This window comes from Chrysemys picta, chromosome 12 (genome assembly GCF_011386835.1).
Source record: "Chrysemys picta bellii isolate R12L10 chromosome 12, ASM1138683v2, whole genome shotgun sequence".
Taxonomy (NCBI): Eukaryota; Metazoa; Chordata; order Testudines; family Emydidae; genus Chrysemys; species Chrysemys picta.
In genome coordinates, this window is record NC_088802.1 from 20,265,628 (window position 1) to 20,337,716 (window position 72,089).

Here is a 72,089-nt window from a genome sequence, read left to right on the forward strand (position 1 = left end):
TGAACTCAATTGTCTCAGTTCTGCCTTGAGAAAGAGAGAGAGAGAGAGAGAGAGAGAGAGAGAGAGAGATGAGTGATTCAAGTAGTATCTCTGTTCTCATCCATCGCCCCTGTGCTGCAACTCACTCTGTGTGAGCATACAGTGGAGTTGTAGCTGTTTCTGTCCCCGGATATTCGAGAGACGAGAGGGGTGAGATAATACCTTTTATTGGACCAACTTTGGTTGGTGATGGAGAAGAACTCCATGTGGCTCAAAAAATTCTCTCTCACCAACAGAGGCTGGTCCAATAAAAGATATTACCTCACCCACCTTGCCTCTGTGTGAGCAGATTGCTGCATCCAGGCAGAAGTCAATGGGACTCTGTAGAGAGACCTACCCCTAGGTAAGGCGGGGGAGAGGGAAGAGAATCTGGTCCTTTGGAATGGAAAGGATAAAGTAAGATTAAAAGGAATAAAAAAATATGAATCAACTCAGCTGACTTTTAAATGTGGATCATAAATACGGTGAGATCATTCTGACCTGTGGTTTTCTCTTTCTGTTTTCTTAGTCTGTTTAGACAGACAAATCAATAAGTAGGTAGATAGTCTCTCTATCTGCCTCTGCAATACACCATGTCAGGAGATCAACTCTTCTTTACTCCAAACACTTAAATCTGACAAGGTAGGTAGGGTTATCCCTGGGAGTGGAGCAAAGAGCCTTTACTCTTCTGACTCCAAGACTAAGAACTGATTTTTGAGAGCTGTTTAAATGCTATTTTATTCCACCGGGACAAAATCCCTGCTGTTCACTCTCTGTAACAAGCTACCTGTAACACACAGCTGGGTCAGTCCTTAAGCAACAATTTTCCATGCATAAGAATGAGAGCATTGAGACTTGGCTTAACAAAGGAGCCTAATGGATTTAGATATCCAATCTCAGTTACAGGCTGTCAGGGTTCCCTCCTCACTCTGAACTTTAGGGTACAGATGTGGGGACCCGCATGAAGACCCCCTAAACTTATTTCTACCAGCTTAGGTTAAAAACTTCCCAAGGCACACATTCTTTCTTATACCTTGGATTAAGTAATGCTGCCACCACCAAGTGATTGAAACAAACATTTAGGGAGGGCCACTTGGAGCCCTACCTTCCCCAAATATCCCCCCAAGCCCCTACACCCCTTTTTCTGTGCAGGCTTGAGAATAATTCCCCAAGCCCTACACCCCCTTTCCTGGGGAGGCTTGAGAATATATTCTCACCAATTGGTACAGGTGAACACAGACCCAAACCCTTGGATCTTAAAACAATGAAAAATCAATCAGATTCTTAAAAGAAGAATTTTAATTAAAGAAAAGGTAAAGGAATTACCCGTATAAAATTGGGATGGTAAGTACTTTACAGAATAACAAAAGACTCAAGAACATAGAGGATCTTCCCTCTAGGCAAAACCTTAAAGTTCAAAATCAGGGATAAACCTCCCTCCTTCTACAAAGGAAATCACAAGCCAAAATAAAAGTAAGCTAACGCATTCCTTCACTAGTACTTACTAATACTAATGGAGTTGGATTGCTTGCTTTCTTGATCTGTCTTTGGCAAGCACACAGAGCAGACAGACAAAGCCTCCCCCCTCTCAGCCCCCCACCACAGATTTGAAAGTATCTTGTCCCCTTATTGGTCCTTTTGGTCAGATGTCAGCTAGGTTACCTGAGCTTCTTAACCCTTTACAGGTAAAAGAGGAATTAACCCCTTACAGGGTAAAGAATGATTTTATGCTACCCTTAGCTGTATGTTTATGACACAGATTCAGATTTTCAAAGTGTCCTAGGAGCTAGACACCCAAACAGCAAACCATTTAATCTCCTATATGCTCCTTTGAAGATGCTAGCCATAAAGAGAATGGAGCAACCAGATTGCATCAGGTGGCAAGAAAAAAATGGGTGGTGAGAGAAAGGAGGAATTATATTGTGTAGGACAACATTTGCTGGACAACATTTTTCAGAACATTTTTTGTGTGAAAAAACTAAGTTTTGGTTGACCTCATATTATTTGCAAATTTGACACCTATTCACCAAATATTTTCATGCAAAGGGAAAAACAATGTCTAAATTGACAGCCCAGCATATGGAACCCTAGCACTCACATTAATACCTTGTGTCTATTGGTTGGGGTATTCGGATGTGGGAGAAACTCATTCAGTTTCCACTTCTGCTTGCTGTGGAGCAGAGATTTGAAGCTAGGTCTCCCATCTCTCAGGAAAGTGCTTTATCTTTGGGCTATAAGGCAATTTAGGCCAGGGCTTTCTCAGGTTCTCCAGATGAAGCTGTTCACATTGTATAAATCAGCAGCAGGCTAATATACATCACGATAATGAAGCCATGGTGACATGCAGAACGGATTTCCATCTTGAGTCGTCCCTTGTGAGACTTCTTGCTTCCACAAGAGTCAGTATGGGAGGATTTAGATTTCCTAAATTTCTCAGAATTGCATCTTCCAATGTTATTCATGGTCACCCTTATGTTCTGCTTCCTTTGATCTCAGCTTTCTAAACCTTCAGTAAAAGTGTACCTTCTTCTGCACATTGGACATACCCCCACCATTACAGTCATCTTCTTTTCAACTGATGCAAGATGCAACTAGCTGGAATGATCTAAGCATGTTCTCATTTGTGACAAAGTCAAACCAGCAGATGTTAAGAATCCTCTGTACTTTTGACACTGAAAATTGTCTAGTGTCATCTCTCAGCTATCTAATGGTATCTATCAGCTATGTTTCTGCTCCATATAACAGAGTTGCCATCACTACCATGTTGAACACTTGTCTCTTAGTTGTCACACAGACATTCTGCTGCCCAAACAGAGGTATTTGAAGATGCTGAAATGCCACGGACGTAAGACTGATCATACGTGTGACCTCTTCGGACATAGACCCTCCTGCTATCAACAAGCTACCCAGAGAGATAAAACTATTCACCCATTCAATGTCATTGCCATCTACATGTACATAACCAGGTCATTAATTTCCATTTTATAGGAGGCATGGATGGTTTTCGTTTTATCATAATAAATAAAGCAGTTTTTCTCAGCTCATGGTCAGTAGTCTCTCCAAGTAAGGCAATATCATCCTCATATTTTAGATCCACTCAAGATGAATCTTTAAATAGTACACCTCCTACCTGGGCCACAATCAATCTTGTCATCTGATAGTCTATTATAACATTAAATACCAAGGTTTGGAGAAAGCATACCTGACACACCTCTGATTTTACAGAAAACCAGTCTGTAATACAACTGTTGACCCTCGCACAAGTCAATGTACCATGGTACTCTTCCTTTATGGGGCACACTAAGCCCTCATACGCTGATTGATGCAGTGAGTCAAAACTGGTGATAAAGTCTATAAACATAATGGTAACATCCTTTGCTCACTCTAGGAGTTTTTCAGAACATTCTATCTATCAGGTGAGACACGTGGGTTTTCTCTTTAGTAATTGTTAAGATTTTTTCAGGATCTGTCACTACTATGGTGTTTTTTTGTACCATATAATGGAATGTGTATTTCACCCAACAGGTCTCTCTGGGAACTAGAACTATCTCCCTAGGGGAAGAGGGAGGAAGCCTCCTTACACTTAGTGTGTCTACACAGTCAGCTAGGGTTAAGTATCAGAGGGGTAGCCGTGTTAGTCTGAATCTGTAAAAAGCAACAGAGGATCCTGTGGCACCTTTGAGACTAACAGAAGTATTGGGAGCATAAGCTTTCGTGGGTAAGAACCTCACTTCTTCAGATGCAAGTCAGCTAGGGTTGTGATTCCCAGCTCATGTAGACTCACTCACGATAGCTCTCATTGAGGAAACTCACTCAAAATAGTAATGTAGCTGTTGTAGTACAAGCAGTGGCACGTGTTGGCATGGACTAGGCATGTCAAATACATACCCATGAGGTTCAGGCAGGTTTCTACTCAGTGAAACTAGTCTGTGCCTCCACTCACTGCAGTCCATGATACTACTGCTACACTGTTAATTTTGGAATGCTAGCTCGATAAACTGGGAATCACACATCTAGCTCATAGTGTAGACGCAGCCTTAATGATCATTGAAAGTCAATGTGTTAAAGTCTGTAGCATGCTGCCTGGGGGACACTGGAAACAGTTTGAACAGACTGGGTCACACTTGGGGAATCACACTGAGAGTTATACGGAAACACAGGAGAATCTGGGCAGGCCAAAGAATGCAAATCAGACAGGTTGTGTTCCTGTAATTTAAGAGTGAAGCCAAATTAATTTAACTTTTAGTATGAGATTAGATGAGATTAAGTAGGTGTGCAGGGTTCTGGCAGGAGCTATCCTTCAACCCCCAACCCATGGGTTTTCTTGTGGTTTCAAGTTCATCATATCTCACCTCAGACCAAAATCAAGTCCTGACTCTATGTCATTGACTTCTCCAGTTTGGCTCTTTGAAGAGACCTTGACTTGGTAATCAGCCAGACAATGGGTATCCCCTGAAAGTGTAGCTGCAGAAGAACAGATTTTAGGTGGGTCATTTGCATAATCTTCACCCAAAACAATTTCCTTGAAAATCCACTTCACACGGATTATCCCAAAAAGTCCTTTGAAGTCCCCAATATATCCCAGCAATTGCATTATTCATGTCTTCCTCCTAAAGAAGCACTATGCAATCCTACAGAAGTCCATAAACATTTGCATTTTTAATGCAATGAAGCCCAAAGTTGTGAAACTTAATTTGATAACATTTGTTCAGGATGTTACAGGATCTTGTCATATCTGCAATACAGTGTTTTGCACTCTTGCACTCTATATTGCACTATTGTAATATAGTGTCTTCTTGCTGCACTTACTTAACTCAAATCTTCTTCTAACCTTACTCCCATCTATATGGGGTTGGTGTTCACATCCTTTTTCTCCATTGCAGTCTGTCTTGAATGCTATTCTTTGGAAACTCTGCAGCTAATCATGTACTTTAGTATGACATCCATCCATCTAGTTCTGGGTCTGCCAACGCTTCATTTTCCCTCCACTTCTAAGTTTAACTCCCTGTTTCCTATATATTCTTCCAATTTTCTTTTCACATAGACAAACCATCTATGCCACGATTCCCTCAGCTTTTCTATAACTGATATCAACTTCACATTTCCTCTACTTCATTCGTTCCAAACATGTCTATCCACGGAACTCCAAGTATCCAGCTTTACATTTTCATTTCCATTGTATTCAGGATCTGCTCCTGTGTTTTCCTCAGTGCCCAGAATTCAGAGCCCTATGAAAGTGCAGGCCTAATTAATATCTTGCAGATCTCACTTTTCAATTTGATAGGTTTAGTGAAAATACAAATGTTCATACAAATAGGCATATGATGCCCAATCCAGCAAGAACTTTACTCCTGTGAATATGTTGTACACATGAATAATTTTATTGAAATTAAGTGTGAGTACAGACTCCCAGCACGAGTGTGATTCTATCTGCAGGATGGGGTTCGTGTAAAATGTTGATTAGATTCAGTCCTGCAGGTGGTCTATAAGTGGAAGTCTTGTAAGCCTCAGTTGGAGTTCTGAATGCACACAGGCCGTAGGGGCATGTCCATTTAGTCTAAACATTCAAGTGCATGCAGTATCATGTCTATAGATTCACAAAAAAACATAATAGGGAAATGAAGAAGCCCACTGAGTGGAGACCTCCTCTCTTTCTTCCTGTAGGACTTTCATAAGGTGAGGTTGATGGTTTGGTGAACCACTGTTGGGTAGGTGTTCCATGCATGTGTTGATGGCATGAAGAAGACACATAATTAGACAGTGGAACTTCTTGCCACAGAGCAACTTTGAAGAGCAAAAATGTAGCAATATTCAGATAAGGTTTGGATAAGACAAATATTCACGGTTATTATAATTAATTATGACAACATACTTTGAAGGGATATTAAACATCATGTTTCAGGGATTAAGCCACATAACCGAGTCACTGTCCCACATTAAACAGTTTTAAACAAGGTTCAGAGTTCAGTTTGCAGAGAGCTCAGTCTGTTTAGAACCTTGGCAAACACACCATTAAAAATCTTTTTTTATAACCTTTTATTAAAGACAAGAAGTAAAAATGCATTTGAAATGTAAAATATTAAATCAGGCTTTCATTTTAAAAACATCCTTTGTTCCCTTTTTCTTGAGCTGGAGACAGTTAAAAAAACACAATTAGATAAGTTCATGGAGGATAGGTTATCAATGGCTATTAGTCCAGAAGGCCAGAGAGGCAACCCCATGTTCTGGGTGTCCCTAAACCTCTGATTGCCAGAAGCTGGGACTGGACAACAGGGGATTTATCACTCGACAATTGTCTGTTCTGTTCATCCCTTTGAAGAATCTGGCACTGGCCATTGGCAGAAACATGATACTGGGCCAGATGGACCATTGGTCTGACCTGGAATGGTCTTTCATTTGTTCTTATGTTCTAACATGATAATAGGTGGTTCCCTAGTCAATGGGAGATGCTGAGGAGTGGGGTATGTTCTAAGCCCTACCGCTGTCATAGAGTTCAGTCCCTATATCCCCATGAGCGAGACACATCCTTCTGCTTGTCATTCTCAGCTAGGAACCCTCTAATCCCACCTAAGGGTTTTTTTTACATGAAGCTGGGGCTGAAGGAGGAAAAAGAAGGAATTAGAAGGAGGAGATCGCTCATAACTTTTATCCCAATGGTAAGGGTAGTCACCTGGAATGTGAGAGAGCCCCACATCAAGTGCCTGATAAAGAGACAGGATGTAAGCAGGAGATCTCTCCCCATCCATGTGGATGCCCTAACCACCGGGCTACGCTCATATGGGTGTCTCTCTAACTCTCCTGTTCAAGCCTAAATTCCTTTGGGGATCTAGCCCTCTCTGGGAAGTAAACCCATTGACTCCAATTATTATTATTATATTATCCTTATTAATTATTATTGAAAATCCTTGAGATTTTAGTAGGATAGAATAAGATACCTGATATTAAATAGAGTTTCAACAAATTAGTCAAAAAACAAAAGAACAGAGATTAATAGATGAAGAGATTCTTTTTATAGAATTGGCCAGAATCTCAGCTGGCATAAATTGGCCATAGATCCCCTGAAGTCAGTGGGCCAGACTAAAGAGATATGGAGATAGAGGAAAGGAAGAAATGTGTGAATGGCTCTACAGCCTGGTGCTCAGAGCACTCACTTGGGATTTAGGAGACCCAAGATCCAGTCCCCCGTGCTCCAGTGACTCTTGTACAACTGGGAATCAGGCCTGCTGACTTCAGTGGAGACACACTCATTTAGACCAACTGAGGTTTTGTCCCAACATGTCCGTCAGTTACCTGAGCTGAGAATTTCCCAAACACAAATTATCCACAGTTCTATGCTCTCTAATGTAAAAATATGTAATTAAATTTATTTAAGATCATCAACATTACTTGAGAAACTTTAATTTTCCCAACATTTTCCTTAGATCTGTTTTCACCTCCTTGTTTTTCAGGCTGTAGATGATGGGGTTTAACATGGGGGTCAAGACACTGTACTGGATGGAGAATATTTCATCCAGCACTACAGAAGAGACTGAGCTGGGTTTTGTGTATTGAAGAAAACCAGTCAGGTACAACAAGCCAACCACAATAAAGTGGGAGCTGCAGGTGGAGAAGGCTTTACGCCTGCCCTCCGCAGAGCGTATCCTCAGGACGGTGGAGATGATGTGAATGTATGAGATCAGGGTGAGGAGGAAGGCACTTGATCCAAATATCACAACAGAAGTAAGAAGCACCACTTGGTTGGTGAGGGTCTCAGTGCAGGACAGTTGTAACAGAGGAGGAATCTCACAGCTGAAATGAAGGATTTGGTTGGAGCCACAGAAATGCAACTTCAGAGTAAAAACAGTGTTATGAAGGGCATAAAGTAAGCCTGTGGTCCATGCCCCACTCACCAGCTGAACACAGATCCCTTTGCTCATTCTCTCCATGTAACGCAATGGGTCACAGATGGCCATGTAGCGGTCATAAGCCATGGCTGAGAGAATGAAAACTTCAGCACAAGCTGAGAGGAGGATGAAGAACATCTGAGCAATGCAGCCATTGACAGAAATAGTTTTGTGTGTTGCTAGGAAGTTCCTCAGTGCGTTAGGCACCATGACTGAGGAATAGCAGATATCAACAAAGGATAAATGGAAGAGAAAGAAGTACATAGGGGTGTGAAGGTGAGAAGCAGCTCTTATCACCACCATGATAACTATGTTACCACCCAGAGTTATTAGATAAATAACTACAAACACCAAGAAGAGGAAAATCTGCATCTGTGGGTCACTGGAAAATCCCAGGAGAATAAATTCGGTCACTGTGGTTTGATTTTTCATTGGCATTTATTCAGGAAAACTGTGACCTGGAAGACCAATCAATCAATCAATCAATAGAGTTAACTAATACCATAAAAGTGAATTGAAATGGCATGTAGCGATCATCTCTTTTTAAAATAGACAAGATTTAGAGAAAACAACAGCGATAAGCAGGCTGGAATTTGTGTGTTGTACAGAGACAAAATGGGCTATATACACAACAGGGCTTCGGCCCCTAACTGCCACTTTAAGCACCTAAATTGCAGCATTAGGCCCCACAGGTATTCACAAAATCTGCACCCAGCTGGGACTATGGGACAGTCTGATGCGGGCCTCGCTTATCCTCTCCTGATGAATCTGTTCCACTGTGGTTAAAAGAGGCATTGGAGAAAGGAGACTGGATACTGGATCTCCTGCATCTAAGGTGAGGGCCCTAACTACCAGTACATAAAGTAATTCCCTCACTTGCTGTTTCTCTCTGGCCTAATAACTCTTTAATCTGTCCCTCTAACATCAGCAGAGATACAGCTGTTTTTACTCCAGCTGGGGATCTGACCCCTTTACTCCAATGGAGCTATGGCTGACTCACACCCCCTGGGGATCTGGCCAATTGTACCTCTTTATCTATTACATTTTCTATTTTTTGTAGGCCAGTTGTTTTCACCCTTTTCTTTCATTTGTGGACCCCTAAAAAAGTTTGAATGGAGGTGCGGACCCCTCATTTGTGGACACCCAGGGGTCTGTGGACCACAGGTTGAAAACCACCACTGTATAGTATTTAATATCTATAGTATCTTATTGGATTCATCCTTAATAAAATATCTAGGATTTCTATACTAATAAAATAAAAATAAATAATAAATAATAAAAAAAAATAAACCCTCAAGACCTAGAAATACTGGTTTGGGCATAGGCTGACAACCCAGTCAAATGTAGAGAACCCAAACAAATTGATAAATATTACAAATGCCATAAAGAGGTCCTCAGAAGAGCTTAGCTGTATGACAGGCTCCTTCACTGACATTGTGTGTGTATGGAAGTGGGTAACCCCAGGTTGATATCATGCAACTGTCCAAACAATTCAAGGAAACCAGAGATAATGTTCAACCAAAGCGTGAAAGGACTCGTAGTGCAAACCAAGAAGTGATCTAAGACTCAATATGACAAAACCGGAAGAGAGAGCATGGAGGACATGAATGCTCCAAGACTTGAAGAAGAGAAATGACAACACCGAGAAAGAAATGACAGACTCACTGTGCAACTGAGACCTCAATAACAAAGTGGAATTATTTACGCAAATGGAGACTGAAAGCCTGAAAGGGAGATTAGTCATGTTTACCCACATGCAAACATTTTGGTAGAAGCAATGACATGGGATCAACAGAAGTGTGGCACACTGCCGGGGTGATCAAGAGGAATCAAGGGGATAAGTAAAAATTTGACATCCAAACAAGACAGCTGTTAGTGATGCAACAAGTATTGAATAGCAATCAAGAAACGGACAGGATGTCCAAAAGTGTAATAGAGGGAAAAGTCTTCTATCTGTGGAGGAAGACGTTGATAATTAAGAATGCAGTATCAAAACATATTAAAAGTTAGACAAAGAAAGAGGTCATCTGGTAGTGATAAACAGGAATGATCGAGAGTGCATCCCAGCCCAAGACATCATGACAGATAGTAGATAGGAAATCCCCACATAAAGATTCCAAAGTTTTACACAGAAATGAGTGCATGGACAGTGGTGGAGAGAAATGAAACTTATTAGGGATAGAAGATGAATAAACTCATGGCTTTGAGAAGGATATTGGAAAAGAGAGACAGAGAGCCTCAATGTTCTTAAGGGTTATCTACACCGAAGAAAGATCAACCAACAAAACTGCTCCCTGAACTGCGTAATGTGTTCTGAAAAGGAAGAGGCTGTGGAATGCCTGCTGAGCCTGGCTAGGAGAGAACAGACACATGAGGCCGCCAAGTCCCCACACTGGAGTCCCTGTGGAAGTACGGATTATATGAATTGTGTGTTAAAACAACCACCAAATCAAAAGCGCTCTAGAGAATGAAGAGGCACAGACTGAGCAGTGCAGAAAAATAGGCCAAATGTTAATAGATAGTGCCATACCATCAGACAGTGTCATAAAAAAGAAACAAGAAGACAAGATAGCAAAGTATGAAGAACACTTCCACAAAGTGATCGCTTATGGAAAAATAGAACACAGATGATCCCAGCGATTACTGGAATACTTAAAGTGATCCCTAAGACTATGATTGAGCAGCTGAAGAACACATGAGGAGTGCAAGACATCATGGTCAGTGACTTCCAGCAGACAGCGCTCTTAGGCACTGTGAGAATGTGAAGGAAAGTAAAAGGAAAACAAGAGCATTTGAGCGTCTAAAATGCAGGAATTCTGTAAAGGGTTTAATAAAACTCCTGACTACCCAAACCTACAGAGTCGGTGCAGGACAGGATTCATAGGTGACTCATGGGGATACATTTTAGACAGTAACTTTACCCTTTTCATGCTTAAAGATCTTGCATTTTGTGAAAGCTATTTATTTTAAAAATTCCCCCTTATGTAATTCTAAGGAACAGTAATAACAATCATAATAAATGAATGTGCCCAGCAAACACACTCTAGGCACGCTGACATGATTTTAAAAAGAGGGGTCTGATTGTAAGTTAATGGGGGTTTTGTTCCTAAATCACTTAAACTCCTCTGAAATGTCAACCCAATGGGATTTTTGATTCAGGATCCTGCACATCTGAATATCAGGCTGTTCCTACATAAGAGAATCTCTCCTGCCCTAATGGAATTGACATTGATGTGTAGTGGAAATGGGAATGAAGCCAATGTTCTGTCCAATGTCAAATATAAGTTTATCCCATATGTATCCCAGAGAGAAAATACATCTTTTCCCAACTATCAGCTAATCAGACAAATGCCTGAGCAAAGAGATGGACCTTGCCTTTGTGGTAACAAAGGCACTGTGCACAGTGAAACCAAAAGCTAAGTGTCTTCTCTAGAGAATGCCCTGCCCCTAATATACTAACCCTCCAACACACAGACTCCACAAGTAGAAACTACTGTTATCCTGCACCAGCTGATCTCAGTTTTCTCAGTGCTGCCTGGAGAAAGAGAGAGAGATGGCTGGGTTGCCAGCCATGACCCCTATGCTGATACTGACTCTGTGTGAGCCGACTGCTGAATCCAGGCAGAAATAAAAGGGACGCTGCAGAGAAATCCACCTCTAGATAAGGGGGGGGGGGGCAGAACTTGGTCCTTTGAAATTAAAAGGAAAATAAAAAAGATAACAATGAATAGAAACATGAATCAACTCACCTGCCTTTTTAATGTGGATCATAAATATGGTGAGATCATTCAGACCTGTGATTTTCTCTTTTTGTTTTCTTAGTCTATCTACTAACTTATTGATTTGTCTGTCTAATCTCTCCTTGCCTCTGGGAAACAGCATTTAGGACGTCAATTTTTTTTTTGTTTTTTTATGAGGAGCAGTGAGACCTTTCAAGGTATGTAGGGTTATCAGTGGGAGTGGAACAAAGACCCTTCCCTTTCCTTAGCAAACTCCAAGACTAAGTGTTGATTTCTTGAGAGCTGCTTAAATGCTGTCTTGTTCCCCCCGGAACAAGGTCCCTGAAGTTCACGCTCTGTGACAAGCTACCAATAACACTGTGTTGGGTCAGCCCTTATGCAACGGTGTATGGTTCATAACAATGAGGGTACTGAGGCTTAGATTATGAAAAGATCCCAAATGATTTAGGTTTCCAATCTCAGGGACAGTCAATTAAAAAGGCATGTATTTAGGCTCAGATTCTCTAAAGTAGGCTAAGGAGTTAGACTTCCAAATAGCAAATCATTTAATCTCCCTAGACTCCTTTGAAGATGTTGGTGTCACTAGGCATAGCTACCAGGTAACTCGGGAGAGTGGAAGGCCAAAAGTGCCAATGAAGGTCTTCTGCTCTGGGCTTACCTGAACCACAGTGACTCCATCTTGAAAACTTTCACCTACTTCTACGCTAACTGCTTACATGTTGAAGCAGAAATGTAAGGGTCAGCTTTTCTCTAGCATACAGCTGCTGTTTTGCTCAGACTGCTGTAAACAGGCCTTGCAAGGCCAAAAGATAAGCAGACGAATGGGAACTTTTCTAATTGTAACTGCTACAGAAGGGAGGGGTGGGAGGGGTAAGAGGGAGTAACAGAACAAAGGCTTACACAGAAACAGCTTGGAATATAAAAGGGAACATTTTATTTGTATGTGCTGCACTTGATTTGAGACATGCTGGTCTCCTAGTGCCATTTCAGAGCTCTGAAATAAATTTGGCTTGCTTTCTCCCCTCGGTGTCTTTATTGGTGCCAAGCACACCGGGCAACGAACCCCTGTTTGCCATCTCGGGGCCCAGTTCTGGGCAGGCAACAAAGATGATTGCCATAATGTATAATTACAACAAGAGGGCAGAGAGGATTAAAGCATGGGAATAGGCCAGACATCCTTAAACATCACCAATAGATGGATACACAGGTTAACGAATGAGAAAGGAGCAAATAAACTGTAAAATGCCAGGAAAGAATAGGAAATGAGACAAAGGAGAAGCTATGTTGTATAGAGCTGGGCAAAATTTTTCAGACAAACAGCTGATTGACCTGATACATTTGTACTGAAAACTGTTTAGTTTCCTCTCCTCAGCTGTGTTTAATGGATACGTTTCTTCTGCATATAAGAGCGATGTCATCACAACATTATGTAACACTTGTTTCTTAGTTGTCACAGAGACATCCTGCTACCCAAACAGGGGCCTTTGAATTATGCTGAAATGCCATTGACACAAGACCCATCAGAGCTGTGACTTCTTCAGACATAGAACGTCCTGCTGTCAACTGAGTACCCAGATACATACAACTATTCACCCATTCAATGTTGTTGCCATTTACATGCTCTATCGGCAGGTCATGAATAACCCGGGGCAAAAGAAATTGCCCATCCAAATTATTTGTCAAAGCATTCAGTGAAATCAGAATGAGTCTACAAATAACTCAACGGCACAAAACAAGGTCAACATTCACAGCTAACGCTAGACTGACTAATAAAACCACTGACATGGGTCTATGCCTTTTTCAAGAGATCAGAACTGCCCCCTACATCTCAGTACATTTCCTCATGTGAATAGTATACATTTTTATTAATTGTTTAATGTGTTACATCATGATAGACTATCAGCATTATTTCTCTTTATACATCTCTGTGTGTTGTTTATTCTTCTATCAGGATATATCTCTCTCTGACAAGTTGGACCACTTTTATTAGTGAAAAAAGAAAAGCTTTCAAGTGAAAAGGAAGTTCTTTTTGAGATCACTGTTCAATGGGTATAACATCTTCTGTGGGGCAGAGACTCCATATCTTGGGGATATGAAGTGAGCCAGCACGATATGGAAAATAAACCTGCATCAGAAGGACATTGTTTTCCCTCTGAAAGGGAGTATGGGGATTGGAGCCATGAACCAGATGGAGATTCTCAGGGTCTGATGAGTGGGGTTTGCTCCTTACACAGGGCTGACTGTGCAATGATTGCACAGACCTGCATTGCTCTTCCTTCTGATAGGGGTATTTTCAGGCTGACCAGTTACCTGTCTTCACTGCGTTATTCCAAGCAAAAGATAATCTGCCTAACAGACCAGCTTCACATTTCTTCTCAGAGAGATTACACAGGGATTTCCCTGTGGATTCATGTTCTTCACACCCTCATGTCAGAACAAAAACAATGTCTGACTCTGTGAGTGACTCATTAATCGAGTTTGTCTCTTTCAAGTGACTTTGCCTATGTAATCAGCCAGACAATCTCTTCCCAAAATGCTGCTTCAAAAGAAGGGTTTCCAGGTGAATCATTTGCATAGGGCCGGCCCTAGACCAAGTGGCGCCCCAGGTGAGAAGCGTCTTCGGCACCTTCTCTCCATTTGTTAAACTTTTGAATACCTTATTTTTTATTGCATTTGTAACACATTTCATGACTTTGGTGCATGATTTCAATGCATGATTTATCCCTGTCATATAAGAAGATAAATTTGCACACTAGGATTTGTAAATCTGTATTTTGTCACTAACAACACAGCTGGAGAAACATAGACACGGCCCACAATCTTATTAGCCACTTAGAGACGTGCCAAGCTTGTACCAGCATCCAGCTGTTTAGGATGTTACTTTCAATGGCCTCTTTCTGGTCACAGGCTCACAGCAGTGCTCCTAAGTACACAGTCTTTTCCTGCTAAGCCAGACTCACATTGGAGAGAAGGCAAAAGGGGAGGGATAGGAAAGAGAAGAAATAAAGCGGTGAAGGAAAAGGAGATGGGGCGAAGGGGAGGAAGACAGAGTGAGAGAAAGTCTCACAACTCAGGCGGTATTTGGGATTTAGCGGGGGGCAGTGGTTGTGTCATCTTCCTCCCTCTCTCTGGACCAATCTGGTCAGGAAGTCTCTCAGGATTAGGAGGAAGAAGTTCTGGGGTCCCAGGAAATGGTGGACGTGTCAGCCATGATGGTGATGCTCACTCCAGTAGCCAACTTATCTACCCAAAGGCTCTTTCTTTAAGAACTCCAAAAGGGACTGCTGGGTGCAATAGCCCATCCCCTCATCACTTTGCTCACCAATTAGGCCTAGATACACTGATTTTTTGAGCTCACACTGTCTTATTTATGAGGCATGACCTTAGCACAGTTTGTGAGTTCTATCAGGAGACCTTTTCCTTTGGACTAATTCAGTCTCTCTTTCTCCCTTCCTTGAGTGTCTTTTTCCATCACCATTTGCTATTATAGGCTACTGTGACATCTGATGAACTGTCACATACTTTTTACAGTTGAGCTCACAATGAGGCTAAATTTGTAGGCTGAATAATTACAACATTCTGCAGTCCATCTGTGAGGGTATTTCCCCCAAATGACAGAAGGTTATTACCATCAATCATCTGTTAAGCACCAACAAAATACTGGTCTCTGTGCTTAAAATGAAATTAAAGAGAGTATATGACCCAGAGATATATGTAATCTGTCCTGTGTGATACAGGAGGACAGACTAGGGATCACAGGGGTCCCTTCTGGCCTTTGAAGCTATGAAATCAGTTCCTTGTTATACTTGGCAGTGTACAAATATTAGAGATGATACAGAAATTTCCATCACACAGGAAGCTCCATATTTTGACATTTTCTTTAATCTCAACAGGGGCTAAAATATGGAGAATGTCTAAACAGATGCAGAAATGCCTAAACATTTCATTTTTAAATTTGATTGTAACAAAACATTTCCTCTTGAAGTGTCCATTTAAAATGAAAACTTACATACTGAATGAATATTTTTGTGTACAATGAGCTTGAGATGAGTCATTTTATTGTCAATTTAAGTAAAAATGAAAGTTTTCATTTCAATTGGACATTTTGAAATGAAAGCATTCATTTCATTTTGGGATGTCAAATTGAAATGGAATCTTCCCCGCGCCCCAACAAAAAAAATGAAATATTTTTCTTCCAAATTCAGATTTTCACACTGAAAATTTCTAACTTGATGTAAGAACACTTTCAGATTTTGTTATTCAAACATAAGAAAAACTTTTGACCAGAAATAACAAACATAAACGTGGACATCATTCCTGTTCTAAAGAAATTACAGCCCAACAGAGTGACGCTTAGTGGGAAGGACACTTTGCAAAAGCAGGAGGTGAGAGTAGCTAAATCATGCTATTTTCTATTCAGTGTGCTGGTTGCAAAAGTGAATTTTGATAAGAAAGAAGGACATGATTTTTTTTCATGAAAATATTCCCATTCTCAACCAGCTCTATTCATTTGTTGTAAAAAATGTAAAAGCAGAAATTCTCCCTGTGAAACCAGGAGGAGAGGGTGGTGTCTTTCATAATGGAGACAGGGAGTGCATTCTGTCAGTCCTAGGCTGTGATGGGAAGAGATATGGGACTACTAGTGGGCACATGATGATTGTGTGATTCAAGGCAGAGACAGGGATGGAAGATATCAGGCTTCAATATCTCTCCACTGACTTGCTGACTGACCTTGGGCATGTCACTGGGACTACATTTTCCCCATCCAATAGAAGTAGGGCACCTAACTTGCCTAAACTCTTTTGAAAATCCCAGCCTGCGAGTTGACTCTTGATTTACCCGAGACCACATCTCTGTAAGACCAACTTTGACAAAAGGTGGATTTTGAATCATAACTTTATTTGCTGAGGCAAGATCCTCAGCTGACATATATAGGTGTAGCCCTGTTTCTTTCAGAGGAGTTATGTTGCTTTCCACCATCTGTGGTGCTTCATCTAAGGGTGAATTTCACTGGGGTGCATAGTGCCAGCACCACTTCCTATTATGTTTAGGATTTAAGTGGAAACTCGATGATACGTGGGTCTTTCCAAATCAATGGTGAGGGAAATTTGAGGAATATAAAATCACCTTAGAATATGGACTCTATGGGCCAGATTCCCAGTTCATGTAAATCCATATAGTGCCATTAAATCAATGGAACGAAGTGGATTTACACCCAGAGTTAGATTTACAAAGGGACGTAGCTGTTCTAATGCTGAGCATTGTAGTGGATACCTTTTAGGTGATTTTTTTTAATCACTCAGTTTCCAGAGTCTGAGTTGGGCGGCCAGACTCCCTACACAGAGAAAGGGAAGACATAGCCAACTAGAAATGGGATTAAAAAAAGCCAACATGACAGATGGTTCCTTAGCCAATGGGAAAGGCCAAGCAGAGGGTTGTGTTCTAAACCCCGCAGCTGCCACAGGAGTTCAGTCCCTATCTCCTCTGGGAGAAGGCACCTCCTTCACCTTGGGATTCTCAGCTGGGAAGTCTCTAACCCCACTTAAGGTGGCAAAAAACATGGTGAGAGAGAGGAGAGAATAAGGAATTAGGTGGAGGAAACCCCTCAACTTTTATTCTAGCAGTTAGGGATGTAGCAGACCTGCCTGATAAGGAATAAGCTTTTAAAAAGGGATCTGCTTCTACCTATGTGGGTGCCCTAACCACTGCAATATGAGATACCTGATATGTGTCTCTCTCAATCTCTCCTAATAGAGCCTTAATTCCTTTGTGCATCTTGACCCAGCTGGCGATCACACTCATTATTAATTATTGTTATTATTGGAGACAGAGACACTAATAGTGATTAATCCTATGAGATACCAGAGATAATAATTGGGTTATCAACAAAATACTCTAGAAGAACTACAGAATGCAATAGACAAAGATGTTATTTTCATAGAATTGGCCAGATCCTCAAGTGGTATAAATTAGCCATAGTTCCATTGACGTCAGTGGGTCAGATTGAAAGAGATATTGGCCAAAAGAGAGAGAAAGAGAGAGAGAGCATGAATAGCACTAGATCCTGATGCTTCTAGTACTCACCCTACATGGAGACCCAGGATCCTGTCCCCTTGCTCCAGTGTCTCTTCTACCCAATGGGGATGTGGCCTGCTGAGTTCATTGGAGACACATTGGCCAAAACCTCAGCTGGTCTAAATCAAAGTGTCAGATACCTGAGCAGAGAATTTCCCAAACACAAGTTATACACAGTTCTATGTTCTTTGTGGGTTTTTTTAAAATAAGATCGACACTACCTGAGAAATTTGAATTTCCCCAACATTTTCCTTAGAGCTGTTTTCACCTCCTTGTTTTTCAGGCTGTAGATGATGGGGTTTAACATGGGGGTCAAGACACTGTACTGGATGGAGAATATTTCATCCAGCACTACAGAAGAGACTGAGCTGGGTTTTGTGTACTGGAGAAAACCTGTCAAGTACAACAAGCCAACCACAATAAAGTGGGAGCTGCAGGTGGAGAAGGCTTTACGCCTGCCCTCCGCAGAGCGTATCCTCAGGATGGTGGAGATGATGTGAATGTAGGAGATCAGGGAGAAGACAAAGGAGCTTGATCCAAGTATGACAGCAGAAGTAAGAAGCACCACTTGATTGGTGAGGGTGTCAGTGCAGGACAGTTGTAATAGAAGAGGGAGCTCACAGCTGAAATGGCTGATTTGATTGGGCCCACAGAAATGCAACCTGAGGGCAAAAACAGTGTTAAGCAGGGCATGGAAGAAGCCTATTGCCCATGCACCACTCACCAGTTGAACACAGATCCTTGTGCTCATTGTGTCCATGTAATGCAATGGGTCACAGATGGCAGCATAGCGGTCATAAGCCATGGCTGAGAGAATGAAAGCTTCAGTAGCAGCTGAGAGGAGGATGAAGAACATCTGAGAAATGCAGCCAATGACAGAAATAGTTTTGTGCTCTGCTAGGAAGTTCTTCAGCATATTAGGCACCGTGACTGAGGAATAGCAGATATCAACAAAGGATAAATGGAAGAGAAAGGAGTACATAGGGGTGTGAAGGTGAGAATCAGCTCTTATCACCACCATGATCACTATGTTACCACCCAGAGTGATTAGGTAAATAACTAAAAACACAAGGAAGAAGAAAATCTGCATCTGTGGGTCACTGGAAAGTCCCAGGAGGATAAATTCGGTCACCGTGGTTTGATTTTCCATTTTCATTTATTCAGGAAATCTGTGACCTGGAAGACCAGAAAAAAAATGAAATTAACACTTATTATGAAAATAAATTGAAATAGTATGTGGAGATCATCTGTTCCATAGGATGAATGTAAAGAGAGTTCTATTCCATTCCGTAAAATGTGTGTTTTAAGTAGACTAAATTTAGAGAGCAAGAGAAAGAGAGATGTGAGATGGCATTTGTGTGTTTTAAATAAGCAAAATAAGCTGCATACACAAAAGGATTTGGGAATCTAACTGCCACTATAGATGCCTAAATCCTATAATCACGTCCTACTGGTATTCACAAATTCCCTGTTCAGGTCTGACTAATGGATAGTTTGATGTGGTGCTCCCTTAGTCTCTCCTCTTGAAGCTGTACCTCTATGCATAAATCATTAAAGAGGCATTGCAGGATTAGAGAATACATAGTCTTCTGCAGCCAAGGTAAGTGTTCAAGCCACCAGGCCATAGAGGAATTTATTCTTTTGCTCTGCAATCTGGCTTTATGACTTCAATAGAGCTACAGCATGGGATCTGGCAGATTGGCTGCAATGAAACTATGGCCAATTTACAATAGCTGGACATCTGGACAAATCTATAAAAATAATCTCCTTCTCCATTACAGTCTGTCAGTTGTTCTAGACTATTTTGTTGAAAACACTATTTAATATCTGTAGTATATAATTGGATTCTTACCTATTAAAATCATTAGGATTTTTCAAGAAGAAGAATCATAGAATCATAGAACTGGAAGGGACAGCAAGAAGTCATCTAGTTTGTCCAACCTGCTCTTAAATAAATAAAAATGAATGGAGATATCCCATCTCCTAGAGCTGGAAGGGACCTTGAAAGGTCATCATCAAGCCCAGCCCCCTACCTTCACTACCAGGACCAAATACTGATTTTGCCCAAGATTCCTAATTGGCCCCCTCAAGGTTTGAGCTCACAACCCTGGATTTAGCAGGCCAATGCTTAAACCACTGACCTATCCTTAGTCTGATGAGCTTAAAAATCTCTTTAAAATGATGGAGATTCCAAAACCTCCGTAGGCAATTTATTCCATTGCTTAACCACTCTGACAGTTAGGAAGTTTTCCCTAATGTCCAACCTAAACCACCCTTCCTACAATTTAAGCCCATTGCTACTTGTCTTATCCTCAGAGGTTAAGAAGAAGAATTTTTCTCCCTCCTCCTTGTAACAACGTTTCATGTACTTGAAAACTGTTATCATGTCCCCTCTCAATCTTCTCTTCTCCAGAATAAACAAACCCAATTTTTTCAATCTTCCCTCATAGATCATGTTTTCTAGACCTTTAATCATTTTTTTGTTCTTCTCTAGACTTTTTCCAATTTGTTCATATTTTTACTGAAATGTCGCACCCAGAACTGGACACGATACTCCAGTTGAGGCCTAATCAGCACAGTGTAGAGTGAAATAATTACTTCTCATGTCTTGCTTACAACACTCCTGCTAATACATCCCAGAACAATGTTTGCTTGTTTTGCAATAGTGTTACACTGTTGACTCATATTTAGCTTGTGGTCCACTTTGACCCCCAGATCCCTTTCCGCAGTCCTCCTTCCTAGGCAGTCCCTTCCCATTTTCTATGTGTGCAACTGACTCTTCATTCCTAAGTGGAGTACTTTGCATTTGTCCTTATTGAATTTCATCCTATTTACTTCAGATCATTTCTCCAGTTTGTCCAGATCATTTTGAATTATAATCCTATACTCCAATGCACTTGCAACCTCTCCCAGCTTGGAATCATCCGCAAACGTTATAAGTGTACTGTCTATGCATTATCTAAATCATTGATGAAGATATTGAACCGGCCCCAGAATTGATCCCTTTAAGACCCCACTCATTATGCCCTTACAACATGACTGTGAACCTCTGATAACTACTCTCTGGGAACTGTTTTTCAACCAGCTATGCACCCACCTTATAATAGGTCTATCTAGGTTGTATTTCTCTAGTTTATGAGAAGGGCATGTGACACTGTATCAAGAAGAAATGAATGTGACCAGAAAACATTATCTCGACACAGTGACATAATTTTGAAAAGAGGAGCCTGATAGAAAATTAATTGGACTTTTCCTCCTAAGTCACTTAAACTGTGACTCAGTGGGATTTTTGACTCTGTTGTCTACATGTCTGAATATCAGTCTGTACATACAGTAGAGAAATGTACCTTCCCTTCTGGAAGTGAATGACATCAGTTATTAATAGAAAAGGGAATAAAATCAATGTTCTGTCCAATGTCAAAATTATTTGTCCCAATACACCCCTACAGAAAAAAATAAACTTTTCTTCCATTATCAGCTCATGAGACAATTGCCTAAGCAAAGAGATGGACCTTGTACTAGAACATTAATGTCAACACAGGCAGATTCTGTGCACAGGGAAATTCAATTCCAAGGGCATTTTCCAGAGAATCCCTTCCCCTCTCTCTCTCTCTCTCTCACACACACACACACACACACACACACACACACACACACACACACACACACACGCACACCCTGCTCTCAGCTATCTCAGTGCTGCCTTGAGAAAGAGATAAAAAGAGTAAATCAGTACTGATTCAAGTAAATCAGTTTTGCCAGCCATGGCCCCTGTGCTGTAACTGAGTCTGTGTGAGCAGACTGCTGCAGCCAGGTAGAAGTCAATGGGACACTGCAGAGACCTACCCCTAGATAAGAGGGGCAGAATCTGGTTCTTTGAAATGAAAAGGATACAAAAAATAAAAAGGAATAAAAATACGAATCAACTCACCTGCCTTTTAAGCGCAGATCATAAATATGGTTAGATCATTCTGACCTGTGATTTTCTCTTTTCTTAGTCTATCTACCTCATTATTAATTTGTCTATATAGTATGTCTATCTGTCTCTGGAATACAGCATCCAAAGAGATCCAATATTCTTTACCCAGAGCAGTGAAACCCCTCAAGGTATGTAGGGTTATCAGTGGGAGTGAAGCAAAGAGCTTTTCCTTAGCTGACTCCAAGACTAGGAGCTGATTCTTGAGAGTTGTTTAAATGCTGTCTTGTTCCCCCGGGACAACCCCTGAAGTTCACTCTCTGTAACAAGCTCCTAGTTACATTGTGCTGGGTCAGCCCTTGAGCAATGATCTATGGTACCTAAGAATGAGAGCATTGAGGCTTGGGTTATCATATGCATCCAAGTGATTTAGGTACCCAATCTCAGTGACAGTCAATTAAAAAGGCATGTATTTAAGCTCAGATTCTCAAAGCAGCTGAAGGAGTTAGATACGCAAACAGCAGCACATTCCCTCTACCTTAGACTCCTTTGAAGGTCCTAGTCTTAATGTATAATTACCACAAGTGCAGCAGAGGAGAAAGAATGGGGAATGACCTTTAAAAATCACCAGTGGCTGGATACACAAATTAAGGGATGAGAAAGGAGCAAATAGACTGAATAAGATGGCAGGAAAGAACAGGAGATGAGACAAAGGAGGAGCTTTTCTGAATACAGGTGGTAACATTTTTCAGACAAGTAGTTTATTCACTGAAAAATGCAGTTTGGTTGATCCTATACAATTTGTGAATAAAAAAAAAATGTTTCATCCAGGGCAAAACAGACAAGCAAACACTTAAAGTCACAAAGCAGCACAGGGCATCGTAGTGCCTCCCTAATACCTTTAACCTAGTGGTGAGGGAACTCACTGGGGTCATGGGAGATCCTCATACAATTCCTTCTCGGTCTGATGTAGAGCAGAGATTTGAAGTTAGGTCTCTTATCTCTCAGGAAAGTGCTTTAATCTCTGTGCCATAGGTCTTGCTGGAAACCTAAGCATAAGTAACTTTATTAAACAAAGGCGGGGAAACAGAGTAGGCCTGTCTTTGACAGAATAACAATGCACCAGGTAAGCATATTGCTGACCAGAGAGCACGGTACAAACACACACAGATCTCTCAAGTAGCTATGTAAATACATTCTTAAGAGATGGTATAAGGGCGCACTGACCCCTCATAAAATAAGATTGGGATCACAGGATAATGGGTGAGGATGTTTTGTTGTAACTAGCAGGTATGAGGATAAGGGTGGTAACTAACAGCATCTGCAGTGTAATACGTAACTTTTTTGTATCGGAGTATAAAAGGAGAAGTCCAAAGAGGAGCATCTTTGTATCGGTCAAGGGGACATCTTGTCACAGAAATACATGTGTTAGTGTCCCTGTGACCCATAAGACAGGGCACTACTACCGTGCTTTGCTGACAATAAACCTGGCTGAGTGCCTTAGACACCAAATGGAACCTGTGGTCTTTCTTTAGGAATAACATCGAGGTCTGCTGAATCAGTAAGCTGCATTTCCTGCTCATGCAGCTGATATCGGAGCTCCAAGAACAGCAGCACTGAGCAGCCTTCACAACTCTCCACAGCACTAACATATTGGTCTATAAGGTATTTTGGGACAGGTCTTTCTCAGTGTCTCTGAAGGTAGTTTGCTTTGTAAAGTCAGCAGCATATAAGCAGCAGCAGAAACACATGGCTCTAATGCAGCCATGGTGGCACGTAGAGTGGGTTTCCATCTTGAATGATCCATTCCAAGTCTTCTTCCTTTCACAAGAGTCAGGATGGGATGACTTAGGTTTCTTAAATACCACAAAATTGCATCTTTCAATCTCATTCATGGTTGCACTGGTGCTCTCCTTCCTTCTACCTCAGCTCTATAAACCTTCTGTAAAAGCATATGGTCTCCTGAACATTGTGCATAACCGCACCATTGCAGTCATCTTATTCTCAATTAATGCAAGACTGCAACTTGCTGGGATCATTTAAGTATCTCCCTGTTTGTGAAAAAATCAAATCAATGGATGTCAAGGATATGTCATAACTTTTGAAACTGAAAACTGTTTAATTTCCTCTCCTCAACTGTTTTTAATGAATATGTTTCTGCTCCGTATAACAGAGTTGTCATCACTAGCATATTGCATACTTGTCTCTTAGTTGTCACACAGACATTCTGCCTCCCAAACAGAGGGCTTTGAAGGTGCTGAAATGTCATTGACACAAGACCCATCAGATGTGTGACTTCTTCAGATATAGAAACTCGTGCCGCCAGACAAGTACCCAGATAGAAAAACCTATTCACCCATTCAATGTGGTTGCTATTTACATGCAGCATCAGTGGGTCATGAGCAACCCCTGGGCAAAAGAAATTTCCCAATCAAATTATTTGTCAAAGCATTCAGAGAAATCAGGATGATTTCACCAATGACTCAAGGCCAACATTCACCCCTAATATTTGGCGGATTAATGAAATCCAGCAACCTGTGTCTATGCCGTTTTGAAGAGATCAGAAACTGCCCCGTGCATTTCCTCATGTGATTGCAATACAACATTTTCGATTGTATAATGTTATGTCACAGTACACAATCAGCATTATTTCTCTTTGTTCCTCTCTCTGTGTCATTTATCCTTCCATCAGCATCTATCTAATCTATCTATCAATCTATCTATCTATCTGAGTAACAAGATAGGTGAGCTAATATCTTTTATTGGGCCACTTCTGTTGGTGCAAGAGACAAGCTTTTGAGATACACAGAATTTTTCTTCAGGTCACTGTGCAATGGGTAGGACATCCTCTATGAAACGGATACTCCATGTTTTGTGGACATGATGTCAGCCAGCACCTCATGGGAGGTAAACCTGCATGTTTTATTCATAAGGTAAAACCACTACAGAGAAAACATATTAAAATATGCTAAACATATGCTAATAAGCTTACCAGTCATCACCCCAACTGCAGCCTGGGCTCTGGCAGAAGCTCTCCTTCAATCCTCACCCAGCAGTTTTCCTGTTGTTTCAACTTCATCACATACTCAGCTCAAAACAAGAACACTCCTGACTCTGTGAGTGACTCATTTATCCACTTTGGCTCTTTGAAGAGACCTTGAAAACATAATCAGCCAGACAATAGGTCTCTGCTCTAAGTGCAGGTTCAAAAGGAGGGATTCCAGAGGAGTCAGACGCATTCCCTTCCCCACCCCCAAGAATTTCCTTGAAAATCCGCTTCACATGTCTTGGCCCCAAATGTCCTTTGAAGTTCCTAATGTCTCCCAGAGATTGCACTAATCAGAACTTCCTCCTAAAAAAGCTCCATAATGCTTTGCATTTTTAATACAGCAAACTCCAGAGATATTTACCTTAATTCAATAAGGTTTAAGGAAATTCATTAGGGTTTGTGCAGGATGTTACAGGACACTTTCATATCTGTCACGGTGACAATCTTGAAATATAGTGTCTCAACCTTTTACTGCACTTACTGGACTCAATCCTTCTTCTAGCCTTACTCTCATCTATATGGGATTGGCTCTTCATGTCTTTGTAATCCATTCCAGTCCGTCTTGACAGCTATTCCTCGGAAACTCTGCAACTAATCAAATCCTTTACTATGACATCCATCATAGTTCTGGGTCTACCTACCCTATTCTTACCCTCCCCTTCTAAATGTGACACCCTGTAATCCGATCTTCTTTTCACATGGCCAAAGCCTCTAAGCCTGGACTCTCTCAGCTTTTCTATAACTGGTACCATCTTCACAATTCCCCTACTTTGTTCATTGCAAACATGGTCAATCCTTGTATCTCCAAACACCCATCTTAATGATTTTGTTTCCAGTGTCTTCAAGATCTGCTCCTGTCTCTTGCTCAGTACCCAGTATTCAGAGCCCTACCAAAGTGCCTAGAAAATCACAGGGATTCACAAAGCCAGAGTTTGGAACCCCGGCCGCTTCTTCAATGGAAGTGGAGAGATAGGTCATGTCATAAATAAGCCAATGGGAGATGCTGAGGAGATGAGTGTGCCCTAACCACCCCAACCTTTCAAGGTATGGATTGCCTTAATCCCCTGGAGGGAAACACTTTTTCTGCTTGAGATTTCCATCTGGGAACCCTCTAACCCCAAGTAAGGTGTATTTTGCAATAAGCCCGGGTATGGTGCTACAGAGAAGACTGAGAAGAAATTAGGAGGAAGAAGTCCCTCCTTAATATTAGCTCAGTGGTTCTGTTACTCACCTAATATGGAGGAGACCCCTGGTTCAAGGACCTGATGAGAAGAAGAGATTTAAATGGTGATTTGCCCCCTCCCCTATGTATGACATAACCACTGGGATATGGGATATGTTGATGTGGTTCTCTCTCAATCTCTCCTGTTCAAGTCAAAGTCCCTTTATGAATCTAGCCACAGCTCGGGATTGCACCCATTGGTTCCAATAGAGCTATGCTGATATACATGGCAGGAGATCTAGCTTAAATATGTGTGCAAGGCTCTGGCAGGAGCTGTCCTTTAACTCCTACCCAGGAGTTTTCCTGTGGTTTCAAGTTCATCATATCTCAGCTTAGACCAAGAACATCTACTGCCTCTGTTAATTAATTTCTCCAGTTAAGCTCTTTAAAGAGACCTTGAGTAGGTAATCAGACAGACAATGGGTAACCGCTCAAAGTGTAGCTTCAAAATAATACATTTTAGGTGGGTCATTTGCATAATCTTCACCCCCAAACAGTTTCCTTGAAAATCCACTTCACACATATCATCCCAAAAAGTCCTTTGAAGTCCCCAATATCTCCCAGCAATTGCATTATTCATGACTTCCTCCTAAAGAAGCGCCAAGTAATCCTACGGAAGTACATAAACAGTTGTATTTTTAATACAATAAAGTCCAAAAATGTGAAACTTAATTCAATAAGGTTTGTTCAGGAGGTTACAGGATCTTGTCACATCTGCAATATAGTGTTTTGCACTCTTGCAATCTATATTTCACTCTTGCAATATAGTGTCTGAACCTCTTGCTGCACTTAGTTAACTAAAATCTTCTTCTAGCCTTACTCCTATCTATATGGGGTTGGTTCTTCACATCCTTCTTATCCATTCCAGTCTGTCTTGAATGCCATTCCTTGGAAACTGTGCAGCTAATCACATCCTTTAGTGTGACATCCATCCCTCTAGTTCTGGGTCTGCCAACTCTTCTCTTTCCCTCCACTTCTAAGTTTAACTCCCTGTTTCTTATATATTCTTCTGATTTTCGTTTCACATGGCCAAACCATCTATGCCTCAATTCCTTCAGCTTTTCTGTAACTGGTATCACTTATACATTTCCCCTACCTCATTAGTTCCAAACATGGCCCATCCACAGAACTCCAAGTATCCATGTTTACATATTCATTTCCACTGTATTCAAGATTTGCTTCAGTCCTTTTCTCAGTGCCCAGAATTCAGAGCCCTATGAAAGTGCAGGCCTAATTAACAATTTGGTAGGTTTAGTGAAAATACAAATGCTCATATAAATAGGAATATAATGCCCAATCTGGCAAAAACTTTACTTCTTTGAATATGTTGTACACATGAATAAGTTTATTGAAATTACTTGTGAGTACGGACTACTAGCACAAGTGTGAATCTGTCTGCAGGATCGGGATCATGCATAAGATTGATTAGATTCCATCCTGCAGGTGGTCTATAAGTGAAAGTCTTGGAAGCCTCAGTTGGAGTTCTGAATGCAGACAGGCTGTAGGGGTATGTCCATTTAGTCTAAACATTAAAGTATCATGTCTATAGAGAAGAAGAGATTCATAGAAACATAATAGAGAAATGAAGAAGCCCACTCAGTGGAGACCTCCTCCCTTTCTTCCTGTAGGATTTTCATAAGGTGAAGATGATGGTTTTGTCACCACTGTTGGGAGGGTGTTCTATGCATGTGCTGATGGCATGAAGAAGACACATAATTAGACAGTGGAACTTCTTACCACAGAGAGACTTTGAAGACCAGAAATGTAGCAATATTCAGATAAGGTTTGGATAAGAAAAATATTAGGTTTATTATAATTAAATTATGACAACATATTTTGAAGAGATATTAAACAACATGTTTTAGGGATTAAGCCACATAATCCAGTAACTGCCCATTAAACAGTTGTAAGCAAGGTTCAGAGTTCGTTTTGCAGAGACCTCAGTCTGCTTAGTACCTTGGCAAACACATCATTAATTTTTTTTATAACTTTTTATTAAAGACAAGAAGGAAAAAAAGCATTTGAATTGTGAAATATTAAATCAGGCTCTCATTTTCATATTGACAACATCCTTTGTTCCCTTTCTCGTTAGCTGGAGACAGTTTTAAAAAAGAATTAGATAAATTCATGGAGGATAGGTCCATCAATAGCTATTAGTCCAGGCCAGAGAGGCAACCCCATGTTCTGGGTGTCCCTAAACCTCTGACGGACAGAAGCTGGGAATGGGTGACAGGGGATGTATTACTCAATAATTGTGCATTCTGTTCATTCCCTCTGAAGAATCTGGCACTGGCCACTGGCAGAAACATGATACTGGACTAGGTGGACCATTGGTCTGACCTGGGATGGTCTTTCATTTGTTCTTATGTTCTAACACTATGATAGGTGGTTCCCTAGTCAATGGGAGATGCCGAAGCGAGGGATGTGTTTTAAACCGTGCCACTGTCAGTTCAGTCCCCATATCCTCTTCTTCTATCCGCATAACACCTCCTTCTGCTTTTGATTCTCAGCTGGGAACCCGGTAATCCCACCTAAGGGTTTTTTACATGAAGCTGGGGCAGGAGGAAAAGATGGAATTAGGAGGAGGAGACCGCATATAACTTTTATACCAATGGTCAGGGTAGGCATCTGGAATGTGGAAGGGCCCCAGGATTTTAAAAGGGGATCTCTCCCCACCAATGTGTGTACCCTAACCACCAGGATACGCTCATGTGGGTCTCTCTCTAACTCTCCTGTTCAAGCTTAAATTCCTTTTTGGCTCTACACCCTCTGGGGAGTAAACCCATTGGCTCCAATGATTATTATATTATCCTTATTAATTATTATTATTGACAAATCCTTGAGATTTTAATAGGTTAGAATAAGATAAATGATATTAAATAGAGTTTCAGCAAATTACTCAAAAAGAATGAACAGAAATTAATAGATGAAGAGATTATTTTTATACAATTGGCCAGATCCTCAGCTTGTATAAATTGGCCATAGCTCCCCTGAAGTCAGTGGGCCAGATTAAAGAGATATGGAAACAGAGGAAAGAGAAAAATGTGTGAATGATTCTAAAGCCTAGTGCTCAGAACTCTCAACTCTGGATTTAGGAGACCCAAGATCCAGTCCCCCATGCTCCACTGACTCTTATACAACTAGTAATCAAGCCCGCTGACTTCAATGGAGACACACTGATTTAGACCAACTGAGGTTTTGTCCCAATGGGTCCATCAGTTACTTGAGGTCAGAATTTCCCAATCACAAGTTATCCACAGTTCTATGCTCTAATGTAAACATTAGTAATTTATTTAATATCATCGACATTACTTGAGAAACTTCAATTTCCCCAACATTTGCCCTAGAGCTGTTTTCACTTCCTTGTTTTTCAAGCTGTAGATAATAGGGTTTAACATGGGGGTCAAGACGCTGTACTGGATGGAGAATATTTCATCCAGCACCACAGAGGTGACTGAACTGGATTTTGTATACTGGAGAAAACCTGTCAGGTAAAATAACCCAACCACAATCAGGTGGGAGCTGCAAGTGGAGAACGCTTTATGCCTGCCCTCCGCAGAGCGTATCCTCAGGATGGTGGAGATGATGTGAATGTAGGAGATCAGGGTAAGGAGGAAGGAGCTTGATCCAAATATCAGAACAGAAGTAAGAAGCATCACTTGATTGGTGAGGGTGTCAGTACAGGACAATTGTAACAGAGGAGGGAGCTCACAGCTGAAATGGCTGATTTGATTGGGCCCACAAAAATGCAACTTGAAGGTAAAAACAGTGTTAAGCAGGACATGGACTAAACTTATTGCCCATGCACCACCCACCAGCTGAACACAGATCCCTTTGCTCATTCTCTCCATGTAACGCAATGGGTCACAGATGACAATGTAGCAGTCATAAGCCATGGCTGAGAGAATGAGAATTTCAGCACCACCTGAGAGGAGGATGAAGAACATCTGAGCAATGCAGCAATTGACAGAAATAGTTTTGTGCACTGCTAAGAAGTTCCTCAGCGCATTAGGCACCATGACTGAGGAATAGCAGATTTCAACAAAGGATAAATGGAAGAGGAAGAAGTACATAGGGGTGTGAAGGTGAGAATCAGCTCTTATCACCACAATGATCACTGTATTACCACCAAGAGTGATTAGGTAAATAACTAAAAACACCGAGAAGAGGAAAATCTGCATCTGTGGGTCACTGGAAAGTCCCAGGAGAATAAATTCAGTCACTGTGGTTTGATTTTTCATTGGTATTTATTCAGGAAAACTGTGATCTGGAAGACGAGAGAAAACAAATGAAATTAACACTTATAATAAAAGTAAATAGAAACAGCATGTGAAGTTAATCTGATTTGTAGCATGAATGTAAAGAGAGCCCTATTCCAGGCTGTACAATGTGTATTTTAAATATACTAAATTCAGTGAGAGATACAGAGAAGCTGGATGGAATTTGTATGTTTTTAATAGACAAAATGGGCTGGATACACAAAAGGACTTGGGCACCTAACTGCCAGTTTAGCTGCCTAAATTGCAGAATCTGGCCCCACTAGTGTTCACAAAAGCCCTGTTCAGCTGGGACTAGCAGACAGGCTGATGTGGGGCTCCCTAAATCTCTCCTCTTGAAGCTGATCCAATCTAGCTCAAATATTAGAGAGGAAGCACAGCAGGGTTACTGGGTACTTGGTCTTTTGCATCAGGGATAGGTCTCTAACCACCAGGCTCTCTCTCTCTTTCAATGTTTCTTTAATCCGGCCTTATGACTTCAACAGAGCTACAACTGCGGTACACCTGTATGGAAACTGGCAGATTCACTCCAATGAAACTATGGCCAATTTACAATAGCTGAGCATGTGAACAAATGTATAAAAAAAATCTCCTTCTCTACTACTTTCTGTCACTTGTTCTAGATTATTTTGTTGAAAAAACTATTTAGTATCTGTAGCATATAATTGGATTCTTATCTATTAAAATCATTAGGATTTTTGAAGAAGAAGAAGAAGAAGAAATGAATGTGACCTTCAAACATCCCCTCGGCACAGTGACATAATTTTGAAAAGAGAGACCTGATAGAAAATTAATGGGACTTTTGTTTCTAAGTCATTTAAACTGTGACTCAATGGGACTTTTGATTCAATGTTCTGCACATCTGAATGTCAGGCTTTACATATAGTAGAGAATCTATCATGCCCCCATGGAAGTCAGTGGTTATTTTGACATCAGTTTTCACTGGGAATGGGAATGAAGCCAATGTTCTCCCCAATGTCCAATCTATATTCGCCCCCATATGATCTTAGAGAAAAAATAACCTCTCTTTCATTATCAACACATGAGACAAATACCTAAGCATAGAGGTGGACCTTGTACTAGATTCTGAATGTGAACACAGGCAGATTGTGTGCAAAGGGAAATTTGGCCAATTCTATAAGAAGTACCTTTTTCTATTGCATTTTTTAATTTTTGTAGGCCAGTGCTTTCTAACTTTTTTTTCATTTGCAGACCCCGAAAAAATTTCAAATGCAGGTGCGGACCCCTTTGGAAATCTTTGGCATGGTCTACGGACCCCCAGGGGCTTGCGGACCACAAGTTGAAAACTGCTCTTGTAGAATATTTAATATCTATAGTATCTTATTGGATTCATCCCGATTAAAATATCAAGGATTTCTATAACAATAAAATAATAACAAACCCCTGAGACCTAGAAATACTGGTTTGGTCATAGGCTGACAACCCAATCAAATACAGAGAACACAGGCAAATTGATAAATATTACAACTGCCATAAAGAGAGCCTCAGAAGAGATTAGCTGTATGACAGGCTCCTCCTCTGCTAAGGTGTGTGTGTGTGGAAGTGGGTAACCCCAGGTTGATATCATGCAACGGTCCAAACAATTCAAGAAAACCAGAGATAATTTTCAGCCAAACAGTGAAAAGGACTCAGAGTGCAAAACAAGAAGTGAACTAAGGTTGGATTTTGGCAAAACCAGAAGAGAGAGGCTGGAGTCCGTGAATGCTCCAAGACTTGAAGTAGAGAAACAACACCGAGAAAAAATAACCTCTCTTTCATTATCAACTCATGAGACAAATACCTAAGCAAAGAAGTGGACCTTGTACTAGAATCTGAATGTCAACACAGGCAGATTGTGTGCAAAGGGAAATTTCACAGTGAGAGAAGTAAATAGCTGGATATCCCGAGGATCTGTACTGGGACCACTGCTCCTCAACATAGTCGTAAATGATATGGAAAAAGGTGTAAATGATACAAAATTGTTGCAGATAGTACAAAATTATTCAAGATAGTTAATCCCAAAGCAGACTGAGAAGAGTTACAAAGGGATCTCAAAAAACTGGGTAACTGGGTGACAAATGGCAGATGAAATTCAATGTTGATTGATCTCATCTATACATAACAATGATGTGGTCTAAATTATCTGTTACCCCTTAAGAAAGAGATGGTGGAGTCATCATGTATAGTTCTCTGAAAACATCTTCTCAATGTGCAGTGGAAATCAAAAAAGCTAACAATGTTAGGAACGATTAAGAAAGGAATAGATAATAAGTCCAATAGTATCAGAATGCCACTAGGTAAATCCATGGCACATCGACACCTTGAATACTCTGTGCAGTTGTGGCTGCCCTGTCTCAAAAAACAATATATTAAAATTGCAAAAAGTAGAGAAGGGCAACAACAAAAAATATGGGTATGGAACAGCTTCCATATGAGGAGAGATTAAAAAATATGTTTGGCTTGGGAAAAGGTGACTGAATGAGGATGTGATAGAGGTCTAAAAAATCATGAAGTACTTCTTCAGACAATAAACAGTCAACCTGTGGAACTCATTGCCAAAGGATATTGCGAAGGCCAAAAGTATAACTTGGTAAAAAAAAAAGAATTAGATGAGTTCATGGAGGATATGTCCATCAATTTTCTATTAGCCAAGTTGGTCAGGGATGTAACCCCATTCTCTGAGTGTCCTTAAACCACTGACTGCTAGAAGCTGGGACTGGACAACAGGGCATGGATCACTTGATAAATTGCCATGTTCTGGTGACTTCCTCTGAAGCATCTGGCACCAGCCACTATTGGAAGACAGGATACTGGGCTAGATGGATTTTTGGTCTGAACAAGTAGGGCCATTTTTACATTCTTATTAAAACTAAGTGTCTTCTCCAGAGAATGTCCTACTCCTAACCTATACCAAGCCCCCCGCCATCACACACACTCCAAAAATAGAAATTACTGCTAACATTCACCAACTGATCTCAGTTGTCTCAGTCCTGCCTTGAGAAAGAGTGAGAAAGCGAGCTGTTTGATTCAAGTAGTAGGTGGGCTGCTACTCATGGCCCCTATGCTGCGACTGACTCTGTGTGAGCAGACTGCTGCATCCTGGCAGAAGTCAATGGGACGTTATAGAGAGACCCACCCCTAGATAAGGGGGGAGGGAGGGGCAGAATCTGGTCCCTTGAAATGGAAAGGATAAAAATTTATAAAAAGGAGTAAAAGTTTGGATCAATTCACCTGACTTTTAAATATGGATCTTAAATATGGTGAGATCATTCTGACCTGTGGTTTTGTCTTTCTGTTTTCTTAGTCTGTTTATCTACATACTTATTAATTTGTCTACCTATTCTCTCTACCTACCTTTGGAATACAGCATCTAAGGAGATCCAATATTTTTTATCCAGAGCAGTGAAACTCCTCAAGATGTGTAGTAGGAATTGAGCAAAGAGCCGTTCCTTAGCTGACTCCAAGACTGAGATCTGATTCTTGAGAGCTGTTTAAAAGAGTTGGCTTGTTCCCCCTGGGACAATATCCCTGAAGTTCACTCTCTGTAACAAGCTACCAGTAACACTGTGCTGGTTCAACCCTTAAGCACCGCTCTACTATGTGTAAGAATGAAAGCAATGATACTTGGATTATCAAAAGAGCCGAAAGGATTTAGGAATCTATAGCAGTGCGGGACTCACTCCTGCGGCGCCTCCTGCTGGTTGTCTCAGGGAATTAGCATTTCCAGCCTCCAGAGCACCCTGGGCAGGTCAGTGTTCCATTGCTGCTGGACCCTTCCAGGACCCGGTGCCCCTTGTCTTTAGGGTGCTTCCCCCTGGCAATACCCCCGCAGTCTCAGGGTCTCCTACCCAGGGGAACCCCCAACCCTGTATCCCCACCTTCCCTCAGTCGTGGGCTATGGCCAGTCACCATCTAGCCCCCGCTCACTGGGGCAGACTGTAGTGTAAAAGACACTCATCATAGGCAAGGGTTTTTTTGACCTGCTGCCTTACCCTACAACCCAGTACCTCCAGAGGTCTTGTACAAGGACCTGCAGCCTGGGGAGTTGCTGGCCCGGAGCTCCCCAGCTCCTCTGGCCTTTCCCCAGCCCTGCTTCACTCCACTACCTTTTAGCACTCAGGCAGCTAGGTCCATCTCCCTCCTCAGCTAGAAGGCGCCTGCTTGCTCCTGGCCCACTGCCCTCTTATAAGGGCCCTTATTAAGCCAGCTACAGCTGTGGCTGCTTTCTCAAACAGCCCACCTTTCAGAGCTACAGCCCTCTCCAGGGCTGCTTTTACCACTGCAGCACTCCCCAGGGCGGCTCGTACCCTTCCAGGGCCAGAGCGTGGTGATCACCCTGCTACAGTATCCAAACTCAGTGACAGTCAATTAAAAAGACACATATTTAAGTTCAGATTCTTAAAGCAGCCAAAGGAGTTAGACACCCAAATAGCAAATATTGTTGTCACCCATATAATCCTTTAAAGATCCTAGCTATAATGTGTAATTACCGCAGAAAGGGAGAAAATGACAAAACATGGAAAATGGCCAGCCATCCTTGAACATCACCAATAGACGAACACACAGGTTAAGGAATGAGAAATGAGCAAATAGACTGTATAAAATGGCAGGAAAGAAGAAGAGATGAGACAAAGGAGATGTATTGTATAGAGCTGGGCAAAATTTTGAGGTAAATAGTTTATTTACCAAAAAAAAAAAAAAAGCAGTTTTAGTTGACGATTTGCAAATGTGAAACACATTTGCCAAATATTTTAATCGGGGGTGGGGGTGGGGAGGGAAGGCTAAACTGACAAACTCAGCATGTGGAACCCTAGCATCCCCCCATACCTCCAACCTAGTGGTTAGGGCACTCAGCCACGGAATATCCTCGTTCAGTTCCCTCTCTGTCTGATTTGGAGCAGAGGTTTGAAGCTAGGTCTCCCATCTCTGAGGACAGTGTTTAATCTCTGGGGTGTAAGGTAGTTAGGGCGGGGCTTCCTCAGGCTCTCCTCTTGAAGCTGTTCACATTGCATATATATCAGCGGCACATCATCAGCAGCAGATACACATCACTATAATGCAGCCATGATGGGACATAGAATAGATTTCCATCTTGGATTGTCCCTTGCAACTCTTCTTGCTTCCATAAGAATCAGTATGGGAGGATTTAGGTTTCTTAAATTCCTCATAATTGCATCTTCCAATCTCATTCATTGTCGGTCTCATACTCAACACTCTTTGATCTCATATTTATAAACCTTCATTAAAAGTATACCTTCTTATGCACATTAGACAGGACCCCACCATTGCAGTCATCTTCCTCTCAACTGGTGCAAGAATTCAACTTGCTGAGTTTATCTAAGTAGCTGCTCATTTGTGACAAAATCAAACCAAGGGATGTTAAGAATACTCTTAACTTTTGACCCTGAAAACTGTCTAGTTTCCTCTCCTCAGCTATTTTTAATGGATATGCTTCTGCTCCGTATAACAGAGTTGTTATCACTACCACGCCGAACCCTATTCTCTTAGTTGTTACATAGACTGCCTGCCACCCAAACAGAGGCCTTTGAAGACGCCGATATGTCATTGATGCAAGACCAATCAGACGTGTGACTTCTTCGCATATAGGACCTCCTGCTGTCAACTGACTACCCAGATAGATATTCACCCATTCAATGCCATTGCCATTTACATGCACCAGGTCATTCATTTCCATTTTTTAGGAGGCATGCATGGCTTTGGTTTTATCATCATGGATTCATAGATTCTGCAGGTATTTTACTCAGCTCTTACAGCAGTAGCCGTAACTGGTCAATAGTCTCTCTAAGTAAGGAAATATCATCCACATATTCAAGATCCACTAAAGATGAATATTTAAATAGTACACCTCGTACTTCGGCTTCAATAAGCCTTGTCACTGGACAGTCAATCAGAACACTAAATAACATAAGTGAGAGATCACATCCCTGGTGTACCCCTCATTCTACTGAAAACAACTCTGTAATAAAACCATTTACCCTTATACAAACACATGTACTATGGTACAGTTCTTCTATGAGACATCCTAAGCCCTCAGTCATCCCACACACAAGTTGAAGTATCCACAGAGCTGATTGATACACTGAGTCAAAAACAGCTGCAAAGTCTATAAACATGATGTTAATCTCCTTTTGTCACTCTAGCCATTTTTAAGTAACATACCATATATCTATTTAATGTGTGACACATGGGATTTTTCTTTAGTAATTCTCAATATTGTTTCTGGATCCATCACTACTCTTGTGCTTTTGTACTATATAATGGAATGGATATTTCACCCAAGGGGTCTGTCAGGGTTGTAGAGCCTAACTCCCTAGGAGAAGAGGGAGGAGGCCCTTTCCAATACTTGCCTAACAACTTACACTTAGGGTGTTTCTACACTATGAACTTGGGGCGTGATTCCCAGTTTACATAGATATACACATGCTAGGTATAATTGAGCTAGCTCACTTAAAATAATAGTGTAGCTGCTGCAGTAAGGGTAGTGGTGTGCGGCAGTATGGCTAGCTTTGTGAAATAAATACTCACAGGGTTCATGTGAGATTATTACTCTGTAAAATGAGCCCATGCCACTGCTCACAGCTGTGCATGCTATTACTGCTAATTTTGGAATGCTAGATCAATGAACTGGGAAACACACCTCTAGCTCGTAGTGTAGATGTAGCCTTAAGTGTCATTAACAAACAGTGCCTTAAAGGCTGAGGCCTGCTGCCCTTGCGGAACATTGAAACCAGTTTGAACAGGCTTGGTCATACTGGGGGAACCACACTGAGAGTTATACGGACAAACAGGAGAATCTGGGCAGGCCAAGAGAATGAAAATCAGACAGGTTGTGTTCCTGTAATTTAAGAGCCAAGCTAAATTAATTTAGCTTCAGTGAAGTATGAGATTAGATGAGATTAAGTACACCTCTACCCCTATATAATGCTGTCCTCGGGAGCCAAGAAATCTTACCGCATTATAAGTGAAACCGCGTTATATCGAACTTGCTTTGATCTGCCGGAGTGCGCAGCCCCGCCCCACCGGAGCACTGCTTTACTGCGTTATATCTGAATTTGTGTTATATTGGGTTCACGTTATATCGGGGTAGAGGTATATGTGTGCAGGGTTCTGACAGGAGCTGTCCTTCAACCACTTCCCAGGGGTTTTCCTCTGGTCTCATGTTCATCATATCTCACCTCAGACCAAGAACATCTCCTGCCTCTGTCAGTCATTGATTTCTCAGACTTGCTCTTTAAAGAGACCTTGACTAGGTAATAAGCCAGATAATGGGTATCCGCTCAAAGTGTATCTTCAAAAGAATAGATTTTAGGTGAGTCATTTGCATAATCTTCACCCACAACAATTTCCTTGAAAATCCACTTCACAAGTATTATCCTAAAAAGTCCTTTAAAGTCCCCAATATCTCCCAGCAATTGCATTATTCATGTCTTCCTCCTAAAGAAGTGCCATGCAATCCTACAGAAGTACATAAACATTTGTATTTTTAATACAGTGAAGTCCAAGGATGTGAAACTTAATTCAATAAGGTTAGTTCAGGATGTTGTCATATCTGCAATATAGTGTTTTTCACTCTTGCTCTTTATATTGCACTCTTGTAATATAGTGTCTGAACTTCTTGCTGGACTTACTTAACTAAAATCTTCCTCTAGCCTTACTCCCATCTATATGGGGTTGGTTCTTCACATTCTTCTTATCCATTCCAGTCTCTCTTGAATGCCATTCCTTAGAAACTCTGCAGCTAATCATACCATTTAGTATGACACCCATCCCTCTAGTTCTGGGCCTGTTAACCCTTCTCTTTCCCTCCACTTCTAATTTTAACTCCCTGTTTTCTATATATTCTTCTGATTTTCTTTTCACATGGCCAAACCATCTCTGCTTCGATTCCCTCAGCTTTTCCATAATTGGTACCACCTTCACATTTTCCCTACTTCATTCATTCCAAACATGGTCCATCCACAGAACTGCAAGTATCCATCTTTACATTTTCATTTCCATTGTATACAAGATCTGCTCTGGTATCTTTCTCAGTGCCCAGAATTCAGAGCCCTATGAAAGTGCAGGCCTAATTAACATCTTTCAGATCTCACTTTTCAATGTGGTAGGTTTAGTGAAAATACAAATGCTCATATAAATAGACATATAATGCCCAATCCAGCAAGAACTTTACTTCTGTGAATATGTTGTACACATGAATAATTTTATTGAAATTACATGTGAGTACGGACTCCTAGCACAAATGTGAATCTGTCTTCAGTATGGGGGTCATGCGTAATGTTGATTAGATTCAGTCTTGCAGATGGTCTATAAGTGGAAGTCTTCTAAGCCTCAGTTGGAGTTCTGAATGCAGACAGGATGTAGGGGTATGTCCATTTAGTCTAAACATTCAAGTGCATGAAGTATCATGTCTATAGAGAAGAAGAGATTCACAAAAACATAATAGGGAAATGAAAAAGCCCAATTAGTGGAGACCTCCTCCCTTTCTTCCTGTAGGATTTTCATAAGGGAGGGTGATGGTTTTGTCAACCACTGTTGGGAGGGTGTTCTATGCATTTGCTGATGGCATGAAGAAGACACATAATTAGACAGTGGAACTTCTTGCCACGGAGAGGCTGGAGATGATGTGAATGTAGGAGAGCAGGGTGAGGAGGAAGGCACCTGATCCTAATATCACAACAGAAGTAAGAAGTACTACTTGATTGGTGAGGGTGTCAGTGCAGGACAGTTGTAACAGAGGAGGGAGTTCACAGCTGAAATGGTTGATTTGATTGGGCCCACAGAAATGCAACTTGAAGATAAAAACAATGTTAAGCTGGGCATGGAAGAAACTTATTGCCCATGGAAAACTCAACAGCTGAACACAGATCCCTTTGCTCATTCTCTCCATGTAACGCAATGGGTCACATATGGCAATGTAGCGGTCATGACCCATGGCTGAAAGAATGAGAATTTCAGCACCAGCTGAGAGGAGGATGAAGAACATCTGAGCAATGCAGCCATTGACAGAAATAGTTTTGTGTGCTGCTAGGAAGTTCCTCAGCACATTAGGCACCATGACCGAGGATAAATGGAAGGGTAAGAAGTAAATAGGGGTGTGAAGGTGAGAATCAGCTCTTATCACCACCATGATCACTATGTTACCACCCAGAGTTATTAGGTAAATAACTAAAAACACCAAGAAGAGGAAAATCTCCAACTGTGGGTCACTGGAAAGTCCCAGGAGAATAAATTTGGTCATTGTGGTTTGATTTTCCATTGACATTTTTTCAGCAAGAGTGTGACCTGTAAGACAAATAAATAAAATTAACTCAAAATTAACTCATATCATAAAAATGAATTGAAATGGCATGTAGAGATCATCTCTTCAGTAGGATGTTATAAAGAGAGCCCTGTTCTATCCTGTAAAATAATGAGCTGGTTGGAATTTGTGTGTTCTATAGAGAAAAAAAGGGCCAGATACACAATGGGACTTAGGCCCCTAACTGCCACTTTAAGCACCTAAATCGCAGAATAGGGCCCCACAGGTATTCACAAAATCTCCGCCCAGCTGGGACTGTGGGACAGTCTGATGCAGGCCTCACTTATCATCTCCAGAGATAATTTTCAGCCAAAGAGTGAAAAGGACTCATAGTGTAAACCAAAGTTGGATCTAAAGTTGGATTTTGGCAAAATCAGAAGAGGCTGGGGGACATGAATGCTCCAAGACTTGAAGGAGAGAAACGACAACACCGAGAAAGAAAGGACTGAGCATAGACTCGCTGGACAACTGAGAGCTTAATAACAAAGAGGAATCATTTACCCAAATGGAGACAGAAAGCCTGAAAAGGGAGATTAGTTATGTTGACCCACATGAAAACATTTTGGTAGAACCAATGACACTGGATCAACAGTAGTGTGGCACACTGCTGGGGTGATCAGGTGAAATCAAGGGGATAAGTAAAAATATGACATCCAAACAAGAAAGCTGCTAGTGATGCAACAAGTTTTGAATAGCAATCAAGACACGGACAGGATGTCCTACAGTGTGATAGAGGAAAAGGTCTGTTATCTGTGGAAGAGGAAGTTGATAATCAAGAATACAACATCAAAACATATTAAAAATGAGAGACAAAAAGATCATTTGTTGGTGATAAATAGCAATGACAGAGAGTGCATCCCAACCCAAGAAATCATGAAAGATAGTAGAAAGGAAATCCCCACAGAAAGACTCCAAAGTTTTACACAGAAATGAGTGCATGGACAGTGGTGGAGAGAGATCAAACCCATTAGGGATAGAAGATGAATAAACTAATAGCTTCTAGAAGGATACCAGAAAAGAGACAGAGAGCCTCAATATGAGTGCAAAAGAGGAGTCCTTAAGGGGGTTATTTACATAGAAGTAAGATCAACCAACAAAACTGCTCCCTGAACTGCCTAATGTGTTCTGAAAAGGAAGAGACTGTGGAGCGCCTGCTGAGCCTGGCTAGGGGAGAACAGACACATGAGGCCACCAAGTTCCTGCACTGGAGTCTCTGTGGAAGTACAAATTTAAACGAATTGCGTGTTATTACAGCCATCAAATCAAAAGCACTCTAGAGCAGGGGTCGCAACCTATGGCATGCATGCCAAAGGTGGCACGCGAGCCAATTTTGCCTGGCACGCGCCTGCCAGCTGGGGTCCTGGCCACCAGCCCTGCTCAGCAAGCTGCCGGCTGAGTGAATGGAACCCCAGGCCGGCAGCAAGCTGGGCGGGGCCAGCGGCCGGGACCCCAGACCGGCGGCAAGCATGACCCCCTGGCTCCTCCCTCACTGTGCTCGGGTTCTGCGGCTCCCAGGAGTGTTAGCCACTGACGAGCAGGGCCCTGAGCCTGCTGCAGGATGGGCAGTGGTGGTGGCTCACACTCCTGGGAGCCGCAGAGCCCGAGTGCGGTGAGGGGGGAGCTGGGGGGCACACGGGGACCACCGCCCGCATGCATCCACTGCAGGAGCCCCACGGGGGGGCACCAGGCTGCAGCCCGGGCAAGCGTGCCCCCCAGCTCCCCCCTCACTGCGCTCGAGTTCTGTGGCTCCCGGGACTGTGAGCCGCCACCACTGCTGCCCCTCCTGGAGCTCCCCCCTCCCGCTGCCTCAGCACTCTGCGGGGGAGGGGCTGTGAGCGCAGCAGCCCGGCAGCATGTTTTGCCTCCACGTGGAGCCAGCGTCTGAACAGCATGGGCAAGGTAAGGGGAGTCCCGGGGGGCAGTCAAGGAGGAGGGGGAGGGTTGGATGGGTTGGGAGTTCTGGGGATCCTGTCAGGGGGCAGGGAGTGGTTGGATGGGGTGTGGGAGTCCCGGGGGTCTGTCTGGGGGTGGGGGTGTGCATAAGGGTTGGGGCAGTCAGGGGACAGGTAGGGTGTAGGGTCCTAGGGGGGCAGTTAGGGTGGGCGGGGTATCAGGAGGGGGCAGTCAGGGGACAAGGAACAGGGAGGCTTAGGTAGGGGGTGGGGTTCTGGGGGGCAGTTAGGGGAAGGGGTCCCAGGAGGGGGCAGTCAGGGGACAAGGACCGGGGGGGTTGGGGGTTCTGATGGGGTAGTCAGAGTGGGAAATGGGAGGGAGTGGATGGGAGCGGGGTTAGCGCAGGGCTCTCTCCTCTTTTTTGATTGTTGAAATATGGTAACCCTAGGTGAGGGGGAAGCCGGGGGGGCACATGGGGGCTGGCGCCCGCATACATCCACTGGAGCCTGCAGGAGCCCCCAGGGTGGCGCCGGAGCACAGCCTGTGCAGAAAGGGCAGGGGGGGCGGTGGCTCCCCACTAGTGGCGCCGCTGCCTTTGCAGGCCTGCTGCCCCCCCTGCACCTCACCGGCTCCTCCATGGCTGGGGCTCGCTGCTGCCGCAAACAGGATGCTCTGGCTCTCCCATGCCTCCAGAAGGCGGCTCCTCCCTGCTGAGCTGCTGCAGCTGCCCAAGCCTGGCAAAGCCAGTGAGTGGACTCAGGGCGGGGACCACTGGGGTGGAGTGGGGAGGGCTCGTGGGGGGGCTGTGCACCCTCCAGGGGAGTTCAGGGGGTGGGGAGGGGGGAACCTCATCTGGGGAGCAGCCCCTGGGCACGGCTGACCCCTGGGCAGGCTGACCCCTGGGGTCTATAAAGGCTCATTGGGATTTGCCCCTCAATGAACCGTTGTGCAAGGGGGGCGGGGTGCAAGGTGGAAGTTTCACCTAGGGAGCAAAATATCCTTGCATTGGCCCAGCCCCAGGGGGTGCGTGTACCCCAGGTTAAGAACCACTGCACTAAACTGATAAGATCTGCATTTTAATTTTATTTTAAATGAAGCTTCTTAAACATTTTTAAAAACTTGTTTACTTTGCATACAACAATAGTTTGTAGACTTATAGAGAGAGACCTTCTAAAAACGTTAAAATGTATTACCGGCACGCAAAACCTTAAATTAAAGTGAATAAATGAAGACTTGGCACAACACTTCTGAAAGGTTGCCGACCCCTGCTCTAGAGAATGAAGGGGCTAAGATTTTATGGGATCTGGCAATTGTCACAGACTGAGCAGTGCAGAAAAACAGGCCAAATGTTAATAGATAGAGCCATATCAGCAGACAGTGTCATAAAAAATAAACAAGAAGACAAGATAGCAAAGTATGAAGAACACTTCCACAAAGCAGATCGATTATGGAAAAATAGAACACAGATGATCCCAGCGATTATTGGAATACTTAGAGTAATCCCTAAGGGTATGATTAAGCAGCTGAAGAACACGTGACGAGTGCAAGACATCATGGTCAGTGACTTCAAGCAGACACAGCTCTCAGACACTGAGAGAACGTTAAGGAAAGTCAAAGAAAAGAGCATTTGAGCATCTAAAATGTAGGAATTGTGCAGAGGGTTAAGGTTAGGGTTAAAACTCCTGACTACCCAAACCTACAGAGTCGGTGCAGGGCAGGATTCATTGGTGACTCATGGGGATAAATTTTATACAATAACATTCCCCTTTTTATGCATAAAGATCTTGTCTATTGTGAAAGCAATTTGTTTAAAAAAATCCCCCTTATGTAATACTAAGGGACAGTAATAATGATGATAATAAATTAATGTGCCCAGAAACACTCTCTAGGCACGCTGACATGATTTTTAAAAGGGGGGATCTGATTGTAAGTTAAAGGGAGTTTTGTTCCTAAATCACTTAAACTCCTCTGAAAATTCAACCCAATGGGACTTTTGACTCAGGATCCTGCACATTTGAATATCAGGTGTTCCTACATAGAGAATCTCTCCTGCCCTAATGGAATTGACAATGATTTGTAGTGGAAATGGGAAGGAAGCAAATGTTCTGTTCAAAGTCAAATCTATGTTTATCCCATATGTATCGCAGAGAGAAAATACATCTTTTTCCGATTATCAGCTAATCAGACAAATGCACAAGCAAAGAGATCTACCTTGCCTGAACGGTAACAGAGGCACTTAGCACAGTAAAACCAAAAGCTAAGTGACTTCTCTAGAGAATGCCCTGCCCCTAATCTACTCACCCCCCAACACACAGACTCCAAAAGTAGAAACTACTGTTAGCCTGCACCAGCTGATCTCAGTTTTCTCAGTGCTGCCTGGAGAAACAGAGAGAGAGAGAGAGGGAGAGAGAGAGAGACTGGATTGCCAGCCGTGACCGCTATGCTGCTACTGACTCTCTTTGAGCAGACTGGTGCATTCTGACAGAAATCAAACGGACTCTGCAGAGAGACCCATCCCTAGATAAGGGGGGGGGGGGGCAGGCCGAACTTGGTCTTTTGAAATTAAAAGGAAAATAAAAGATTGTAATGAATAAAATCATGAATCAACTCACCTGCCTTTTTAATGTGGTTCATAAATATGCTGAGATCATTCTGACCTGTGATTTTCTCTATCTACTAGCTTATTGATTTGTCTGTCTAATCTCTCTCTCTGCCTCGGGAACCAGTATCTAAGACATCACATATTTTTTTTTCCATCAGTGAGACCCTTCAAGGTGTATAGGTTTATCAGTGGGAGGGGAATAAAGACCATTTCCTTAGCAAACTACAAGACTAAGAGCTGATTTCTTGAGAACTGTTTAAATGCTGTCTTGTTTCCACTGGAACAAGATCCCTGAAGTTCATTCTCTGTGACAAGCTACTAATAGCACTGTGCTGGGTTAGCCCTTAAGCAACGGTGCATGGTTCATAAGAATGAGGGTACTGAGGCTTAGATTATGAAAAGAGCTCCAGAGATTTAGGGTTCCACTCTCAGGGACAGTCAATTAATAAGGCATGTATTTAGGCTCGAATTCTCCAAAGTAGGCTAAGGAGTTAGACATCCAAATAGCAAATCATTTCATCTCCCTAGACTCCTTTGAAGATGATAGCCATGATGCATAATTACACAAGAGGGCAGTGGAGGTGAAAGCATGGGAATTGGCCACCCATCCTTAAACATCACCAATAGATGGTGTGGTGGGGTGATGACTCACTGGTGTGGTGCCTCCTGCTGGTCGTCCAGGGAATTAGCTCTTCCAGCTCGGAGCGCCCTCTGCTGGCCGGTGTCTCCTGGACCCCGGTACCTTTTACCTCAGAGTTCTGCCCCCAGCGGTAACCAACAATCTGGGTCTCCCCAACCAGGGGAAACCCCAACCCTCTATCCCCACCTTGCCTCAGTGGCTACTGCCAGTCTCCATCTAGCCACCACTCACTGGGGCAGACAGCAGTCTGTATACCACTCGTCATCAGCAAGCGAGGTTAAGACCTGCTGCCTTTGCCTGTCTCTGGGCTGCCCCTATGCAGCTCTAGTACCTTTTTGGCCTTTTCTCAAGGCCTGCAGCCTGGGGTTTTACTAGGCTGGGGTTTCCCAGATCCCTCTGCCCTTCCCCAACACTGCTACACCTCAGGTACCCTCCTCAGCTACCAGGCAGCCAGGTCCTTCTCTCTCAGGAAGCTAGAGAGAGTGTGTGTCTTTCTGAGCTCCTGGCTCTGGCCCTCAGACATCTTATAGGGCCAGCCATGGTCTGATTGGGGCATGGCCCCACCTGTGGCAACTTTCCCCCAATCAGCCTAGCTTTCCCCCCATCCTAGCCCTCTCCCAGGGCTGTTTTAAGCCCTTCAGGTCATGAGAGGGATGACCACCCCGCTACAGATGGATACACAGGTTAAGGAATGAGAAAGGAGCAAATAGACTGTAAGATGGCAGGAAAGAATAGGAGATGAGACAAAGGAAAAGCTATATTGTATAGAGCTGGGCAAAATTTTTCAGACTAACAGCTGATTCACCGAAAAATTGACCTGTGCATTTGTGAAATTGAAACAAGGTTGCAAAATAGTTTCATCCAAGGCAAAGGGGGGAAAAAGGCTACATTCACAAAGACGTCCAGGGAACCTCATTTACTTCCAGTACCATTAACACAGTGATTAGGGAACTCACCTGGCACATGGAAGACATTGGTTCATGACCCATCCATGTCTGTTGTAGAGCAGAGATTTGAAGTTTGGTTTCCCCTGTCTCAGAAAAGTGCTTTAATCTCTGGGCTATAAAGTAGTTTGGGGCAGGGCTTTCTCAGTCTCTCCTCTTGAAGCTGTTCGCTTTGTATAAATCAGCAGCACCTCAGCATCAGCAGATACACATGTCTATAATGTAGCCATGGCAGCATATAGAATTGGTTTCCATCTTAAATGGTTCCTTGCAAGTCTTCTTCCTTCCACAAGAGTCAGTATGGGAGAGTTAAGGTTTCTTTAATCCCACAAAATTGCATCTTCCAATCTCATTCTTAGTCAGCCTCATGCTCTATTTCCTTTGACCCCAGATATAAAAAGCTTCAGTAAAATCATAAATTCTACTGCAAGTTGAACATGACTCCACCATGGCAGTCATCTTCTCAACTGATGCCAGACTGCAACTTGCTGCGGTAATCTAAGTATCTCCTCATTTGTGACAAATCAAACAAATGGAAGTTAAGAATACACTGTAACTTTCGACACGGAAAATTGTTTAGTTTCCTCTCCTCGGCTGTGTTTAATGGAGATGTTTCTTCTGCATATAACCTAGATATCATCACAACAAGATCTAAGACTTGTTTCTTAGTTGTCATATAGACATCCTGCTACCCAAACGGGGCCTTTGAATGACGCTGAAATGCCATTGACACAAGACCCATCAGACTTCTTCAGATATAGAACCTCCTGCCATCAACTGACTACCCAGATAAGTAAGACTATTCACCCATTCAATGTTGTTGCTGTGATGGGTTGGGTCACAGAAACCCATTGGGACTGCTACCTGATGTGCTGAGACTACTTTTAAACCTGTTTTCCCTGCCAGCTTGGGACTCCAGAACCTTGCCTTGATAGAGCCCGACACGCTAGCCTGCTACAAACACAGACCCAGGTCTGCACCATGTCCCCCAAAACCTGCAGGCTTAACTGAAATAAGTTTAAGAAGTTCTCCTGTCTCTAGCACTCAGATACCCAACTCCCGATGGGGTCCAAACCTTATAAAGGGTAAACTCATAAATTGTTCACCCTCTATAACACTGATAGAGAGATATGCACAGCTGTTTGCCCCCTCCCCTCCCCCAGGAATTAATACACACTCTGGGTTAGTTAATAAGTAAAAAGTGATTTTATTAAATACAAAAAAGTAGGATTTAAGTGGTTCCAAGTAATAACAGACAGAACACAGTCAATTGCCACCCCCTTCAGCCGCTCTGGGATTCCTTGGATTTCCTGCCCCAACACACCGTGGGATCCACTTTTCCCGGGGTCACCCAGCAGCCGGTCAATCGTCCTCCGGGGGGACCAGTCCCCGGAGGGCGAGCCACACAAAGCTAATCAACACAAAGTAGGCAATTATCAATGCAAAGCAAAATAATTTAATGTATTTCTCTTCCTCGTCGGGTATTAACACATAGCAAAGGAATTCTTTATCCCCGTCGAGACAAGGATCGGGACCCATAGGGCAGTCCAGCTGGCCTCCTAGCCTCAATGAACACAGCAGGAGAGACCGTCCTCAGACCGATCCACGAGGCCCACCACGCCGAGGGAACCAGAAACCGTAATTTACACTCCCTCACTCTGTCCGTGCACAGCCTCTCCTCTAATTGGACAGTGAGCTATGCCCGGACATAGGGAGAAGGTATCAAATAGCCACCTGTCAGTTCTCCTACCCCTAAACCTCGGGCCTTTCCGCCCGATTTACAAACAACTCTGTGTCAGTTCCTCTTGAAACCCTAGCTTATGAGACAATCAGAGAACAGCATAGCAGAAAGCAAGCGATTGTGCGTTAGCCAGCAAAAGGCAAGCATCAGGCAAATGAGTCTGACTCCTGCAAAGTTCAGATCACAGTGTACCCGCCCGGACCCAGAGCCTATGGGCAACTCCTCACCGAAGCCCAAATAGAGACAATGGTCTCTTATCTGGCGCCTGGGGTCGGTGTGGAAGCGGTCCGCGGTCCTCCGGCCCGGAGGGATATCGAGTGATCCCGGATGAGCCCCCAAATTGTCATGGAAAAAGTCACCCACGCATTGATTTTAGTTCACAGACTCAAGCCTGAGGCCAGTTTATTGCAATACATACCAATGCATTGGGGTAGCAGTCCGAAAACTACCAACCCAGCACAGCACGCAGGCTGCTTTTATTCCTTCAAACCGCAAGCATAGTACAAATAATACGTCATTTGCGAGAAATAAGAGATGGGGCCTGTTCCCTTTTCCCGATACCTTCCTTATCATTTTACGAGAACTGGGTGCATATTGGGTGTGGGGTTCTTGGCGGTTTCCGCTATGGGTGGTACTTGGCACCAGTTGGGATGCTTTTCTCGGCAAGGTACATATTATTTTCCGGGGTTTTACCGTTAAGGGCATAGGGGTTTATTACAGGATGCCCAAAGAAGATATATGATTGGCTAGTTTGGCAGTTAGCTGGAATTACAGGAGAAGTTGGCCTTTACTAGAAGCAATTTCTTCATGTAAGCTGTTATTATATTTCATAAACAAGTGGTTATTATGTTGCTGAGGCCTTCCACATTGCTCCCTCCCCCTCCTTCCTCTGGTCATAACCCTTGACCGAATTTGGCAGGGAATAGTACAGTTTAGTCTTGTTCAGGCCCTGGCCTGTACTGGCTTTTGTAAGGGTAGTCAGTATATCGAGCATCTGTCAGAAGGCCTGTGTTCGGGCCTTCTGTGTTACTCTGGCTGACATAAAGGAGGCCACCCAGTTCTTTTTCCCCACAGTATTTTATTCTTAAGGTAAATCACTACCAAGAAAAATATATAAAAAAGAATAAAAGAAACCTATACAACAAGCTTACCAGAGATCACCCCGACTGCAACATGGGCTTTGGTAAGAGCTGTCCTTCAACCACCACTCAGGGATTTTCCTATGGATTCATGTTCTTCACACCTTCACCTCAGAACAAGAACAATGCCTGACTCTGAGAGAGACTCATTTATCGAGTGTGTCTCTTTGGAGAGACTTTGCATATGTAATAAGCCACACAATCTCTGCCCGAAGTGCAGATTCAAAAGAAGGGTTTCCAGGTGAGTCATTTGCACAGGGCCGGCCCTAGACCAAATGGAACCCCAGGCGAGAAGCATCTTTGGCCCCCCTCCATTTATTAATCTTTTGAATACCTTATTTTTTATTGCATTTGAACCACATTTTATGACTTTGGTGCATGATTTGCACGTATGATTTATCCCTGTCTTATACGATGATACATTTGATCTGTAAATTTGTATTTTGTCACTAACAACAAAAACAGCACCCTGAGCCCAGTGCCCCCCAAGCCCTGGGTCACCTGCCCCTAAATTTGGCCCTGCATTTGCATTCCCTTCCCCCCACAAAATGTCCTAGGACATCCACTTCACTCGTATTGTCCCCAATAGTCCTTTACAGTTCCTAATAGCTCCCAGAGATTGCATTATTCATGACTTCCTCCTAAAGAATCTCCATGCAATCCTACAAGAGTACATAAATATTTGCATTTTTAATACAACAAATTCCAAAGATGTTAAACTTAATTCAGTAAGGTTTTTCCAGGATATTACAGGATATTGTCATTTCTGTCACAATGGCAATCTTGCAATATAGTGTCTGAACCCCTGGCTGCACTTATATAACTTAAATCTTCTAGCCTTACTCCATTCTATATGGAGTTGTGTCTTCAAGCTCCTCTTATCCATTCTCGTCTGTCTTGAATATATTTCCTCTGAAACCAAGAAGCTAAACAAAGCTTTACTATGACATCCATCCATCTAATTTTGGGTCTTCCAACACTTCTCTTACCCTCCACTTCTAAATTTAACTCTCTCTTTCCTATATGTTCTCCCAATTTTCTTTTTGCATAGCTAAAACCTCTAAACCTGGATTCCCTCGGCTTTATATATATATATAATTGGTACTACCTTAACACTTCCCCTACTTTGTTTGTTCTGAACATGTTCCATCCTTGTAACTCCAACCACCAATATTAAAATTTTCATTTCCACTGTATTCAAGATTTCCTCCTTTCTCTTCTTCAGTGCGCAGAAATTCAGATCCCTGTAAAAATGCAGATCTAATTACCATCTTGTAGACCTTACTTTTCCATTTGGTTGGCTTAGTGAAAACTCAAATGCGCATATAAATATTCATATAGTGATCAATCCCCCAAAAGGACTACTCCAGTGCATAGGATGAACACATGAATAATCATATTCCAATTAAGTGTGACTATGGACCACTGCCATGATTCTGAATCTGTCTGCAGAATTGGGATCATACACAATCTTGATTGGGCTCAATCCCTCAAAAAGTCGAAAAGAGGAAGTTCTGTTAGTCTCCGTTGGAGTTCTGAATGCAGACAGGCTGTAAGAATATAGTCTAAACACTCAAGTGCATGCAGTATCATAGAGAAGAGATGCACAGAAATATAATAGATTAATGAAAAAGCCCATTCAACCAAGTTATACATTCTTTCTATAGGATTTGCATAAGGTGAGGGTGTATGTTTGGTGAACCACTGATGGGAGGGTGTTCTATGCACAAATAAGACAGATAATTAAACTGTGGAACTCCTTGCCACAGGGAGACATAGAGACCAGAAATATAGGAAGAATCAGAAAGGGATTGCAGAAGAAAATAGCCAGAGCTATCATAATTCTTTATGATAAGATTTTTGGAAATGATATTAAATATCAAGCTTCAAGGCTTAAACCAAACTCTAATAATTAGAGACTCTGCTATGGGGGCAGACTATCCCACATCTGTTTACTGTCAGGTTATTGAGTCTTCCTCTGAGAAGCTGGTTCTGGTCACCGCCAGAAAGTGGATTCTAGACTACATGGCAGGTCTGACTCAATATGGAAATTCTTATGTTCCCAAGACACAGACAATGGCAGTACAAGAGGTGAGCAATTTTCTTCAGCAGCTTCCTTTATCCAAAGATCTCAACGGACTTCATATGCATCACCATATTTTCTATTAATTTAGATGGAATATATGGCCCCAAAGGTGTTAACATAACCCAGTCACTGTCCAGCATTAAACTGTGTTAAACAAGCTTCAGAATTTGATATACAGAGAGCTCAGCCTACTTGTTACCATGGCAAACACACCATTAAACATTTTTTTAAGCTTTTATTAAAATCACAGAAAAGAAGGAAAAACAATTAAAGCCTTTGAAAAGGAAAGTGTTAAATAAGGCTTTTATTTTAACAACATCCGTTATTCCCCTCCGCTTTAACTGAAGCAAGTTTTTTGAAAGGGGGGGGGGGACCATTGGTTGCCAGACTTTTAGATGGCATTAAAGATGGTAATAACTATTCTTTTGGGGGAAAGAGAAGAAGTTAGTAGAGCTGGGTGGAAGCTATCGTTGCTGTTCTTGTTAAAGTCAGATTCCATTTCCTAGAAGGCAAAATGAGAAACATACACACAAGGGGAGGGAAAGGAACAGCAAAGGTAGAAAATGCAGCTTCAGTCTCTTGGGTTCACTCTCATTTGCAACCTCACAGCTGGAGAAACATAGGCATGGCCCACTGTCTTATTAGCCACTTAGAGACCTGGCAAGCTTGTACCAGCATCCAGCTGTTTAGGACATTACTTTCAGTGGCCTCTTTCTGGTCACAGGCTCACAGTGGTGCTCCTAAGTATACAGTCTTGTCCTGCTAAGCCAGACTCTCATTAGACAGAAGGGAAAAGGGGAGGGATAGGAAAGAGAAGAAATAAAGTGGTCATTATTCCTGTTCTCAAGAAATTACAGTCCAACAGAGTGACGCTTAGTAGGCAGGACATCCTGCAAAAGCAGGAAGTGAGAGTAGCTAAATCATGCTATTTTCTATTCAATAAGCTGGTTGCAAAAGTTGTGAATTTTGATGAGAAAAAGAGCCATGATTTTTTTTCATTAAAATATTTTCAACCAGCTCCAGGGCTGACTCCAGGCACCAGCAAACCAAGCAGGTGCTTGGGGCGGCACATTTTCAGGGGTGGCATTCCAGCCAGCCTCTTTTTTTTTTTGGTGCTTGGGCGGCAAAAGCCTAGAGCCGGCCCTGGCAGCAGCAGCGTGTCCTGCACGGGGGCACCCTGGGGCCACTGCAGTTCACGTCAGGGAGCAGCGCCCACACCTTATGGCCGGGCGGGCTCCGAGCGCAGGACACTCGGGCTGGGGGCTGCCCCTCGGGGAATACGGAGCCGCCTGCAGGTGCCGCAGGGTTGCCGCCCCACAGCGCCGCAGCCGGGGCTGGGTGAAGCGGCCAGAGCCACCAAGGGACTGCAGCAGAGCAGCTAGCAGCAGCAGCAGGAGCGGGGCCATAGAGGGCGGGGTGCCGCTGTGCAGGGCCTGCGTCCCGCTCTCTGGGGCTCTGCTCCCTCTGGGGCTGCCCTGCCCCAGCTCCTCAGCCCCCTGCCGGGGTAGTCCCCCATCTCTGTCCTCCCCGGTCCCAGCCGGTCCTGGAGGCGGGAGCCCCAGCTGGAGGGACCCTGGGCTGAGAGGCGGCCCGGGAGCCCCACTGCTTAGAACAACACTGCCAGTGCTGGACCGGCTGGAGGCGAGGGGGGAGTGGGCAGTGTCAGCGCTGGTGGGGGGAAGCCCAGCGCTGGGGCGGCAGGCGGTGCGGGTGGGGTGGGGGGGAGAGCCCAGAGTTGGGGCAGCAGGGGGTGCGGGTGGGGTGGGGGGGAGAGCCCAGGGTTGGGGTGACAGGGGGTGTAGGTGGGGTGGGGGGAAGAGACCAGAGTTGGGGTGGCGGGGTGTAGGTGAGGGGGTAAGCCCAGAGCTGGGGTGGGGGCAGCCAAAAATTTTTTTGCTTAGGGCGGCAAAATACCTAGAGCCGGCACCAACCAACTCTATTCATTTTTTGTGAAGACTGTGAAAGAAGAAATTCTCCCTGTGAAACCGGGAGGAAAGGGTGGTGTCTTTCTTAACTGGGACAAGGAGTGCATTCTGTTAGTACTAAACTGACATGTGAAGAGATATGGGACTATCAGTGAGCACAAGGATGATTGTGTGATTCAAGGCAGAGACAGGGATGGAAGATATCAGGCTTCAATATCTCGCTCTCCGCCGACTTTCTGACTGACCTTGGGAATGTCACTGAGACAACATTTTCCCCATCCAATAGGAGTAGGTCACCTAACTTGCCTAAACTCTTTTGAAAATCAAACCAGCCTGCTGGTTGACCCTTCATTTACCTGAGACCATATCTCTGTAAGTCCAATTTTGACAACAGATGGATTCTGAATCATAACTTTATTTGCTGAGGCAAGATCCGCAGCTGACATATATTGGTGTAGCCCTGTTTCTTTCAGTGGAGTTATGTTGCTTTCCACCACCTGCGATGCTGCATCTAAGGGTGAATTTCACTGGGGTGTATAGTGCTAGCAGCACTTTCGGTTATGTTTAGGGTTAAGTGGAAACTCAATGATACACAGGTCTTTCCAACTCAATGGTGAGGGAAATTTGAGGAATGCAAAATCACATTAGAATATGGGCACTATGGGCCAGATTCCCAGTTCATGTAAATCCACAAAGTACCATTGATTTAATGGCGCTATGTCAATTTACACCCAGAGTAAGGTTCACAAAGGGATGTAGCTGTTCTAATGCTGAGCATTGCAGTGAATAACTTTTAGGTGATTTTTTTTTAAATCATTTGGTTTCCAGAGCCTGAGTTGGGCAGCCAGGCTCACTACACAGTGAAAGGGGAGACAAAGGCACCTAAGAATGGGATTTAAAAAAAACCAACATGACAGATGGTTCCTTAGCCAATGGGAAAGGCCAAGCAGAGGGTTGTGTTCTAAATCCCGCAGCTATCACAGGAGTCCAGTCCCTATATCCTCTGGGGGAAGGCACCTCCTTCACCTTGGGACTCTCAGCTGGGAAGCCTCTAACCCCATCTAAGGTGGCAAGAAACCATGGCAAGAGAGTGGAGAGAAGAAGAAGGAATTCGGTGGAGGAAACCCCTCAACTTTTATCCTACCAGTTAGGGATGTAGCAGACCCTCTTCAAGTGCCTTATAAGGATAAAGATTTTAAAAAGGGATCTGCTTCCTCCCATGTGCGTGCCCTAACCACTGCAATGTGGGATACCTGATATGTGTCTGTCTCAATCTCTCCTAGAGCCTTAATTTCTTTTTGTATCTTGGCCCAGTTGGGGATCATGCTCGTTATTAATTATTATTATTATTGAAGACACAGACATTAATAGGGATGAATCCTATAAGATACTAGAGATATTAACTAGGGTTTTCAACAAAATACTCTAGAAGAACTACAGACTGCAATAGACAAAGATGTTCTTTTCATAGAACTGGCCAGATCCTCAAGTGGTATAAATTAGCCATAGCTCCATTGCAGTCAGTGGGTCAGATTGAAAGGGATATTGTCCAAAAGAGAGAGAGAGAGAGAGAGAGAGAGAGAGCGTGCGCACATGAATGGCTCTAGATCCTGGTGCTTCTAGCACTCACCCTAGATGGAGATCCAGGATCCTGTCCCCTTTGCTTCAGTGTCTTCTACCCAATGGGGATGTGGCCTGCTGAGTTCAATGGAGCCACACTGATTTAGACCAGCTGAGGCTTTGAACAAAAGGCTTTGAACAAAAACCTGACCTGAGAATCTCCCAAACACAAGTTATCCACAGTTCTATGCTCTTTTTATTTATTTTTTAATAAGATCAACACTACTTGAGAAATTTGAATTTCCTCAACATTTTCCCTACAGCTGTTTTCACTTCCTTGTTTTTCAGGCTGTAGATAATGGGGTTTAACATGGGGGTCAAGATGCTGTACTGGATGGAGAACATTTCATCCAGCACCACAGAGGAGACCGAGCTGGGTTTTGTGTACTGGAAAAAAGCTGTCAAGTACAACAAACCAACCACAATAAGGTGGGAGCTGCATGTGGAGAATGCTTTATTCCTGCCCTCCGCAGAGTGTATCCTCAGGATGGTGGAGATGATGTGAATGTAGGAGATCAGGGTGAAGAGAAAGGAGCTTGATCCAAGTATGACAACAGAAGTAAAAAGCACCACTTGATTGGTGAGGGTCTCAGTGCAGGACAGATGTAATAGAGAAGGGAGCTCACAGCTGAAATGGCTGATTTGATTGGGCCCACAGAAATGCAACTTGAGAACAAAAACAGTATTAATCAGGGCATCTATGAAGCCTATTGCCCATGCACCACTCACCAGCTGAACACAGATCCCTTTGCTCATTGTGTCCATGTAACGCAATGGGTCACAGATGGCAGCATAGCGATCATAAGCCATCGCTGAGAGAATAAAAACTTCAGTAACAGCCGGCAGAAAAATGAAGAAAGTCTGTGCAATGCAGCTATTGACAGAAATAGTTTTGTGTTCTGCTAGGAAATGCACCAACATATTAGGGACAATGGCTGAGGAATAGCAGATATCAACAAAGGATAAATGAGACAGGAAGAAGTACATTGGGGTGTGAAGGTGAGGATCAGCCCTTATCACCAGCATGATCACCATGTTTGCCAAAAGCGTGATTAGGTAGACAACTAAGAACATCAGGAAAAGGAAAATCTGCATCTGTGGATCATTGGAAAGTCCCAGGATAATAAATTCAGTCACTTCGGTTTGATTTTCCATTGATCCTTATTCAGGAAAGCTGACCTGTCAGACTGGAAAAAACAAAATTAACACACAAGTAAATTGAAATGGCATGTGGAGCTCATCTGATCAGTAGGATGAATGTAAAGAAAGGCCTACTACATCCTATAAAATGTGTGTTTAAAATAGACAAAAATGGGCTGGATACAGAAAAGGACTTTGGTGCCAAACTACCACTTTAGTTGCATAAATCCCAAGATCAGGCCCCACTGGTATTCACAGAAGCTCCGCTTTGATATTGGGACAGTTGGACATAGGGCTCCCTCATTCTCTCCTGTTGAAAATGTTCCACTGTGCTTAAATAATAAAAAAAACTTTGGAGCAGAGGGACTGGATACTTGGCCTCCTGCATCTGGAGGTGAGTGCCCTAACCACCAGAATATAAAGTCACCCATTGATGCCTATGGAGCTATGGCGGAAGCATACCAGCATGGGATCTGGCCAATTCTATAAATACTCTACAAAAACTACAGAATGTAATATCTGTTGTATCTTATTGGATTGATTCCTATTAAAATCTCTAGAATTCTAGAAGACGAAGAAACCTTTGAGGCCTAGAAATTCTGGTTTCCCACCCAACGGGGTATAGCCTGTCAACCCAAACCAGTATGGAGAATATGACATTCATAATAATCATTGATTACCTCTAAAGTGGGCCTCAGAAGACCTTATCTGGATGACAGCCTCCTCCCCAGCAGAGTGTTTTGTGTGGAGGTGGGCAACCTCATGTATCATGCAACTGTCCAAACAACCAGAGATTATTTGTGACAACAGAGTGAAAAGGACTCATCTTATAAACCAAGAAGTGATCTGAGCTTGTCTTTTGCCAAAACCAGAAGAGAGAGCCTGTAGCAAACAAATGTTCCAACACTGGAAGGAGAGAAACGAGAACACCGAGAAAGAAATGACCAAGCACAGACTCACTGCACAACTGCGAGCTTTATTCCAAAGAGGAGAATTTACACAAATGGAGATTAAAAGCCTGAAAAGGAAGATTAGTCATGTAGAGTTACATGCAAATATTTTTGAGGGAGCAGTGACATAGGATAAACAGAAGCCAGAAATGGAAGAAAATTTGAGGACAAATATAAGTGAAAGAGCACTCCGAAAGAAGTACAGAAAATATGAAGGATTTGTTGATCGAGATCATGCAGAGTGTAAGAGACATTGAGCAACAGCACTATCAACTGTGAAATTTGTAAAAACAACAAGGAGTCTGGTGGCTTCTTAAAGACTAACAGATTTATTTGGGCATAAGCTTTCGTGAGTAAAAACCTCACTTCTTCGGATGCATAGAGGGAAAGTTACAGATGCAGGCATTATATACTGACACATGGAGAGCAGGGAGTTACTTCGCAAGTGGAGAACCAGTGTTGACAGGGCCAATTCAATCAGGGTGGATGTAGTCCACTCCCAATAGTAGATGAGGAGGTGTCAATTCCAGGAGAGGAAAAGCTGCTTCTGTAATGAGCCAGCCACTCCCAGTCCCTATTCAAACCCAGATTAATGGTGTTGAATTTGCAAATGAATTTTAGTTCTGCTGTTTCTCTTTGAAGTCTGTTTCTGAATTTTTTTGTTCAATGATAGTGACTTTTAAATCTGTAATAGAATGACCAGGGAGATTGAAGTGTTCACTTACTGGCTTATGTATGTTACCATTCCTGATGTCTGATTTGTGTCCATTTATTCTTTTGCGGAGGGACTGTCCAGTTTGGCCAATGTACATGGCAGAGGGGCATTGCTGGCACATGATGGCATATATGACATTAGTGGATGTGCAGGTGAATGAGCCCTTGATGGTGTGGTTGATGTGGTTGGGTCCTCTGATGCTGTTGCCAGAGTAGATATGGGGACAGAGTAGGCAACGAGGTTTGCTACAGGGATAGGTTCCTGGGTTGGTGTTTCTGTGGTGTGGTGTGTAGTTGCTGGTGAGTATTTGCTTCAGGTTGGGGGGTTGTCTGTAAGCGAGGACTGGCCTGCCTCCCAAGGTCTGTGAGAGTGAGGGATCGTTTTCCAGGATAGGTTGTAGATCGTGGATAATGCGCTGGAGAGGTGATTGTGGGTGAGGACAAAGTCACAAAGCTCAGCCACCAGGCTTGCTGTGGCCTCATCAGGGATAGTGTTTCTGACAGCTTGTAGTCCATCCTCATGTGGAATATTGGTATAAAGTGCTTCTACATCCATGGTGGCCAGGATGGTGTTTTCAGGAAGAACATCAATGCATTGTAGTTTCCTCAGGAAGTCGGTGGTGTCTCGAAGATAGCTGGGAGTGCTGGTAGCATAGGGTCTGAGGAGAGAGTCCAAATAGCCAGATAATCCTGCTGTCAGAGTGCCAATGCCTGAGATGATGGGGCGTCCAGGGTTTCCGGGTTTATGGATCTTGGGTAGCAGATAGAATACCCCTGGTCGGGGTTCTGGGGGTGTGTCCATGTAGATTTGTTCCCGTACTGTAGCTGGGAATTTCTTGAGCAGATGGTGTAGTTTCTTTTGGTATTCCTCAGTGGGATCAGAGGATAGTGGCCTGTAGAATGTGGTCTTGGAGAGTTGCCTGGCAGCCTCCTGTTCATAATCTGACCTGTTCATTATGACTACAGCACCTCCTTTGTCAGCCCCTTTGATGATAATGTCAGAGTTGTTTCTGAGGCTGTGGATGGCATTGCGTTCTGTACGGCTGAGGTTATGGGACAAGTGATGTTGTTTGTCCACAATTTCAGCCTGTGCACATCTGCGGAAACACTCTATGTAGAGGTCCAGTCTGTCATTTTGACCGTCAGGAGGAGTCCACGCAGAGCTCTTCTTCTTGTAGTGTTAGTAGGAGGGTTCCTGTGGGTCAGTGCACTGTTCAGTGGTGCGTTGAAAATATTCCTTGAGTCGCAGACGAAAGTAGGCTTCCAGATCACCGCAGAACTGTATCATGTTCGTGGGGATGGTGGAACAGAAAGAGAGTCCCCGAGATAGGACAGACTCTTCTGCTGGGCTAAGTGTGTGGTTGGAAAGATTGACAATGTTGTTAGATGAGTTGAGGGTACCATTGTTATAGCCCCCAGTGGCAGGTATTAGTTTAGATAGCTTACTGTGCTTTTTCCTCTGTAGAGAAGTGAAATTTCTAGACCATCACACACTGGATGATATAATGTGAGCACTTAATGAAGTGCTTAAGGAAACTGGAGAAAAAAACCAACAAGGATTAGCCAGTACAATTATATAATTTATGCTACAGTAACAGCAGCAGATCATTGTTTAACATCAAGCCATCTGAACATATGAACCATTGGAAAACTTCCTATCTTCAAGAACCTCCTTGGAAATGAAGGTTAAAACAGAAGAGTACTTTTTTTTCATGAATATGAGTACAATCATTTGAAGAGAAAAGAGCAGCAAACAGCCTTGGAGATGAAATATCATCTGAATGAAAGGATGTGAGAGTTGTGAAGGAACAATGTAAAGAGAAGCTGACCACTTAGAGTCATGGACTTGAAAAGCACAACGTTATTCTCAAGAGAACAGTCACTTCACCAGAGTCCCTAGGAAATTCTTTCTTCTGCTTGATGTTAAAAAACAGAATAGGCAAAAATAGAGAGCCAATAAATGTCGTTGAAGAGTTTCACTGTTTCTGGTCTGAGACTGTACAACATAAGCAGACAGCAAACCAGATTAAAAATGAGAGAAAAAGTTTACAAAACACACCACAGAGGAATACACAGAAAAACCAAAGAAAGAAATGAGGTACTGAGATAATTGGAAATCACCTGGACCAGACGGGGTGCATGGATTCTGGCTGAAACACTTTACAGTTTATTTGAACAACTTAATAAATGTTTGAAGAATGGATTTCCAAGATGGATGATGACAGGGACAACTCTTCTCATACAGGAAAAGAAAGAAAGAAAGAAAGTTTGTATTGATCCTATGAATTATAGACTGACCACATGTTTACCAGCTATATGGAAACTTCTAACAATGATTGCAGCAAAGAAGATCTGGATAGTGCTAGTTCACATTGGAATGCTGGTTCCTGAGCAAAAAGGCAGCACAGTAAACATGAAAGGAACAAAAGGCCACCTCTGGCTAAACAAGAGGATCACACAAGATGCAAAACAAGGAAAGAAAAAAGTTAGTGATTGTGTGGGTAGACTACCGGAGAGCATCCAACAGCGTCTCACAATCAAGGATCACTGAGACACTGAAAATGTCCAAGGTTCATCCACAGATCATGTCCTTTCTGCAGCAATCGATGTTTAACTGGAACACTCGACTCTACCTGGAAGGGACTTATTGATGAGGTTCAAATTAAAAAGAGAAAAATGTCAAGGGGATTCCTTAGCACCAGTGCTGTTTGTGGTAGCCATGCTGCCACTGACATGGATGCTTGTTGAGATAACCACAATTTATCATATCAGCAAAGATCAACGACCAATTAACAATGTTCGATATGAACAATCTGAACTACATGAACAGTCACAAAAAGGAGCTACAGAGATCAATAATGTACAGAAAAAATTGGTGAATATATAAAGCTACAGGTTGGCTTGGCTAACTGTGTGTCAGCATCTGTAAAGATGGCCAGACTGGTATAATCTGATGACATACAAGTTAATGAAGGAACTATCCATGATATCTCAGTATGGCCCCTACAAATATCTTGGAATCAGGGAACTGTTGGAGCTACAACATAATAAATTGAAAGAGAAAATGAGGAAAGAATATTACAGATGTATAAGGACTACTCTATGCACAAAACTCAAGTCTAAGAATTTTATCTGAGCCATTAATATGTGGGGGATGCCAGTAGTACAGAATATTGCTGGAGTGATCAAGTGGAATCAAGAAGAGAAGAAAAAAATTGACATCCAAAGAAGACAGCTGCTGGTGATGCACAGAATATTAGACATCAATCAAGTCATGGACAGGATGTACATCCCATGATGTGATGAAGGAAAACCTCTGCTATCTGTGGAGGAAGTAATTGATAATGAAGATAATCAAAATATATCAGGAGTCAACCAGAATAAAGATCATCCGGTCATGATAACAAGCAATGTGTGAGCTGCATCCAAGCCCAAGAAAGCATGAAAGAAAGGAGAAAGCAACCTGCCAAAAAAGATTTGAAAGATTTACACAGAGATCAGTGCACAGACAGTGGTGGAGAGAGATCAAACCTATTGGTGATAGAAGATTGACAAACTCATGACTTGTAGAAGGATCCCTCAAAAAAGAGAGAGAGCCTCATTATGAGTGGACAAGAAAAATCCTTAAGGGACTTAATTATTTAAGAAGTAAAATTGACCGACAACTGCTCCCCGCGCCGCAGAATGAGTTCTAAAAAGGAAAAGATGGTGGCGCATGTATTGAGCAACTGCTAGAGCCTATCTGGAAGAGAATATATGAACAGACACAGTGAGGTTGCAAAGTGTCTACACTAGAGACTCTGTACAAATCCATGCTTGCCACAAACTATGTGCTATTATGAACACCAAACTGAAAGCTCTCTAGAGAATGAAGAGGGTAAGGTTTATGGGATCTGGCAATTGTCACAGACCAAATGGTGCGGTCAAACAGGTCAGACATAGTTATAGAAAAGACAACAAACAAGCCCATGTTAATTGATGTTGCCGTGCCAGCCGACAGAAACATAAAAAAAAACAAAACCAAGGACAGAGAATGGCAAAGTATGACGAACGCTGCCTTGAAGGCACGCAATTATGGAAAACTAGAACAAAGACAATCCCAGCAGTTATTGGAGCACATGGTGCAATCCCTAATAATAAAACATGTTAGGACTGCAAGACATCATGGTCAGTGACTTGCAGCCGACAGCGCTCTTAGGCACTGTCAGAATGTGCAGGAAAGTCAAATGACAATGAATGAATTTGAGAACCTATAATGCAGGAATTCTGTAGAGGTTTTAACAAAACTTCTCACCACACAAACCTACAGAGTCCATTCAGGCAGGATTTATTGGTGACTCATGGGGACATATTTTAGACAGCAGCTTTCTTCTTTTTAAGCTTAAAGATTTAATATGTTGTGAAAGCTATTTTTTTTAAATCCATGTTATGTAATACTGAGGGACATTAATAATGAACATCATAAATGGATGTCCCCAGAAAACACTCTCACGGCATGCTGACATGATTTGAAAATTCGTGCCTAAAAATCACTAAAGTTCCTTTGAAAATCTAATCCAATGGGACTTTTGATTCAGTGTCCTGCACATCTGAATATCAGGCTGCTCATACATAAGAGAATCTTTCCTGCCCTCTTAGAAGTGAGTGGCTATTTTGACATTGATTTTTAGTGGAAATGTGAACAAAGTATTCTGTGCAGTGTTCTGTCCAACATCAAATCTATGTTTAATCCTGTATTTCTCCCCAGAAAGAAAATTTAACACCCCCCCCCCGCCCAGCTAATCAGACAAATGTCCAAGCGAAGAGATCTCTTAATGTCAACATAGGCAAATTCTGCGCAAAGTGAATTCCAAAGCTAAACTCCTTCTCCAGAGAATGACCATCTCACACACACACACACACACACACACACCCCTCATTTGTCTCAGTGATGTTGTGCACGAGAGAGAGAGCTTGGTGATTCAAATAGTAGCTGGGTTGCCAGCCATGGCCCCTTCCAGGCAGAAGTCAATGGGACTCTGCAGAAAGACCCACTCCTAGATAAGTGGGGCAGAATCTGGTCCTTTGAAATTGAAAGAGTAAAGAGATTAAAAAGGATTAAAATTATTAATCAACTCACCTGCCTATTAAACATGGATCATGAATATGGTGAGATCATTCTGACCTGTGGTTTTCTCTTTCTGTTTTCTTAGTCTACCTACCTACTTATTGATTTGGCTATCTAGTCTGTCTATCTGCGTCTGGAATAGAGCATCTCAAGACATCCAATAGGTCTATTGATGTGACCCTTGGACCTTTTACTAGGAGCAGTGAAACCAATCAAGGTGTGTAGGGTTATCTGTGGGAGTGGAACAAAGAGCCTTTCCTGAACTGCCTCCAAGACTAAAAGCTGATTTCTTGAGAATGGTTTAAATGCTGTTTTTTTTCCCCCTTGGGACAAGATCCCTGAAGTTAAATCTCTGTAACAAGCAACCAGTAACACTGGGCTGGGTCAGCACTCAAGCAAAGCTCTGTAGTGCCTAAAAATTAGAGCGATGATACTTGGATTATCACAGGATTTAGGTACACAGTCTCAGCAATAGTCACTAAAAAAAAAAGGTATTTAGGCTCCTATTTTCAAAAACAGCCAAAGGACCTAGACCCTCTAATAGCAAATCATTTCATCTCCCCTACACTCCTTTGAAGCTCCTAGCCATAATATATATTTACCACAAGAAGACAACATGGCCAGATAGCCTTAAACTTCCCTAATAAATGAACACAGGCTAGGGAATGGGAAAAAGGGATAAATAGGCTGTATATCATGGCACTAAACAGCTGTTGAGACAGAGGAGATACGTTGTAAGTTTTTTCAGATGAATCATTTATTCACCAAAAAGGAAGTTTTAGTCAAATACAAATTATTCATGATTTTAACAGAAATTTTGCTGAATTGTTTCAACCAGAAAAATAAATATTGGGCTAAATTCACAAAATAGCAGGAGGAAGAGGAGTCCCTCTGCTGCTGCTTTTCTTGTAGCTTCAGTCCGTTGGTTAGGTCACTCTCCTTGCGTGTGGGGGACCATGGTTCTCTTCCCCTGTCTCCCTGTTGGGGTGGTGGAGATCTCCCATTTATGAGGAAAGTGCCTTAATCTCTGGACTATAAGGTATTCTGGAGTATTGAAGCTGTTCCCCATTGTATAAATAATGAAATAAAATACTCAGTGGACCACAGAGTTGAACCTACCAATGGAGTCCCCTAACACTTAGCTACAGTGTGATTTTCCTCAAGCTTTCTAGCCCAATGACTAGCAAAGTATTTTATATAAAGTAGAATAGCTTCAATAGAAAAGCCTGAGAAAATTTCACTCTAGTGTACCTATATACTTGTGGTTAGAGCCCTCAGCTGGTTGGTCAAAGTTTCAATCCCTGCTCTAGAGGAGACAGAATGAGGAATTGAACCCAGGTCTTCCAGAACACCAGTAAGTGATACTAGGCTAATGGTTGGAAGAAGGGCACCACAGCCTCTTCCAGATGTTCTGGTCAACCAAGTCCCATTGACTTATGCTCTAAGTAATTCAGGTGCTTCTGGCAATGCCACCTGCAGTTTCCATTTCATGAGGAAAAATGCTGTCGTTTGTTATATAGGGGAAACACCCATGGTGCTCTCTCAGGAAACTTGACTTGTTTTTTTGTCAAAATTTCCTTGTTTTGTTGTTCACCTTAAGGTCCTCCTGAAAAGAGTGTGATAGTGGTGTGTGTGTGTAAAGCAATGGAGGCTGGGATTTTTCAAAAGATCCTACAGGATTTAGGCAGCTAATATGCATTGAAATGCAATTTTCTTTCAGTCAGTGGGAGTTTTACAGGGAGTAAGGCCTGAGTAAAAACTGCGATCAAACCTAAGGATTTGAGTAGTAAAAATTACATATGATAGGAATTTTGTTCATGAAGGCTTGTCAGTCAAGGAAGAAACCAACCTCTATCATCCAGCACAGCTGATCTCAAACAGTGATTCATTGTCCTCCAAAGGTCTATGGGCCAGATTTTTAAAAGGTATTTAGGTGACTGAAGACACAGATAATTACCTAGAAGTGCCTAGCTCCCACTGATTTCAAAGGGAGTTATGTGCCTGGATGCTTTTGAAAATCCAGTAGGCATCTATCTTTGTAAATCTGGCCCTATGATACCCTTCCTTCTGGTCTGGAGAGAGGAATATTTTGAAAACCAAGAACTGGGGAGACTGAAGTACTGGAAGAAGTCTCTCTCTCCCAAAGTGGTACAGAGATGAAAGAAGTTGGAAGACAACTGGCCTATAAGTTAGAAGGCTCAGAGAGAGGACGGCATGATTATATTTGAGAAAACTTTACAGGGAGCAATGGAAAGAAATTAAGGAGAATATTTAAAGTCTAAGGGAGACCAGTTGGATCTGATCTTACATATTGAATGGCGCTTAAGGGAGTTAGGTACCCAAATCCCATTGACTGTCAACTAACTCCCTTAGGCTTCTTGAAAAATCCCAGCCTGTGTATATGTAGGTAGACAGGTAGATATCAACACGGTGAATGGGTAGGTAGGTTGGCCTACCAGGAGAGTATAAAATGGGGTAAATTAAAGTAGGCTACTACCTATTTTAATGTTCACCTTTTACGGCTCATAGGATCTATGCTATGTCCCAACCTTTAATCAGTCCCTTAAAGGAACCCCTTCAGTGTGCCAGAACCCCACAGGGTCCCATATTTCTTTAAGTCCTTGTGGCTTTTCACAGCATGAGCTCTGCACAGCGAGTCCAATTGAGGGAGACCCCTGGTCACAGAGACTTTTACACTATTCAGGGACACATACGCCTCAGCAAACGTTCACAGTGACACCAGGAAGCCTTTTCAACTGGAACACAGCATTGGGGAGTCCCTGTGTTTGTATAGAGAAACACAGCCTGCAGTCCATCCTGGCCCAGACAGCGCTCCACCCAGCCAAGCTGCCATGGAATCCATTTTTGTCTCTCTCCCTCTGTCAATTCCAGGTGAGGGCTGCTTAGCTGCCCTTAACCCAGCCACCTGACACCTCTTGTTCAATCCTCCTCCTCCTGCAGACCCCCCCATGCTGAGTCCACATATTCCACCTGCTGGAGTTGCCCATGGGCAGGTGTCAGTTGTTCAGTCCTTGGGGCTCCCATTGTCTTTCTGGATCCTCCATTGAAATGGGTCAGTTCCAGATGTTCCTTAATGACCCATTCCTATCCCCCAAAGACAGTGACTACAGTTCAGCTCCAAGAGCCCTTTAACCCTTTTACATCCACTTGGTAGCAATGCCTAGGCAAGTAAGTCACTGCCATATGTGTCATTTATTAAAATATTATAGAAAACTCCCACTTCATCACATATAAACTCTGACTACTCCTCATGGAATACACTCAGATCACTCTACACAACCTGCCCAGTCCCCAGTGATATTTGAAAGACTATCCTTTGATAGGATAATGAGCCTTGTGGATAAGGGTGAAGCTGTGGATGTGGTATACCTAGACTTTAGTAAGGCATTTGATACGGTCTCGCATGATATTCTTATTGATAAACTAGGCAAATACAATTTAGATGGGGCTACTATAAGGTGGGTGCATAACTGGCTGGATAACCGTACTCAGAGAGTTGTTATTAATGGTTACCAATCCTGCTGGAAAGGCATAACGAGTGGGGTACCGCAGGGGTCTGTTTTGGGACCGGCGCTGTTCAATATCTTCATCAACGACTTAGATATTGGCATAGAAAGTACACTTATTAAGTTTGCGGATGATACCAAACTGGGAGGGATTGCAACTGCTTTGGAGGACAGGGTCATAATTCAAAATGATCTGGACAAATTGGAGAAATGGTCTGAGTTAAATAGAATGAAGTTTAACAAAGACAAATGCAAAGTGCTCCACTTAGGAAGGAACAATCAGTGTCACACATACAGAATGGGAAGAGACTGTCTAGGAAGGAGTACGGCAGAAAGGGATCTAGGGGTTATAGTGGACCACAAGCTAAATATGAGTCAACAGTGTGATGCTGTTGCAAAAAAAGCAAACATGATTCTGGGATGTATTAACAGGTGTGTTGTGAGCAAGACACGAGAAGTCATTCTTCCGCTCTACTTTGCTCTGGTTAGGCCTCAGCTGGAGTATTGTGTCCAGTTCTGGGCACCGCATTTTAAAAAAGATGTGGAGAAATTGGAAAGGGTCTAGAGAAGAGCAACAAGAATGATTAAAGGTCTTGAGAACATGACCTATGAAAGAATTGGGTTTATTTAGTTTGGAAAAGAGAAGACTGAGAGGGGACATGATAGCAGTTTTCAGGTATTTAAAAGGGTGTCATAAGGAGGAGGGAGAAAACTTGTTCACCTTAGCCTCTAAGGATAGAACCAGAAGCAATGGGTTTAAACTGCAGCAAGGGAGGTCTAGGTTGGACATTAGGAAAAAGTTCCTAACTGTCAGGGTGGTTAAACACTGGAATAAATTGCCTAGGGAGGTTGTGGAATCTACATCTCTGGAGATATTTAAGAGTAGGTTAGATAAATGTCTATAAGGGATGGTCTAGACAGTATTTGGTCCTGCCATGCAGGCAGGGGACTGGACTCGATGACCTCTCGAGGTCCCTTCCAGTCCTAGAATCTATGACTCTATGACTCTATGAATCAATGTCAGGATCTCAACAAGGGCAGTCAGGGCCAAGGGTCTAAGCAGGGGCAAACCTGAGGCTAGGAGTAGACGAGGAGTTCATGGTCAGTTCCAGGCCAGGGTCGGTACCGAGTGTCAGAGTTCAAGTCAGGTTTCAGGGTCTGAGTCAGGAGACAAAGTCCAAGCTCAGGACAGATGTTCAAGAGTATAGAACAAGAACAGTCATAACAGCTACAGAAGATCCACACTGTTGCTTGGACACTTTCTGGAGTGCCTCTTGGGTTTACATAGGGCAAGGAGCCATGGGGCTGCTGCCTGTCAAACCCTGGAGATGGAATGTCCCATGGTCTGTGTAGACAGTGGGTCATGGGAAGTGGAGTGCAAGCAGGTTACAGCTACTGCTTGGAGGCAGCTGGAGCTGTTAACTACCTGGGAGCTCTGCAGACCTGGGTTCTGGACCCATGAGGCTTTACATTCAAATGAAGAGAAATAGTAGACTTGTTCTGGTTTAGGGTTTTAAAGTCAATGGGAGAATTAATAGGATTTAGGCACCTCCCTTACAATCCTTTAAAATCCCAAATTTGAGCTCTCTAACAACCAGAGTAAATCTTCATTGCTCATGTAGGCTGAGCTGAGTGTTTTATCCAACATTTTTAGTGCAAATGGCACTGGTTTTCTGAAAACACAAAACCAAACAAACCCCCCACACATATACAATAAGAGTCTATGGCTGTGACATATTACTCTGCCATGGGCCCATGACCCCATTTGGGGCCTCATGAATGAATAATCTAGCTGGTTGGGGCTGGCCGGACTGGGAGCAGGAGGCTTTGCTGCCGGGAGTGGTCAGGGTGGTGGTGAGGGGCCTGGGTGGGAGGATTGGCTGGAGTGGGGGCCTGGCTGGGTGCACCGCTCCATCACTCTAAGCAAAGAAGCGTGCAGCCCCCTAAGCTTCTGCCTGTGACAGCTGTAGGGTGCAGCAGAGGGTACCAGAGGCCTTCTCATAAACTCAGACTTTAAGGTAAGAAAGGACCATCGTGAGCATCTAGTCTGACCTCCTGCACATTGCAGGCCACAGAACCTCACCCACCCACTCCTGTAATAGACCCCTAACCTCTGCCTGAGTTACTGAAGTCCTCAAATCATGGTGAAAAGACTTCAAGTTCAATAGAATCCACCATTTACACTAGTTTAAACCTGCAAGTGACCCATGTCCCATGCTGAAGAGGAAGGTGAAAAACCCCCAATCTGACCTGGGTGAAAATTTCTTCCCGACCCCAAATCTGGAAATCAGTTAGACCCTGAGCATGTGGGCAAGACCCACCTGGGAATGAATTATCTGTAGTAACTCAGAGCTCTCCCCTAGTGTCCCGTCTCTGACCATTGGGGATTTTTGCTGCTAGCAGTCACAGATTGGCTACATGCCATTGTAAGCAGTCTCAGCATACCATCCTCTCCATAAACTTATCAAGCTCAGTCTTGAAACCATTTAGGGTTTTTTTCTCCCTACTGCTCCCCATGGAAGGCTGATTCAGAACTTCACTCCTCTGATGGTTAGAAACCTTTAAATCAAGATTGGACATCTCTTTCTAAAAGATAAACTCTAGCTCAACCACAGTGTCACAATATAACTGCCCCCACAGTATATAGAATTGATGTAGGAATGACCGGGTGGCTCTCTCTGGTTTGTATTACACAGGAGGTACAGTTGAGATGATTGTAATGGTCCCTTCTGGCCTTAAAATCCATGAATTAAACATTGATACTGTCATAGGTCCTAGAAGCCAACCATAATGAATCCCCATTGTGCTAGATGGAAACAGAAAATGGCAATCCCTAGTTCTGATTTGCTAGAGTTTTACATTGCATTGACATTGCAAAGGGACAATGCACAAGGGGTAAGGCTGGGCACAATCAAGACCAATACTTGTAAGAGTGGTGTGCTCTTCCCTCGTTCATCTTAATGTGGTGTCAACTCTGAGACCTCATTATCTCAAATTATATACCAGCAATGTCATTTTTGGAGAAACATCAAACTCTGTGGGCTTATCCCATCTTCTTGGGGTGTTAAATCTGAAAAATAATGATCACAATGTTAATGTCATTGCTGGTCATTTTTGCATATGTGTTAATCTCTGGCTGCTGAATGTAATATCAAATATTGGGGTGCAGGAAAGTAAGGCTACTGGTTGCGGCAAGTAGAAAACTAAGGCCCTTCTTCTACAAATTGCTTAATTTAGGTGTACACCTGCATTCATATGGAACCTAGCTGAGGTCAGTGGGGCTGCATGTGGGCACATGGCTGAGGCACCGCTGGCAATATTTGGATGAAGAGTTCCCCATGTCCAGTCACTACCAGCACTGCCCACAAGGGGTAGGACATAACAAATCTGCATCTCCCCTCTGCTGCTAAATACATAATTTGCCTCCTGGGTGCTAATCCATGTGTAAACACAGCATAGCTCTCTGCCCCCCTCTGAACAATTTACAAAGGGTTGTAGTGGATTCTCCATCACTGACAACGTTTAAAGCAAGCCTGGATTTTTTTTCTAAAAGATCTGCACTAGGAATTATATTAGGTATTATTCTATGGCCTGTGTTATACAGGAGATTGGACTAGATGATCACAATGGTCCCTTCTGTCCTTGCAATCTGAGAATTTAGCCAAGCTCACACAGGAAACGTACCAGAGCAGGGAACTGAAAGTGGTTTTCCCAAGTTCCAAGCTAGTGTCCTAGCTACTGGCACATCCTTCGTTTGGTATTAAGTCATATATGTATCGGGCATCCAAATCCCTTCAGCAGCTTTGACAAAGTTTGGACTTTGGGCTATTGACTTCAGTGGGACTACTTGTGTGTATAATGCAAGAAAGGATTTAGCAATCAAGATAGGACAGATCCCCCAGTCATGCACTTAGAATGAATTTTTACTGAAAAGCTTTCTCAATGTCTCTTTAACCTCTGTGTTCCTCAGGCTGTATACGATGGGGTTGATCAGTGGGGTCACCACTGTGTACAGCATGGAGAAGACCTTGTTTAAGTTTGGCCACTGGTTGGCTACGGGAGCCGCGTAGACCACCATAAGCGTGCCATAGAACACAGACACCACAATGAGGTGGGACGAGCAGGTGGAGAAGGCTTTCTGCTTCCCTGTGGAAGAAGGGATCTTTAGGATGGTGGAGATGATTTTGTAGTAGGACAGTAGGGTTAGAAGGAAGGGCGAGAAGGACACAAGGGAGGCTATGATGAAAGCCGGTATCCTGACCATGTAGGTATCCCCACAGGAAAGTTTAATGATAGGTGTCAGGTCACAGAAGAAATGGTCAATCTCCTTGGAAGCACAGAAAGGTAACCTAGAAACCATGGGCATGGTGACCACCAGTGAGAGGAACCCGATAACCCATGACCCCGCTGCCAACTGAAAGCAAAGCTGGAAGCTCATGGTGGAGGCGTAATGCAGTGGTTTGCATATGGCCAAGTAGCGGTCGTAGGACATGGCAGCAAGCAGGAAGCACTCCGCAACCGCCAGAGAGCCAAAGATGTAGAACTGCAGGAGGCAAGCAGAGAAGGAAACCTCTTCTTGTACAACCAGAAGAGTTTTCAGCATCTTGGGGGCAATGCTGGTAGTGTAGCAGACTTCCAGGACAGACAGGTTGCCCAGGAAAAAGTACATGGGGTTGTGCAGGTTGTGGTTATATGATACCGTCACAATGATCAGGATATTCCCTGTGAGTGTTACTATGTAGACAGCCAGGAACACCACGAATATAGGGATCTTCAGCTCATGAAGGTCACCAAATCCCAGGAGGATGAACTCTGTGATGGTCGTTTGGTTTTCCCCCTCTACGTCAGACATGTCTTCACAGAGAGAAAAAGAAACCCAGAAGAACATTGTTAGCTCTGAGAACACGGCTTTATTAATAATAATTATTATTTATGTATTATTTATTTTATTACCATAACACATAAAAGCATCAGTACTGGACCAGGACCCAATTGTACTAGGTGCTGTGCAAACACAGAACAAAAGGGCAGTTTATGCCCCAAGGATTTTACAGTCTAAGTATCAGACTAGAGACAACAGATGGAGACAGACAGACAGAGGAGTACAAGGAAACACTGAGACTGGATTCTTCGATTCCAAGGCTGGAAGGGACCATTGTGATCATGTAGTCTGACCTATTGTATAACACAGGCCAGAGAACTTCTCCAAAATATTTCCTAGAGCAGATCTCTTAGAAAAACATCCTCTGGTCCACACTGACTCTTTTTAAGTGAAAAAGGTGGTGATAGACATGATAAATGTAAACCAGCATTGATAATATCTGTATATGAGTGCATACAATAGTGAGTAATTCTTAGACATGGTCAAAATTGTATGAACAAGACTTTTCCCATCTTAAAACGTAGTTTAAATGAAATTGAAAGGAAAATGACAATTGTAAGATTTTTTTATTTTCATGAAAAATATAGTTCTAGATTGACATTTCAACTTAAAATGTCAATTTCAAAATATACTTTTCATTTAATTTTGACATTTCTTTTTTTTTCATTTTGATGACATTAAAAAACATTTTATTTTGAAATGATGAAAGAAACATTTCATTTTGATCAAAAATGTCTTTTTTTATTTTAAAATACAGATTTTTTTGTTTGAGAAAAAAATTAATATTTCAATAATTTGCCCCAGTTTGCAATGAAAACAAATGTTGAAGTATCAGAATTTCCTACAGGATGCAAATTCCATTTTTCGAGCAGCTCTGCTAATTCTGCAAACACTATGACATATAGGTCAGCTTTGAAGAATTAAATTTTTATCAGCAAATGTTGATAAATGTCGATGTCACAGTACACATACAGATTGATGAAAAATATTTCCATCTATAGTCATTGAAATTTATAGGCAGGCAAAGTTTAAAAAAAAATCCAAAAAACCTTCAATAACTACAAAAAACTTCAGCAGAATTATGCCAATTTGCACCAGCTGAAGATGTGAAATTCATGTGAATGGATGCTCCCGATAGTAAGCAGTAAGCATGTTTTTAATTGTTTGTAGAAATCTTTGGGGTTAATTTTCAAGTCCACATTGACTGAAAACTCCCATCAATGGGAACTTGTTTTAGTTAAGACTGCAGATTCAAACTCATGCAAATCTTACATAGTGTCCTCAATTGGGTTGGGCCGATTTGAAAGAGTTAAGGATCTTGTGTCGCACATGTTTAAGAAAACCAATTCAACATGCAAAAAATGGCAAACGCTTCTGTGCAAAAGACAGGGACAACACAGCTAATACAAAAAGGAAAATATTTAAAATGCTGCCAGATGCAAAGTTTTGAGACTTAGACCTAAATGATTCATATCACAATCAAGACAAGAAGTTCTTTAGGAGACTAAGTCCTATTTTCAAAAGTAACTTAGGCTCTTTTAGGAGTTGAAGATCTTGCCTAAATGGGACTTAAATCAACCAACATAGCTATTGTGGAATAAGCTGTCTGCAACAGCTATACCAGAATTGCTTCCCATTGGAACGCTGTATTCCAGAATAAAAATTACTTTATTCCAGAAA

General features: G+C 42.7%; 5 protein-coding genes across 5 annotated transcripts; all 5 read right to left on the reverse strand.

The window, feature by feature from the left end:
- Window positions 1-7,400: 7,400 nt before the first annotated feature.
- On the reverse strand, window positions 7,401-8,339 carry LOC101942886 (olfactory receptor 5V1-like). The gene has a single exon (XM_005311941.4). It carries the CDS (start codon window positions 8,337-8,339, stop codon window positions 7,401-7,403), a length of 939 nt encoding a protein of 312 aa, XP_005311998.4.
- A 9,594-nt stretch (window positions 8,340-17,933) lies between these two features.
- LOC101938799 (olfactory receptor 5G9-like) lies at window positions 17,934-18,872 on the reverse strand. Its single transcript, XM_005311928.1, has one exon. The coding sequence runs from the start codon at window positions 18,870-18,872 to the stop codon at window positions 17,934-17,936; it is 939 nt and encodes a 312-aa protein (XP_005311985.1).
- Window positions 18,873-29,211: 10,339 nt separating this feature from the next.
- On the reverse strand, window positions 29,212-30,144 carry LOC101943172 (olfactory receptor 5V1-like). Its single transcript, XM_005311942.1, has one exon. The coding sequence runs from the start codon at window positions 30,142-30,144 to the stop codon at window positions 29,212-29,214; it is 933 nt and encodes a 310-aa protein (XP_005311999.1).
- Window positions 30,145-54,311: 24,167 nt separating this feature from the next.
- On the reverse strand, window positions 54,312-55,244 carry LOC101953504 (olfactory receptor 5A1-like). Its single transcript, XM_065563247.1, has one exon. The coding sequence runs from the start codon at window positions 55,242-55,244 to the stop codon at window positions 54,312-54,314; it is 933 nt and encodes a 310-aa protein (XP_065419319.1).
- A 14,193-nt stretch (window positions 55,245-69,437) lies between these two features.
- Window positions 69,438-70,379, reverse strand: LOC101953218 (olfactory receptor 6F1-like). Its single transcript, XM_005314172.2, has one exon. It carries the CDS (start codon window positions 70,377-70,379, stop codon window positions 69,438-69,440), a length of 942 nt encoding a protein of 313 aa, XP_005314229.2.
- Window positions 70,380-72,089: the final 1,710 nt, after the last annotated feature.

Bases quoted from the DNA above. Each gene is read 5' to 3' on its own strand.
- LOC101942886 (XM_005311941.4), bottom strand. From the start codon at position 8,339: ATGCCAATGAAAAATCAAACCACAGTGACCGAATTTATTCTCCTGGGA.
- LOC101938799 (XM_005311928.1), bottom strand. From the start codon at position 18,872: ATGAAAATGGAAAATCAAACCACGGTGACCGAATTTATCCTCCTGGGA.
- LOC101943172 (XM_005311942.1), bottom strand. From the start codon at position 30,144: ATGAAAAATCAAACCACAGTGACTGAATTTATTCTCCTGGGACTTTCC.
- LOC101953504 (XM_065563247.1), bottom strand. From the start codon at position 55,244: ATGGAAAATCAAACCGAAGTGACTGAATTTATTATCCTGGGACTTTCC.
- LOC101953218 (XM_005314172.2), bottom strand. From the start codon at position 70,379: ATGTCTGACGTAGAGGGGGAAAACCAAACGACCATCACAGAGTTCATC.